At 39.4% G+C, this 71608-nt stretch overlaps 3 protein-coding genes and 1 long non-coding RNA gene across 16 annotated transcripts in view; 2 read left to right on the top strand and 2 right to left on the bottom strand.

Moving 5' to 3' along the window:
• LOC104608615 (uncharacterized) overlaps positions 1–434 on the bottom strand; it is a 1642-nt gene extending 1208 nt beyond the window's left edge. The window contains exons 1-2 of the long non-coding RNA XR_016076041.1: positions 266–434; positions 1–30 (exon numbers count right to left, since the gene is read on the bottom strand). The exon at positions 1–30 is cut by the window's left edge and continues 148 nt beyond it. This is a non-coding gene — a long non-coding RNA (uncharacterized LOC104608615). The remainder of the gene's footprint in view (positions 31–265) is intronic.
• A 16381-nt stretch (positions 435–16815) lies between these two features.
• On the top strand, positions 16816–37803 carry LOC104608625 (UDP-Glycosyltransferase superfamily protein). Of its 4 annotated transcripts, XM_010274675.3 has the most exons (18): positions 16816–17063; positions 17186–17295; positions 18760–18793; positions 26477–26532; positions 26609–26749; positions 28966–29114; positions 29216–29305; positions 29413–29479; positions 29555–29618; positions 29715–29829; positions 30454–30620; positions 30710–30820; positions 30917–30978; positions 31153–31205; positions 31320–31395; positions 35032–35160; positions 35728–35772; positions 37499–37803. In XM_010274675.3, exons 1-17 carry the CDS (start codon positions 16946–16948, stop codon positions 35749–35751), a joined length of 1566 nt encoding a protein of 521 aa, XP_010272977.1. In that variant the 5' UTR covers positions 16816–16945; the 3' UTR covers positions 35752–35772; positions 37499–37803. The 4 variants fall into 4 exon arrangements, 2 of the variants coding, with proteins under 2 accessions (XP_010272977.1, XP_010272970.1); XM_010274668.3 differs by lacking the exon at positions 37499–37803 and having other exon boundaries at positions 35728–36021; XR_016076152.1 differs by lacking the exons at positions 31320–31395; positions 37499–37803 and having other exon boundaries at positions 35728–36021.
• A 2160-nt stretch (positions 37804–39963) lies between these two features.
• Positions 39964–50362, bottom strand: LOC104608649 (transmembrane protein (DUF2215)). 5 transcript variants are annotated; one of them, XM_019199684.2, is made up of 11 exons: positions 50080–50362; positions 48022–48268; positions 47325–47547; positions 46819–46976; positions 46597–46742; positions 44198–44260; positions 44009–44101; positions 41250–41411; positions 40976–41082; positions 40514–40692; positions 39964–40408 (listed from the first exon to the last, which is right to left on the bottom strand). In XM_019199684.2, exons 3-11 carry the CDS (start codon positions 47471–47473, stop codon positions 40149–40151), a joined length of 1317 nt encoding a protein of 438 aa, XP_019055229.1. In that variant the 5' UTR covers positions 47474–47547; positions 48022–48268; positions 50080–50362; the 3' UTR covers positions 39964–40148. The 5 variants fall into 5 exon arrangements, with proteins under 5 accessions (XP_019055229.1, XP_088744933.1, XP_019055225.1 ...); XM_088888807.1 differs by having other exon boundaries at positions 40514–40683; XM_019199680.2 differs by lacking the exon at positions 48022–48268 and having other exon boundaries at positions 50080–50337.
• Positions 50363–70130: 19768 nt separating this feature from the next.
• LOC104608662 (nucleobase-ascorbate transporter 7-like) overlaps positions 70131–71608 on the top strand; it is a 9748-nt gene continuing 8270 nt past the window's right edge. For 2 of the 6 annotated variants that reach the window (XM_010274732.3, XM_010274726.3), the window contains exons 1-3: positions 70338–70573; positions 71291–71388; positions 71493–71608. The exon at positions 71493–71608 is cut by the window's right edge and continues 61 nt beyond it. In XM_010274732.3, coding sequence (XP_010273034.1) covers positions 70462–70573; positions 71291–71388; positions 71493–71608 — 326 coding nt within the window. In that variant the 5' untranslated portion in view covers positions 70338–70461. The other 4 variants (XM_088888763.1, XM_088888764.1, XM_010274734.3 and 1 more) reach the window with 4 other exon arrangements.

Below are 71608 nucleotides of genomic sequence, written 5' to 3'. Positions count from 1 at the left end.
CGTCTTTTGGGTACCCCTCAGGAGGATATCCTAAAAGAATTAAGGAAAAAAAACCAAATAATCAGGTCAAAACCCTAACCGCCTTCAAATTCTAAGCTACAATAAATGAAATCAAACCCTCTCTAACGCCAATTACCCCCATATTAATTAATTTGGTCATAAAAGAAACAAAAGATCGACCATGGATTATATTGTAATAACCAAAAAAAAGGAGCAAAAACCCTCTAGAAAACCGTAGATCGGGAGGGCGGAGAGTGGCTCGTACCTTGGGGAGGAGGAACGCCGACGGGAGGCTGTTGCTGGTTATAATAACTCATCCTTACTGTTTTGCTTGCTTTGGCAGTGCTGGCCGAAATACGAAAATGAAACCTGCGCAAGAGAGGAGTTATTTATAGAAGGAAAAACAAAATACACAGTGGTTACTGGTTAGATTATTAGATAAGGCAGAGGTGAATTATTGGGTGTGACGCTCTTCGTTTCTTATTAAATAAGTACCCACCTTGGTCGTGTACAATACCGTTGGGGTGTGGGACCGACTTAAATCTACGAAGCAAATACATATAAATATTTATTTTTCAGGTAAATACAATACAAAGGTCTCGAAATAGGGAATAAAAAATATAAAAAAAAGGTCGTTTGGCCTGCACGTTCCCAAACCCCAAGGACTCCAAATTCTATGCAGGCAAACGTTTGGCTCGTTAAAATCATGATACTTCACCAATCAATTTTCGCCACGTCATTTAAAACTTTTGTCTTAACGAGCCCAAGAACAATTGGCAAATTATTGATATACACGTATGCATAATCACGGGCCTAACGTATACATAAATTACGAGGGTTTTTCACATTTTCTTCGAGGTTGGTGCAAGGAACGCTCCGTGAAGAACAGATCTGGACTATTCAACGAAGGACTAATGGCCAGTTGGATCTATTAATCCACGTCACAGTTGCTTGTCCCAACGTTTAAATGAGAAACTATAACGACATCAGATTTAATTTGAACAATTCCAACTATTTTCAACTTTTACGGCTTGCATCTATTAGGTTTGATTTTTTTTTTCCCAAAATCAAAAAGCAAAGAGAAGAGGGAGACCGATCTTACTCTTCCTGATCACCATTGCAGAGCACATGAAAAGCACAACCATTTTCGTAATACGAACTGGTTTCTGTTACGCCAATATCTCCTTTGTCTCACCATTGCATAGAACAAGGAAGGAAGCACAACCATTTTCGTAATACGAACTGGTTAGCTTTTATTTTTTTTTTTTGTTTTATTTTTTTATTGTCTATTTTTTCATTCTGATTTCAGTTACGCCAATAACTCTGTCTCACCATTCTGAAAACTATGTAATATCAAGCAAAAAAGAAAAACAAAGATGAAAATATGGTTTTAGTTCTAATACGTTAACAACTCCCTACATGTGAAAGAAACACATTAACCTAAGGTTAACGAGCCAAATATTGCCCTTGTCTTTTTCTTTATATATTGGTGAGATACAAACAAATAGTTTCATGCATTAAAAGCAAAGTTGTTTTCTGTAAGTTATAGATGAAGTTATCGGCAGACGAACAATTCATTGTTAAAGATTAAACCTAGTCATCGATGAAGTTATCGGCAGAACAAAGAAGATTTTTTGTTTAAACGCTTAAAGCTAACTTGTTCTAATAATAGAAACAAAGGGGTTATTGGCGTAACAGAAACCAGAATGAAAAAAAAAAAATAGACAATAAAAAATAAAAGCTAATCGGTTGGTATTATGGAAATGGTTGTGCTTTTCATGTGCTCTGCAATGGTGATGGGGAGGAGTAAGTTTGGCCTCCCTCTTCTCTCTGCTTTTTGATTTTGGGAAAAAACTCAAACCCAAATAGATGTAAGCTGTAAAAGTTGAAAATAGTTGGAGTTATTCAAATTAGATCTAACCTGACGTCGTTAGACAAACGCCGTAACCAATCGTTTCTCATTTAAACGCATTGGGACAAGCAATTCTGACGTGGATTAATAGATCCAGCTGGCCCAATAAAAATCTTGGGACGGAAGCTTTCGTCTGTCATTGAATAAAAGAAAGTGAACTCTTCAATTCCAAACATTTTTATTTGTCCAATTCATTAGACCCGCCATGTCACGTTGAGGCTATGCTTAGTTTGAAGAAAAAGGTAGGGAAAGGAAGGGAAATCTGTACAAGGTTTCCTTATCTTTTTCTTCCTTTTTCTACCTTTTCCTTCAAACCAAATACATATGATAATTAGACCTGTTTATGGGCCGTGTAGTTTGACAGGCCGGGTTGGCTTGGCTTGTTTTAAGTCGGGCTTGGATATAATTTTGGGCCCATGGGCTCGAGCCTAAAAACCAAGCCCAGCCTTTTTTTGGGTCAAGCTAGGTTTCTCAAAAAAGCTCGACTCAAGCTCGAGCCTAACTTGATAATATATATTATATAATAAAAAGTATATTTCATTTAATAAAAAATACATAAACAATATTGTTTTCCTTTTCTCTTTTTTTCAAGTAATAGTGAGATCATTTATTAATTTTTGAGTTTTGAAGGCTTTTAATATAAATAAAACACTTTTTTATTGAATAAAAATTTATTTTCAAATTTGTGGTCAAGCTTGGGCTTGGACCCGATCCTCGAGCTTTATAGCCTTTATATAAGAGTTGGGCTCAGGCTCAAGACCTATGCCCAATGGTCAGGCCGAACTCAAGCTTGGATTTGAATGTATTCTATTGATACACAAACAAAGTTGGCCCAAACTAATAATAGAGGATAGGAACCATTATCTTTCTCTTCATTTTCCCATCTTACTTTCAAAACAAAGCCCTAGGAGTAAGTATTAAAAATGTTAATGGTGAACAAAAAAATTTTAATCATGAGATTGGCACGGATGGATAAATTTAGAATGTTTCTTAATGGTTCTTTGTGTTCAGTTTGGACGAATTGGAGACAAAATCATACACACCCAACTAAACTACCTATCACGATTGAACACGCCATTGCTCATTGTGGGCCCCATCTGGGACACAGCTATACTGAACACTAGCGTATTCAATAGTGATAGGTAGTTCATCCGAGTGTGTGATTTTGTCTCCAACTAATCCGCTCTTGCCTTGTGACGTGGTTGGTTCATTGACTTGGAAAAATAAGAACATTCATAAGGATGTGTTCAACGACTTTCACTAGTAGACCTATCCATGGGCTAGGTATCCCGACGGGTTGGCCCGACCTGACCCGTTATAAGTCGGGCTTTGTCATAATTTTAGGCCCGTGGATTCAGGCTTAGATCTAAAGCACCGGGCCCAACTTTTTTCGGGCCGGTCTCGGGCTTTGTCAGCTCGACTTGATACTATATATTAAATAAAATAAAAATATACTTTATTTTATAAAAATATATATACAATATTTTTTCTTCATTCTTTTTCTCTTTTTTTTCCAAGTATTAGTGAGATGTTTATTATTTTTCAGTTTTGAAGGTTTTTAATATAAATAAAACATTTTTATTGAATAAAAAAAGAAAAGAAATGATCCATTGATATAAGATAAGAATATAGGTGTCAATGGAATGGGTTTGGGCTGAAAATAATCTAAATCAAAATGAATTTGAACAAATTACACGAACTAGACATTGAATTGGACCGGTCCAAAATATTTATTGGATTGGATTGGACCTGGTCCATTTATAATGGACTCATATTGGACCAAATCCAGTCCAATTGATACCCCTCAAGGTGTTTTTACTATATCTATACCATGCAGTTGTTTTGTTTTCTCCCTCCAATTTTATTGTTTGGTTGAGAACAAACCAACTTTTAGCGGTTGTTTGGCATCGTTGTCGTTTCCTAGAGCAACGGCGCCACATCGGAAAAAATGATGCTCTAGGAAATGGGCATTTGTTTGGAACCGTTTTTCCATAAAAAATGGTGCTCCAAGCCACGCCTCGAAAATTGGGAAGCTATGGCTTGGAGCAACGCCAAATTTGACGTTTCCTGAAGCTGCAGCTCATTGCTGCCAATAGGGCAATGATGTGGCATTGGATAATGTGTACCAATGCTGAAAACGTTTTATGGAGCAATAGTACCAAACATAAACAGTTGTTGCTCCAGAAAGCATCCTACCTGGCAGCAACAATTCCAAACAAAAATAAAGACATCATTTTCTAAGAAAACAGTGCTTCCAACCACACATCAGCAGCACCATTTTCTCATCTGCAGCATCGATGTCAAATATATACTTAAAGAAAACATTATTTGATATTTTTTGCAATAAAAATGACATTTTTACTTTTTTCTTATGTGATCCTTAAATCTTAATATTATTTAACTGAAACTAAATAATAATATAAAATGTGCATAAAACCAAGATTTACCTTTGTGAATTCTAAGGTGTCGTTGTTGTCTAAAATAACGACAATAAAACCAATCACAATCACATATTGGTTTGAAGAAAGTAAAAGATGAAAAGTCTTACGCGACATTTTGTTAAAACTTTCCTCACTCAATGTTTCACTCTTGTTGTTTACTATCAAATCAAACAAGTCTTAAGTCTACCTACCAAATAATTCATACAAATTCGATGTGATATATGTTAAGGGATGGGGAAAGGTGGAAAAACAAATATGTGTGATGCAAAACATTGTATGATGCAAAATTCATCTACCTTTCGTCATCCCTCTCTCTCCCCCTTGCACATGTCGATTAAACCGTCAATGGGTATATGCACATTCAATCCAAAATATTGGATCAGATTTCGGATATAGCTGAATCTAAATTCAATCTCAATTTTATGGCAGCTCCGTTGTTAATTTTTATCTCCATCACCATTTTTCCTTTTGTTGACAAACAGATCCAAAAAACTAATTAGGATTTATAAGGCAGATTATAATAAAAGGGTAAATAAAAATCTCCCTAAATTAAAAAAAAATTAACAAAAACCTCCCTCCTTGGATTACTGATTTAGATGGAAAATGTTTACTCATGTATAATTTTTTTAAATACTCAATTTACCCTTTTGTAAAATAGATACTGAAATAACTAACCGATGATGAATTATGTTGATAAAAACAACCGTCAACGAATAATAGTTGCTGGAAAATAAACATTATTCTCTGGCAAAAGGGAATATTTTGAGCAATGGCCATTATCATTCCCAGATTCAAAACGATAACCTTGCAAAATTCCCACGATCAGAGCTTGTGTCACCCTTACTAGATAGTATAGCTAGTGTTTTCTTCGATGCGCAGTGGGTGCACTTACAAACCCCTGACAACAACGACGCTGTTGCCAACTGCTCTGTTGTGATGAGCGAGGAAGCCAATGAACTCTCTTTACCCATCATAGACATGCCGGTCAGAGGAGTGTTAGATTCCAGCAAGGAAGTCCAGTTGATGTGAGTTGAAGTTGCTCTTGATCGTTTGCTCCTAGCCCGGTTGGGAACTGAAGTGTCTAGATGGAAGTTTGTGGTTGCAACAGGCTCGTTCATAGGGAACTCGGTGAAGGAGTCATCGACGAACTTGGAGAGCCATTCCAGCTCTGCTACATCACATTTTGAAATAAAAATAAATAAATACTTTAAATAATAATAGAATAAATAAAAACCACGATGAAAATGATGTACGAGACAAGGAACGATTTCCAAAGGGAGGGCATTGTAGAGATACAAACAAGAATGAGGAGATCATCATAAAGCTGGTGATGAAGAAATTGGAGGTGCCGGTGGTGGTGGAGGGGTGGTCTTTGTGTTATTTTCTAACGGAGGGAAGTGGAGGAGATTGGGATCGGGGTGAAGGAGGAGAAGGAGAAGAGGTCGTCAAAAGAAATCCGGTGCTAGGAGTCAATTCGACGCTCCCATAAGTTTAAAGATGATAATATGTGGATTGGGGTATTTTAGTAAAAGTATATGTAAATTAATTTAGAAAAGGATAAAATGGGTATTTAAAAAAATTTATGCATCAGTAATTGTTTTCCGTCTGAATCAATATCGGAAGGGAGGTTTTTGTCAATTTTTCTAAGTTTAAGGGAGGGTTTTACAAAAATGAAACTATAAGAGATGTATTTATAATTATCAAAAATTTGAGGGGAGATTTTTGTATTTTATTCAAATAAAAACAATGCAATTTGCAAATTGAATGAGTTACGAATCTAATATTCGAAGTATTTCTTAAACATGACACATTATTCAAACAAAATTCATAACACGGGTTTTTATTGGTCAAAGTTTTTCCAATATCATTATGCATCTCATCTACTCACAACTGAGAGTTTGACGAACCAACCGGCCCCTTAAATTTTGGATTTACATTGTACAGTACAAATACAAATATAAATATGTATTTGTACTCTTTTAAAATACAAACTCTCATCTACTCAATTTTGAAAAAATACAAATTCAAATACATATAACTTAGTTTGGAAGAATATGCTCTTTTCAAACTAAGCCTATGGTACAAAAATAAAATACAAGAATATATATATATATATATATATATATATATATATATATATATATATATATATATATATATAAATTTGTATTTGTACTTGTACTCTTGCCATTGAATTTTGCGAAAGTGTTTTGGCATGCAATACAATGCATAAAATTCATAAGTGTTTTGAATATGTAAGTGCCACCAGGCCTCTATCAGGCAATGTATAATAAAAAACCGTTCCAACTGGTTTTACTAGAGCGTTGCATATTGATGAGGGCAAATTTGGCCCTCCAGTGAAATTGCGACACGTGGCATCTCGTGACAATTAGGCAAGTACCCAGGCAACAACTTACCAAGTTGGTGTCCCCCCCGGGCACCGGTTTGGCTGACCTGGCGCGACCTGTACGCGGCCCACGGGCGATCTACACGCGGCTTGGCGCGGCCCGCGCGGTCTGCGCGCGACCTACGCAGCCTGCGCGGTCTGCGCGCGACCTACGCAGCCTGCGCGGTCTGCGCGCGACCTACGCAGCCTGCGCGACCTGGCTGGATCAGCCTACCACAGGCGCCGACCTGGCAACCTGGCCCGGACACAGGCACCGACCTGGCAATCTGGCCCGGACACAGGTGCTGACCTAACAACCTGACCCGGACACAGGCGCCGACTTGACAACCTGACCCGGACACAGGCGCCAGCCTGGCAACCTGGCCCGAACACCGATCCGCCGACTGACACAGGCGCCGACCTGGCAACCTGGCCCGGACACCGACCCGCCAACTGACACAGGCGCCGACCTGACAACCTGGCCCGGACACAGGCGCCGACCTGGCAACCTGGCCCGGACACCGACCCGCCGACAGACACAAGCGCCGGCCCGGACACCGACCCGCCGACCTGACAACCTGGCCGCCTGGCACAAGCGCCAACCTGACAACCTCGAGGAGTTCATCACCGTACCCCGGTTCTGACGGGATATGACGTCTTACCATTTGAAGGCTTTTCACCCACCTAACCCGCGAGGGCACCACTATATAAGGACTCCGACCCCCAAATCCAGAGGGGAGAGAAAAAAGTATGGTAACCCCCGCTCTCTAGCTCTCTCATTTCTCTCAAGCCATCTGTAATCAGAATGCTAACTTAGACATCGGAGAGTCCCCATCGGGAAAATACCCCCGGGTCCTCTAATTCAGTTCTCGCAGGTCCCTCAGCTCCTGCCACCTACAAAGGAGAGAAAATCACCTTACGTGGAGGGTAGTCGGGTTGCGCTGCACCAAGGAGCTCCACCATCCTCTGAGTTGCAGACCGCCTAGGAGCAAGTCAAGTGACGAGTTCGCCATCAGGCAGTTTGCCACCAGGCAGTTCGCCCCCAGGCAGTTCGCCACCAGGTAGCTCGCCACCAGGCAGTTCGCCACCAGGGAGCACTACCAGGAAGTTGCCATCAGGCAGTTCGCCACCAGGCAGTTCGCCCCCAGGTAGTTCGCCACCAGGTAGCTCGCCACCAGGCAGTTCGCCACCAGGGAGCACTACCAGGCAGTTTGCCATCAGGCAGTTCGCCACCAGGCAGTTCGCCACCAGGGAGCACTACCAGGCAGTTCGCCACCGGGCAGTTCGCCACCAGGGAGCACCACTAGGCAGTTCACCACCAGGCAGTTCGACCCCAGGCAGTTTGCCACCAGGGAGCACCACCAGGCAGTTCGTCACCAAGTAGTTCTCCCCCAGGGAGTTCGCCACCAAGTAGCTCATCACCAAGGCACGTCACCACCGGGTCAAACAACGAGGTACTTAGCTAAAAAATTTATACATCACAAAAAATGGTACGTGACCAAAAACGGTTACATCACATATTATCACCATTTAAAAAAAAATACAAAAATATATTGACTGAATAGAACAAAATAGGACACCTGTCACGAATTAAATGTAAGCGCAGACACGTGCGTCGTATATATATGCCCAGCCCAAATTAACAATATGACACATTAAATAGGCTGCACATGTGGGGTTCCACTACATGTGTACAATAATAATTTGCGGTGAGCAATAACCAACAACCAAGAGACAGAGTCACTACTTCTAGTTGGCACCACATGGATCTCTTTTCAACCATTATGTGCCAGCATTTGGCAACGGTCTTTAGGAGCGTGTTTGTTGTCCTATCTTAGAATTAGAAAAATACCAACTTTTCCCTTTGAAACTGTCAAATGGTCATCAAACATTCTCGAATATATTCTGCTCTAGCCGTGTAACATTCTAGTTTTAAAAATAAAACGAGAGAGGGCCGGCAGCAGCATTAAAGGCCATCAGCTGGACTAGTATCTGTACGGGTAATATACACCATATATCTCATCATTATCATCACTCCTTTCATTCTCTTCATCAAATATAAAAATTACCCTTGAGGTTTTTTAATTTTCACAAATACCTCCCTTATAGTTTTGAAAAATTTTACAGTTACCTCCCTTCTATTATTGTCCCAACCAGAAAACTTTGATTGAAAATATCCATTTGACCTTTATATTTATCAATTTAAATGAAAATTTACTAAAACACTCCCAAAAAAAATTTAATTTTTAACTAAAAAAATTCCCTAAGTCAAATTAAAAAAGTAATTTAATTTTATAAATTCATTATAAATGAGTGAAGTCTAAAAGAGTAACTCTGGTATTTTAATTAAATTAAAACATTTCTTAACAAATAAGGGCAATTTTGTAATTTCAAAATCTTTATTATAGAAACAATAATATTTTTTTCTTGATATATAATGATTGCCAAGACCTCAAGGGAGGTTTTTATATTTTACCCAAATAATTAATGCCCATCCGCCCTGATTCTAAATACATGGTTGACAGGGAACAAGAACTCCCGCTCTCTCTCGTGATGTTTGCATGATGGTATGGTCACTAGACCTGTTCATAGGCCGGGTCGGGTCGGGTCGGGTTCGGGCCGGGCTTCACTTGTCACTAATGAAAATATACTAGGCCCGAGCCCGAGCCCGAGCCCGAAACCCGACCAAATTGAAAAAAAAAACAATTTTCCCTATTCAAATTAGAATTAAAATTTCAGATAAGTATTTTTTTTTCTATTTAAATGAACAATAGGCCTACAAGATGGTATTTTTCCCTTTCTTTTATATTTTAAAACACAATTTTACATTCTTAAATAAAAAAAAAATATTCAAATGGACATAATCACATAAATAATTTTAAGTTTAATATTAGGTTGGGTCGGGCCGGGCTCGGACTGGGCTATTTTGACAAAACCCGAGCCCGACTCGAATTTATTGCGGGCCGGGCTTTTTGGCCCGAATTTAAGCCCGCGGGCCTATAAAAATGTCCAAGCCCGTATGGGGATCGGGCCAGGCGGGCCCGGCCCATGAACAGGTCTAATGGTCACGTCCTTTGCTTGTCCCGCTATCACTACCAAGCATACAAGGGCAATATTTGGCTCTTCCACGTGTCTTGATACTTACTTTATTTTAGAACTAAACCTTAAACCCAAAATATAAACTCTAAACTTTTAAATCCTAAATTCTCTTCTAAATCTTAAACCCTAAATTACAAAATTTAAACTTTAAACTCTTTAATCTTAAATCATAAAACCCTAAATCCTACAATATGGATTAACTGGACACAAAATCATGCCATGTGCACTGGGCTGGTATATATTTATCACGAATCACGGGTAAACACTGACGAGCTCATTCGTAGTAGTTGGGCTAACCTGTTGTGCATGATTTTTTCTCCAGCCAATCTGATCTCTATATCCTAACATGAAAACTTAAAATTAGTGTGTAAAATAAATACGGTGAGATAAGAGTCAAGTATTTTTTAGCATACAAAAGGAGAAAGAAGAGTAGAATGGGGCCAAAACATTTTACCAATACAGGGTCTATGGGCCTACTTATGTCCAGACATACGGTATACTTTAAGTAGTTTTGAAAATCAAAGAATATATTTATGTAATTAGACATTTTATTATTTTCTTTTTTAATAATCGGTAGGAATCTACCTATTTATTTCCAGGGTAAATAACAGATAGGAACCTTGTACTTTGGGTTAGTGACTGATAGATACATTGAACTTTCAATTGCAGCACTCAAGTACCTTGAATTCTCAAAAATAGACACTTGAGTCCATCTATTAGTATTAGTATTTCTTCAGTTAAACATTGCATAACATCAAAAATACCCTTCTCGTGTATTTTTTTAAATCATTCTACAGAGTAAAATCATCACTAAAGAATGCGATATTTTTAGCATTATGTAATGTTTAAGTGACGGAATACTAACAGATAGACTTCTGTGCTTATTTTTGAAAGTTCAGAATACTCAAATGTTACAATTGAAAGTTAAGTGTACCTATCTATCACTACCCCCACATATTTGTAATTTACACTTATTTTCATATAGCTCTGTGTGTATCATCATGTTTAACTGTTTTGTATAATTTGTAATTGTATGGCAAAGATGGGACCTTTTTCACTTGGAAAATAAAAATTCAAAAACAATATAACGCTGGCATGGACAAGAACATTAATATATATAAAATAAATACTTAGAATTCTCTTAAAACCAAGTGATGCATTGACTTTGCTATGCCGGCCCTTATGAGAGAAAATAGAGGGAAGGTTCTTCAGCAATTTCAGAGAACAAAGTCTTGATAGAATAATAGACCAAGTGAATAAAATAGGAGCCAGAAAATATTAATAAGAGGTAGTTACCATGGATGTTATCATTTAAGAATGGAAGAGAAAATTAGAAGAATAAGAGGTAGTTACCATTCATTTTCAGGCTGAGATTGCAATATATGATGAACACATAACACGCTTGTTTGGTGTTCCTATTGAAATTATTTTAATATTTATTAACTCTCACAAGGAAGCAACGGAATAGTTGGCACTTGAGACTTGACCTAGGTTTTAAAGAAAATATTTTTTTGATCGAGACTGAGTCTTTATACTTCATAGAAAACAAGACCGAGTCTTAAACCGCTTGTTCATACCCAACCAGACTTGATCTAACTAAGACGGGCTTTAATTGGTACACCCCACCACCCCTCAAAAAAAAAAAAAAAACATTAAGCTCGACTAATAGTCTAATAGTAATCCACCACGTCAGCCCGCCGTTCACTATTTCAAAATTAAAGTCAATTTTTTATAGATGATGTGATGTATTATTACTGATAGCTGCAAAAAATTCATTCGTCTCGTTTAATAGAGCCAGAAATTACAAAGATATAGAGAAATTCTGGGCGTGAAAAACCACAGATTTTATGCCTACCAAATACACCATAATATGGTTACACCATGCATCAAAATAGTGTTGCACTTCTTGATATTCCACTAAGCAATTCCACCAGTCTACTAACTAATCATGTAATATTCTCTTCTAATAGACGTTTAGGCTATGTTTGGTTTAAAGGAAAAAGTAGGGAAATGAAGGGAAAGGTAGGGTAACTTTTACAAACCTTGTATGGGTTTTCCTACTTTTTCCTTCAAACCAAACACAGCCTTAGCCTTAGGCCCAGGTAAAGTTAGTTCTTTTTTTCTTTTTTTTTTGTATCATTAGATGAATAAGTAACTTTCCCACTTTAGAAAAAAATTTATAAAATATAGCGAGACAATTTTCTCATTTTAACATTGACTTTTTAAGAGTAAAAAGGTCATTATATTATTTACCTGAAAAAAATATATATAAATATGGGTAAATGAACTTATCCAGATATCCAGGTGGACAAACATAAGGACAATGGAAAAATGGATGCTCCAGTTTCTTAGGTGATTGATTCATTACAAAGCGCACACAATGGGTTCAGTGGATACTCAATGCTTAATGATATTGACTCTTGTGGGCAAGAAGGCATATATACAGCTCTCCAACAGATATAGCTTGATGTTGAGGGAGGGACTTGGGGCCGGGGGTGGCCTTGTTCCTCTATAGTGTCTTCCATGTCAGGTTGCTTGAAATGCAGTTTGGATTAGATGGGCCTGGGTCGGTATTTGATAGAACCTTCAAAACTGAGCTGGTGGTGAATCTTCTATGTGGTTAGCCCTGTTCATGGGCAAGTTCAGGTTTGACTTTTGCCAAATTTTGAATGAGTCCAATCCGAAACAGTATAAACTTGGGCCTGAAACCCAGCCCATGAAGAAGTCTACTTGCGGTGTTCTGAGCCAAAAGAAACCTGTCAATCACTAGCTTCCGCCCCACATGCTGGAGAGGCTCAATTCAATATCCATTGTTTGTTAGGCCTTCCCATCACAAAAAAATGATGAGTATATCATCCCACCAGTTGATGCGCCTATGGTTAATAAAATGAGTTTAGATATGCTACCAATAAAGCACTCCCATCACTGTCCCAATAGGCCATTGCATTGTTGAGAGATGTTTTGGATGTGCAACTGTAATAATTTATTGGGATAGTGTTGCATGTTGGGAGTGTTTTAATGGTTCTCAGGGTTCGGTTAAGTGAACCGTGGCCTGAGTTCTTCTTTGAAGCCGAACTGGTATCATCTATTTTTTAAATTTCCCAACTGTCAATTGGTTAATTGATTGACCGGTTTCAGATAACCATTGTTTTTTTTTTCTAAATTAACTGAAATTGATTGCATGATTCAGTTAACTGGATTTTTTTTAATCCAATTTTTCTGCTTTTCGGTTTTTATGAACACCCTTACCAATAAATTGAGAAACAAGACATTAGATATTCCTTTGGTGGAGTACTGGTTGGTTTACAAGCCTGTCCTTCGAATTTGATTTGATAATAAATGTTTCCATTTCCAATTTTCATTATCTCCATACACAAAAAAAAAGAGGAAAAAGTAAAATAATTCATAGAATTATCAAAAAATAAACTCAAAATTCACGTTCTGGGTTGTGAATGATAACCCTTTTTTTATTATATTAAATTCACATCTATATACTAAAGCAGAAGTGCCAGTAGGTGGCTTGAGTTTTTTCCATTACCCCAACAGAGAACTCTCAACCCCTCTCATTTTTGTCTTCTTGCTTACTCGTAAAAGTACATCGTCACTCCCTTCTCTCTCTCTTATTTGTGCACCTCAGTATGCCTGGCCCACTCACTTTGCATTTCCTAAATCCTAACCGTGAGAATAATCGTGACAGGGTAGGAAAACAGGGCCAACATACCTATGTTTTCTATCCTTCTTCAAGTTAATCCATTCACTACTCTTCGATACGAATTTTTTTACAGTTGTTTTCCCCACAGCTTTTTCAAACTTTTTCAAATGACATTCAAGTTTTTCTCAGTCGTTCTGGACGAACTTCAAGCTTTTCTCAGTCGTTTTGGAGGAAGCAGGGGAGGGTCAGTCGTTTAAACATCTTTTAGGTACCGAAGTTTCTTTGGATTTCTTTGAAATTAATGCTTCTTTGTATTTATTTGAATCTCCTACGACCGTCGGTTGGGCTCGAAGTTGTTGGATCTTTTTTTTTTATGCGTTTTTGGGTCTGCTACATTATTAAATCATTTTACTTTATGATGTTCGTTTGGACCTTAGAGACCCCTACCTATTTTTGTTAAAACATACTCAAACTGGAGAATGAGTTATTGTTCGCTCTTGAGCAAACACTATAGATTGAAATTGGGCGAAGAAGACAGTGTTTCACAATGGGGGCGGGTTGGGTTTGCATAGTTCAACCCTGTCCAAGTGTCCATTTAACTAATCTGACCTGGAAATTTAAGTTAAATAGACCGGCTTCTAATTGGATATGAGCGTCAACCGACCCATATTTGGTCCATTCCCGATTCGACAATTAATTAATTCTAATAATTAGTTTTTTATCTTCTGTTTTTGGATGTCAAAACAGGGGCTCCGCCCCCTTCTTTTTCTGAATATAAGATAGAATTTTCATCTTCAACATAGGGGAAGAGCAACCATCTTCAAGATGTACAAGTCCTTACTAACACACCTACACAACATTTTCATTAAGAACTTAGTTTTTCTCTTCTTTTTTTTTTTTTTACGTCAAAACAGGGACTCTGTCCCATCTCTTTCTGGGCGGATCAATCACCCTCATCTTCCTGCAACCATCGATTGAAGCTGATTCATTAGGCATTCAAACTATGGGCTATCATATTTGGCAAACCTTGAAATTAAACTCATTGAGCACTAGCCAGTAGCCAGTAGGGGATGCTTAACAAAATTTCTCTAACAAAGATTGAATAACCACTATAGTATCGTCTTGACGTCCTCCATTAAAACTGAGCAAACACCCAGCTCCTTGATGAAATTTAGACATTCCATCGTAGCCCATTCTTCAGATTACACTACTGAAATAGGTGGGGTGGGAGTTGTATAACACATCCATATACATCTTATCAAAGTGTAACTGTCTATAGGCAGGTGGGAGCTTTATGGATTTTTGTTGCTTTAGCCATTTAATTAGCGTAAGCTTCATAGACATTCCATCAAAACGTAATTGTAAGTAGCACTTGGGAGGGGATGGGAGGGGAGGGTATTGTAATCACCAATAATTCGTTAGTCTGAATTGGGACGGAAACAAATCTCAGTTCCTCACCCAGGCCCGCTACTAGTCGTTCTATCGAATGATACTGTAGTGAGGCTCAGGTTAAGAAGATGGGTTTAATGGATCGGATTATGGATAGTCTGATCCGAGTGTGACCCTCCAACCATTTTAGTTTTGGTCCGTGTTTGGTAATTGTTACATTAATCGGTTTAGTCCAGCCGGATTAATTATACAATTTACTGATTGATTAGTTATGGATATTTTAATAAATAATAATAATAATCACTAATTATTATAATTAATTATGAATAATAAATAATTATTAACAAGTGTGGTTAGACCAAGCCGGTTTAATTTTTAATTTACTTCAGTAATTATTAAACTATTATTAATTATTATAATAATTGTAATTAATGAACTATTAATAAGCTACTGTTTTTAAAGGTTCAATGATTATATAGTCTGAATTAAAGGTTATTAGACCAAAGTCAACTATATTTTACAAAATAATGGGTTAAGTGGTAATTAAACCAAAAAATATGACCAATTTTTTATTGAAAGAGTTAGCTCAACGATTTTTTAGAACTTTTACTACAGGGGTCAAAATATAATTAAACCAAAAAAATCAACTATATCTTACAAAATAATGGACTAAGTGGTATTAAACAAAAAAATATGACAAAATTTTCATTGAAAGGGCTAGCTCAGTGAGACAGTGATCTTTGAGATTTTTTTTTTTTTTTTTTTTTTTTTTATGGGGGTCAAAACTTTATTAAATAGATGGGAATTAGGAATATTGTCATAAGACTCCTTTTACTATAAATATACTTGACAAAGATTGTACATCGCAGAGGTTCCGACCAGTAAAAACTAAATGTTAATAAGCAAAGCAAACTTCTTTTGCTAGATTATCAAGTAGGTTATGAGCCGAAGTTGGATGTATGAAAGTTTTGCCTGAGGGGCCTTCTACAAAAATTATTTATTTAACTAACTTACTATAAGTTAATTAATAGCTTAATTAATTTACTAACTTAATAACTTAAAATTAATTTAAACTTATTTTTATTAATTTAAAAATAATAAAAACACACATAATTAATGAAAATTAATTTATCTCAAAGTCCATCTAAAAATAATAAACCGTATTATTAGTAAAATTTAAACTTCATTTGTATTTTATTTAAAATAATATAAATATAAAAAATTAATAAGAGTTTATTGTTTTTAAAATACATTTGTATACAGCTTAAAATAATAAAATTTTATTAATATTAAAATCACTTTTAATTTAAAATCCATCTAAAAACAATACAAATTTATTTACAATACATAATCGAAAAATAATACTTAGTTGAACTTGGACCAACTCTCCACAAATGGATTTGTTTTAGATATTCTTCTTCTTTAATTTCACTTAACAAATCTCATGCATCTCAAACAATAATTAATAAAAAAAAACTATCAATAAAGACTAAACTTCATTTAAATTTGATATAAAAATTATAAAAAGTAGTAAATATTAATACTAATTTATCTACCAAGGAAAATGATTAAAAATAATGAAAATTAAGACAAATTTATTAGACACCATAAACCAAAAATTAATGCTTGGATGTACTTGGCTTAGGCCAATTAAGAATGTTAGAAGACATCTTATGCCATAATTTTGCTTAACAAAGCCCATGCATCCCATGGGTCATGACTAGTTCTTAGTTCATACAAAAAAAGAGTAATTTAATATGGGTGCTATTCTTTTTTATTTTTGAAAACTTATAGATTTGGATATATTTTATTTCATGTTTTTTTATATATTTTGATTATTTGAATACCAATATATATATATTCAGTTTTTTTTTTTCTGGTAGAAATATATTTTCAATTTTTGTTCATCTATATACTAATCGACGAGCTGACTCGGCCAGATCACCAACTCGAGTTGGTCGAGTTTCCGGCTTATAGATCACTGATAACGGAGATCTCCCGTCCTAAGTCCGAGCCCTTAGTCTAGCATCCGTAGATTCTATACTCTAGATTCGAGTTTCATTTGCATGTTGTTGCGGTTGCTGAGTACACGTTATTGCTGGTGTCTTGGAGAGCGGAGACGCGGGGAAACAATCCAACTGCGAAAACTACTTCCGGCGAAACATATCTCCATTCAGATGGCAGGCAGTGTTTCATTTCTGACCTAGCCATTTATTCTTTTCTTCTCTTTAATTTATAGATCTAAATGATTACACAGTTTTAAAGGTTAAGAGCAAATCGAATTAATCAGTGATTGTGATGAACAGGGCGAAGAAACGAAGAAATCGAGAAGAGAGGTAGGGCAGCTGTGGTGGTTCTTGGCGATATCGGTCGAAGTCCCCGAATGCAGTACCATGCTCTTTCCCTTGCTCGTCAGGTCATTCCCTACGTCTTTTTTGTTTTTGTATTTATCTAATCCCTAACCAAAAATTACGATTCAATTTCCGTTTTACTGTTAATTACCAAAACTACATAAACTCTTCACTGTACAAAATACTGCAACTATACATATAACCTTGCATGGAAACATACATTTTTGCTTTTTGATGATCGCCAATATCTATCCTCTGTGACTCTTTGTAGGGCCATAATATATTTTTTGCTGCTAACTCATGAAGCTTACATGCAGCTACTGCCTTCATTTTGTAAATGATATCGCACCCTAAAATCCACTTTAGCTTGATGTTCTCTAACTCTCTGCTTCGTATGATTGCGGGCTGCTTTCCGACCCTGAAGAAATGATAAATTTCAGCATGAACAGAATATCCTGTACCTTTGAGTCCTCAATAGATCTGAAATGGAGTTACTTCAGGCCTCATCTCTTCTAAATGCACTTTCAGCTACCATAGGCCTTAAATTCGCCATAGAACAGCCGTTAATTTCAGTTTAATGGAATGCTGGGTAGGAGGAGACTAATGTTGATGGGAATATTTTTTTTCCTGGTCAATGAAGAAGCAATTTAAGGCCACTCTCTCAAATGTTATTTGTACCAAAAAAATCTAAAATCCTCCCTTGTACAAAGCCAATGAGCCACCGCCATGGCTATCAGGTTGGTCGGTGTTTCTACATTGTTGTTCTTGTTTAAGAACACTCTGGCATTTCTTCCTTGAGAAATCTGCACGTGATCTTCCTTCTTTTGGCCCAAGGAAGGACATGAAAGAAATGATCTCAAAAACCAGGGACAAAGGGATTGATGTTGTATGGTTCAGCGGTTCAACATTCCAGTCTGGCCTATCTGAAACCATGAATAAAAACTGCTTTAAAATACAAAAATAAATTAGAAATGCATAAATAATTTGTTAGATCAACAGAAATACTTAAATAAATTTAAAAATAAACAAACATTCAGATAAACATTCCAAGTTGTTTGTGTATAAGAAGTGAAGAGGTTTGATTTTGACTGGGAAACTATTAGGGTTTTGTACTTGACCATTTTGGGAAATGGGAACTGTTTGATTCTCTGAATTGTTCAACCATGAATATTGGTCCATTTTTCAAAGCATCGGTTTTGATAGCTTATGGCACATGAATGCATGTATTCGTCTTGTATCAACTATATGGGATTGGCCACATGAATCTTGTTCTGCCATTCCATTCTATTCAGTACCATATACACTGTTAAACCATCAGCCCTTAAATCGTTTCTCACTACTTCAATCCATGTCCCTTTTGGTCTGCCCCTAGCTAGCCTCTTCAATTTGTAACAGATCATTTCGTCTTACTGGTGCTATTACTTAATTGTCTTTTACCATTCTTTAGATTTTGTGCATCATTACCTTTCACATCATCATCATTAAGTAGTTGATGTTCTCATGATTTAAGATGTGCATTGATCCTGCAGGCATCTTTGGAGGTGGACATTGTTGCATATGGGGGTAAGCATGGACAACATATGAGCTACATATGATCATTCAATTACATATTATGTTTCATTTGACTTCGTGGATGTTTCATGGTATTCATGCCTTGTGTGTCATGGTGAAGGTTTTTTTCTTGGTTGTGCAGCAATTATCCAGACTTTTTTTTTCTTGATGAATTAGAATTTAGAAGTATACTGGATGCTTCCAAAATACTCTTGACATATCTATGCATTTTTTATCAGTTATTGGCTTAGTAGTTTATTATGATTCTCAAGTTGAATCATCACCTTGAGGGGTTGATGTCTTAGTATAAGCCATTTAGTCTACTGTTTCCCTGATGGGGTTAGGCCAGGGGTGCAACTTGTGCAGCTGGACTGGGTTTAGGGCCAGAGCCCAGGCCCTAGGCACTAGCTAATACTGGAAGCTTTTAAGATGCCTCTTATTGATTGCTTCACAAGAAAAAAGGGGAGAAGTTCTTATTTGTGACAGTTTTGCTTTTGATAAGAAAAACAGAAGTTTGGCGTTGTCCTGGGCTGGGAGTTAATTTGTAATCTGTCCTGCTTTTCTGTTCTTCTATTCTTTATTAGTTTGGTGTTGCTGGGGCAACGTGGGGGTGGAATTTGCACTCTTTATTTGCTTTTGGTTAATGAATTTCTGTTATTTATCAAAAAAAAAAAACAGAGGTTCTGTCTCCAGCCCCTGCCTAATAAGTCTTGGGATTTTCTTTCATTTTCTATGTTTTTCTTCATCATATTCTCTTCCTTCTGTTTTTTATTTTGGATTTTTGCATTACTACCTTTTCACTTTTGATCATTAATAAAGTTCACTTTCTTATTAAAAAATAAAGAGAAAAATAAAAATAATAAAGCTATTATAAGATGTTAACTATAATAAGAATATAAGACCAAAGCTTAAAAAGGCAGTTAGCCAATGCTGGTTCTAGCAATTTGGGGTCTTTGAAGGAGTGGGGATGGTACCAACCTAACCTGGAATTTTTATGCATGAAGTGTTTGCTCTTTTACACCTGTATTCTCATGCTTTTCAGCGCATGATTTTACCATTGTACCATGGAATGACCCCCTTAATAAGACCGTGTTTAATGGAACAAAATACTGGAATAAAACTAAAGTTAGGATGTTGAGGTTGATGAATGGAAAGATTAAGTAGGAAAAAAATAAGATCAAGGACATCCAAGGTCCCCCCCTCCCCGCCCAAGAAGTACAGAGGATTAATTAATGACCCAAAAGGACATGGATTTTGATAGTAAGACAGATTATATATTGATAAGACACTTTACTGAAAATAGGATATGAAGAAAGGTCAGAGTGTTAGATATTTTCACTATGGCCTTCTTTTGATGGGAGGTCCTGGGATTTGGAGAGAAAGGAATAGAAAAATATTTTTATGTGGAGGCTGAGCAGCCTAGGAGGTTATGTTCAGGTATTGGATCTCTTGTTTTGGTTTGGGTTTTAGTGCTGCTAGACGCCAGGTTTTGAAAATGTTGATGGAGCATCCTTTGGTATAACTTTTCGACTGCCTTGGACATTATTGAAGATGATATATATAATCTGGCCCCGAGTACATCGTCTTCAATAAGGTGTGTGATGTGATGTGTTAAGTTGCCTTGGGCCCCGAGTACTGTGTTAAGCTGCATTGAGAAACTAAGGAGAGACTTGCTTTGGGATGACATAGAAGATCATAAAAAGCTACATTTTGTGGCTTGGTCAGAGGTGTGTAAACCAAAACAGCAAGGGGACTTGGGCATAAAGCTTCTCAAACAAGTGAATAGTGCTTTACTTGCCAAGTGGCTGTGGAGATTTGCTATGGAGGGTGATGTGTTTTGGAAAAATGTAATTGAAACAAGTGTGGGGAAGCTAGTTTCAGATGGGAATCTGGCCCAGCTTCAGAAGCATATGGAACTGGCTTGTGGAAGGACATATAACAAATCTGGGAAGTGTTTTTCAACTGTATCTCTTTCAAGCCTGGTTCAGGGGAAAGAATTTTGTTTTGGAAAGATAGGTGGTGTGGTACCAACCCCCATTGCTTGGACTTCCCATCAATTTTTGCTTTGGCTCAGGATAAGGATGCTTGGGTTTGTGGTTGCTTGGAGGTTATCTACAACCAAGTAGTGTGGGTCCTGAGGCTAAGAAGAGAGGTAAATGATTGGGATCTGGATTCATGGGCTGCTTTGTTACAAAGTTTGGAACAAATCCAGCTTCAGCAGACAGAGAGGGACAGGATTTGATGGAACAAAGGGAATTTTGGCCTCTTTACAGTGAGTTCTATGTTGCAGTTTTTGTTAAACTCAGATGGGACGTCACCCCCTTGGGTTTGGTCATGGAAGCTTAGGATTCCTCTAATGGTTCAATTCTTTATTTGGGCTGCTACAAAGGGTAAAATCCCTACTTTTGATGTGTTGAAGAAAAAAGGAATGGTCCTTGTCAATTATTTGTTGTTTGTGTGGGGAGGATGAAGGATCTGTTCAGAATCTCCCATTTCTATGTAGTTTCTCTCACAAGGTGTGGTCCCATGTTTTAAATCTTTTCGGCATGAATTGGGTGACACATCCAAATCTTGCATTCCTTCTGTCCTCTTGGCAGGGGCAGGCATTCTCCAAGGGGGTAAGGTCCTGTGGAATGTCTCTCCTTTGGTAGTTTGCTGGTGCATTTGGAAGGAGCGGAGCAATCACTTGTTTGAAGATCAAGTTGCTCCATCAAAGAAAGTGTGCATGAGTGTGGAAAAAATTCTGATCAAATAGGCGTCCATTGGTGATCTCTTCAGGGGCTTTCATTTTAAGCATTTCGTAGATCAGTGGGGTGCTTTTTTGTGGGAAAATGATTTCACTGTGTAATGTTTAGCCTGTTGGCTCTTTTCCCCTTGTAGCTGGTTGTTGAGGAAATCTCTCCCTCAGCATTCTTGTTTTATCCTTTTTCTTTATTGAAATAGTTACCACTTCTGAAAAAAAGATTCCAAATGGATGTTTGATGTGTAAATCTTCTCAGAAATCTGCATATCATCTTTTTCTAATTGCTCCAGAGCATCAGACAAGTAAATATGTTTTTTGGGTTTAATTCTTGAACTGTTTTATTCCTTGGTTAGTACTTAGTACTTGCCTTCTCTATGTGCCATTGATATCTGTGGGCTGTAGGGGCTTTGTTCTCTGGATCTGGAATATGGTTCCTTTGGTGATCTATTGAAGCTTGGTGTGCATGAAAGGGAAGAAACATAAATCTTCTAAAGGAAAAGAGAGGCCCTTTTTGTGTATCTTTGCAGATGCTAGTTGTTATCTTTTTTTTTTGAGAGAAAGGTAACTGATTTCATTAAGAAAAGAAAAGGGTACACAAGAAGGTGTACAAATATAAAGAAAAAAAAAACAAAAAGCAGGGATCAGATCCTTAGGAATTATACAGGAGGAAACATATCAGAGTACAAATCTTCTAACAGAGCACCTAATTTTGCTAGTCCATCTGCAAGAGCATTAAATTCCCTTGGAATCCAAATCAGGTTTGCATTAGAAGCAGTCAGTAAATCCCTTGCCTTCGTCAGAAAGTGACTGAGTCTCCACGGCCCGGTCTCTTGTTTTCCTAACCATTTTATAGTGTTTGCTGAATTGCCTTCAATGGAGAGGTTCTGAATACGTAGTCTGTTAATTATTCTGATCCCTATAAGTGCAGCTAACACTTCTGACTTGGTAGAATCTGCTATGCCTAGTGGCCAACTATACACCCAGCAGATATTCCCATTTTCATCCCTTAGAACTCCTCCTATGCCAGCAGCACTAGGGTTGCCTGAAGCACTTCCATCAAGTATTCCTGTTGAGGTGGCTGGGGAGGGAGGGGAGGAGAACAGGAAATTACCAGTATTCCTGTTGAGGTCATTTTTTTTGTCAATAACACAATTCATTAATTATCACAATAAAAATTACAAAGAGGAAGACAAACTTTCTTATCTTCCAAATTCAGCTTGAGCCCCAAGAAAGGAAACAAGAGAGAAAGAGAAAAATGTAAAAAGAAAAAAGAAATTTAAATTACATCTGTGCCCAGAACATTGAAACCCTGTCCACCCCTTGTTTAGCTAACCCATCAACAAAAGAATTAGCTGATCTTTTTACCCAACTGATTTTAACTTCCATTTCTCGAACCAGCCATCTGAATTTCCTCCTCATATTGCTATAACTCCATAAACTACTATAATCTTTATTCAGCCACCCTACCACCACCTTCGAGTCCCCTTCAATTATGAGTTTTCTGATATTCATCTCCCTAGCTTTCTGGACTCCTTCCATAACTGCGTGGATCTCAGCTCTAAGAGAGTCACCCACTCCAATTGGGCCTGAGAACATGGCAGAAACAACCCCATTCTCATCCCTGAAAACACCCCCAATCCCTGATTGTCTAGGGTTCCCTTTGCTACTTCCATCAAAGTTTAGTTTTATGAAACCCGCATGTGGGGGAGTCCAAGACACACTCATTATTGCTTTAGTCTGGGTACAGCTAGCAATCTCACCCCACTTCCTCAGCATGTCATACACTGTATAATCTGTGAATAGCTCTAGGGATTTCATCCACTGTACAACCCTTATATGGATCAGAGCCCTCAGATATTAACACTTCTCTCTTCTTCAGAGAAGATCCTGGAGTTTCTTTCTTCCCATAGAGACCAGTACACCGTTGCCCTCAGTCCTCTCCACATAGTCCTTCCCCTTTTCATACGCCACTTGAAAAAAGGAGTAAAAAGACTTTGCAAATTTGATGGAGGATTCCAAGTACACCCAAACAAAGAGAAAGCCCATTCCCAAATAGATTTTGCAAATTGGCAAGACACTAGTAGATAAAAACCAGTCTCCCCATCGGCTTTACAAAGAATACACCAATGAGGGGACAAACAAGTATTAGGTCTCTTTTTTTGGAGCAGATCACTAGTGTTGATTCTTTCCAGAAAGGCTTCCCAGCAAAAACTACCAACCCTAGGAGGAATTGGCCTGCACCAAACCTCATTAACAGGGAAGGGGGGGGGGTCACAGGATTGGTGGACTGGTTTAACACTTTAAAGGAGGCACAGGAGAAGGAACCAGTAGGGGTGGGAATCTAGATTCTAGAGTCTTCCTTAGCAGGGTCTAAGAAAACATCATCAAGAAGTTGGAGGAGACTTGAAATACTGTCAAGGTTTGAGTCTCTTACAACCCTTCTCAGACCCAAATTCCAACCAAACCCAGAATTGGAAGAGGAAGGGGTAATGAAAGAGGAAACTTGCTCATTTTTCAAAACAGATAGGGCATACAAAGAAGGAAATTGGTCCTTTAGAGGGGCATTCCCCACCCAAGTTTGTTCGGAGTTGCTTGAATTCAAATCATACCTGATAAAAGGGGAAAAACTGGTAATAGATCATGAATGGCTTTCTAAGGCGAAGTGCTTGTGGTCCTAGCCCGGATTCCAACATCCCATCCATTTAGCTCCAACCCATGTATGCTTACCACTATTTTAGCCCATAATTTCTCATTCTCTAGTGGGAATCTCCACAACCATTTCCCCATAAGGGCCAAGTTCCTTTCTCAAATGTTCCCAAGCCCTAACCCACCACCATTTTTACTCCCAGTCACCACCTTCTAGCCTACCCTATGGTCCCTCTTCTCCTCTCTCGACTCCCAAAGGAAATCTCTCATCATCTCTTCCAATCTGTTAGCAATCTTTATTGGGATTTTGAACATTGAAAGGAAATAAATGGGTAAATTTGCTAGAGTAGCCTTAATCAATGTCATCCTACCTCCAAGAGAGAGGTAATTCTTTTTCCAAGAAACAAGTCTCTTCTCAAATCTTTCCACCACCGGATTCCAGAAACTCTCCCTCTTTGGATTGTCACCTAATGGCAACCCCAAGTAGTTCAATGGCCATCCTGAGACCTCACACCCTAGCACTTCTGCACTCTCCCTAATTTCTCCCTCCTCCAAATTCAGACCCACTACACAACTTTTCTCAAAGTTCACCTTCAATCTTGACATTCGTTCAAAAAGTAGTATCACTAATTTTTCCTTTTCTTGAGGTCCTTTGTTGCTCTTGGAAGATAAGTGTGTTTGTCTTCCTCTTGTAAATCTTCTATTGATGATTTAATGAAAGTGTTATTGATAAAAAAAAAAAAAATTCATGTTCCTATTATATTCCAAGCTTCCTCATTCACAAAACAGAATTGTGTCATCTACAAACTGTAGATGGGTGAGGAGGATTTCCTCCCTTCCAACTCTCCATCCTCTAATGAGACCCCTAGAGTTTGCTCTATGAATTAATCTCCCCCGAACATCAGCAATTAGTGTGAACAAGAAGGGAGATAGGGGGTCCCCTTGCCATATACCCGTAATGGCTGGAAAGAAATCTACCACTGTCCCATTCACTAGTATAGAATAATGACAATTCTGAACACACCCTATAATCCATTTGCACCATCTAGCCCCAAAATCCAAATTTGGTCATAACTCTCCTTAAGAAATCCCAATCTACCAAATCATATGCCTTTTCCAGATCCAACTTACATACCACTCCCTTCTTTCCGTCATTCTTGACATTTTCAACACTCTCATTCGCAATTAGGATTTGATCTATAATTTGTCTTCCACTCACAAAGGCTCCTTGGTTTGGTGTAATGGTATCTAGCAATACTTCCTTCAATCTCAGAGACAAAACTTTTGCAAGGATCTTATACAAGCTATTTACCAAACTGATTGTCCTGTTGAGGTCATTTACAGAGAGTCCTTTGAACTTATCTGTGCTGGAGGCCCACAGATTACATAGGTGGTTAATGTGAGATAACAGATCACTCTTTAACTTAGCTTTGTTCTCAAACAACCAGGTATTTCTTTCTTCCCACACTCCCCAAAGTACAGATGCTAGTTGTTATCTTATGAATTGCATTTTGGCTTTGAAGTAGCTTAATGACTGTAATAACAGAAACTTTAGTATTTAACTGGTCAGCTGTTCTCAGTGTAGATGGTGATACAATGTAAATGTTTTATATCTTAAACCCCTTTCTATAGATCTTTATACTTATTAACAGAATCCTTTACTTGTTCATTGGAAAGGAAAATGACTGTAATGATTGTTCATGAGCTTTCTGAAACCACATTTAAAGCTATCTAACTAATCAATAATTTCTGGGACAATCTGATTTTTGCTAGCCATGCTCACTGATGCATTCTATCTTGTGAGTTGGTTTAATATTTGTGTCTTGTTTCAATGTTCTGTGTTAAATAAGCTTGCCATATTGTCTGAATCCTTTTGTAGTCTTGGACTGTCATACCATATGCAGAATTTGAATGTAAGGTTTGCATGGCTTTGTGCAGCTTCATGAATTGTGTCATCCATGGTCAGGGTCTTTACAGGCCTTCCTGTTATCTATAGTTGTTGATTAACTCCTTGCACCTGTGTGAATCTTCATAGATTTTTTATGTCACACTTGTGATGGTATAATCCTTAGGTAATGGTAATTAAAGCATATAATAAGTAGTTATTTTTTTTTAATGAATAACAACACTGTACTTTATTAATTATAGTTGAAAAGTGAATAATAAGTGACAACTTTTGACACCCAAGTATTCTTTTCTGTTTGGATTTTTCCCTCCATTATGCAAGTTTGGTGTTTACATTTCAACCATCTAGTCTCATAAATTTGGTTTCAGTTCACATGCTTCTTTTCATAATGCCTGAACAGGTTCTGAACCACATGCTGCAGTTGTAGATAATCCAGCAATTCATATTTACAAAATGGTAGGTACTCTCAATAGGTTCAGAGTACCTATTTCTCTTTCAATGAAATGATACAGAATTCTCTTTTCTTCTCCAGCCACAATGGCCAACAAGCACCAAGGGTCTACCAAGGATACTCTACCCATTGATGCTTTTGCTTAAGCCATTATTTCAGTTTTTTATGCTTCTGTGGTTTCTGTGTGTTAAAATACCTTCTCCAGATGTTTTCCTTGTACAGGTGAGAGTTTTATTATGTAAAGTCAAGTTCTGTTTGTTTTGGTTTAAAATTTTGGTACAATGATGTGTTATCTTGTATAGCTTTAGGCTTAGTTTTTTTCACTGCATTTATTAATTTTGTTTCCTATTCTATTTTTTTTTCTTCCAGAAGCTTTGTCCTTGTTGATAACTGCCATGTATGTGATGGAAGCTTGGTGGTTAAAATTTCCAAATCTGAAATTCTTTCTTTCTATTTATTTATTTTTTCTAGGAAATCATATGCAATAACTCATAATTCAGAATTTGCCTTCATTAAATTTGAGAAGCCTCATTTATTAATACCCATCTGCATGGAATGTGCCCAATGGATTGGTTATTTCCTCTTGCATTAAATATTAGACTGAGTAGTGAAGTATTAATTTCTATAAGAACCAGCTGTATGTTGCATCATCCCTCCTATCCTATGTTGATTGAAAATGTGTGCAGTCTCTATGGACAGCAGGGGGAAATTGTTTTACACTTATTTATTTGGTCTAGATTCATTTCATTAACTAGACAGCAGTGGGTCCTCCCCAATGACCTCCCTACTTTGATGTTCTCATGGCCTGTCAAGGGTCTTTTCTTCAGAGGGAGGATACTTTGGAACTTGATTCCTTTTGCCGTTTTCTGTCCTATCTTGAAAGAAAGGAATATGAAAACCTTGGAAGGCAAAAGCACTACTCTTGAGGCTATCATAAACAAGCCAGAAGGAAATGTTGGGTGCTCGGATACTACCCCCCAAGGAGTTTGAGGGGGCAACTTCTGAACATTTTACAAGGCACTGGGGTTTTGTAATTCTTGATTCATCTTTGGTGATGCAGGGAAGCTCTTCTTCCCATGCTTTATTTATTTATTTGTTCTGTTTTCTTTCCAGCTTCTGTATTTTGCTTTGTTCTTTTGAGGGCTCCTCACCCTCTTAATAAAAGTTCACTATTTATCCAAAAATCCACCTATTCTGGTCATTCTTCTACTTTTAGATTGTTGTGTGTGTCAACTGACTTTTCTTTTCCTTCTATTTTTTTGATAACCATTATGTTTATTAATTCAAGTGTAAAATGGATAGAATACAAGTAATATACAATTCTGCCAAGCAGCCCACTTTATAGGCTAGCCACTCACCACTGCTACCCAACCCTTAAATGTTCATCTTTCTTGAGATTACATTTCTTTTATTCTCTTTTCCTTCTTTCCCAGATGGAGTAAAATATCAAATGATAATTTTCAACCAAGGATCAAAATTTTGCAACATATTGGCCAATGCATATTGTATCGGTGACCCGCCGGTATGCAAATTATGGGGAGTATTGGGGTATGATCAGTTTCAGGGGGTAGCCAGGACTTATATGAATCCCATTGAACATATTTGAAAAAAAATAAAAATAAATAATTGCACATTATTTAAAAGTCTGATACGCCCTTTTCTTGCGCTCAGATACCATATTATCAGTGGAAAAATATAGAAAAAGAATGGAGAAAGAGAAGAGAGGGAGGAAAAGAGAAGAGAACAATTGGAGTCCTAAAGTATATTAGTGGTGCCAGTTCTTATTATTATATATAGGGCGACTAAATAAAAAGAGTAAAAAGACAGTAGTGCCCCTGTGGCACATACTACGATTTCTTATTTGATTACTAGTGGATAATTTGTTAAGCTTAAGGATTCAGTTGCTGATTAGTACATTATTTGTGGACTCAAGAGTCAAGACAACTTATAATTCCTATTAATGCCTGGATTTAACCTAGCATTGAGCACTTAATCCCTAATTCTGTTTGTGACACGTTAGTATGCAAGTACTTTCTTTCATAATTTTGGATGTGTATTGTTCTTTCATTGTTTGTTATGGTTATCTTCTGACAACAAAAGAGGGATATTCTCATTTGTCTATTCTCTTTATTGTTTTTTATTTAAGAGTATAATTTAGTTCACTGGCTAATTGTTATCATAGATTAGTTTATCATTGCAAGTCAAAATTAATTAATGAGTTATTGATAAAAAAAATTAATGAGTTTCTGTATTTATTCCTGGAATATGTTCATCACCATACATTCACTTTTTTCAACAGAATCCTCTTTAGAGTTCATGCTTCTTTCTTCCTTCGCAGTTCAGTTGGACTAGAGTGATCTAATAGTGCTTGTCCCTTGTTTGCTTTTTTCAAATGCTCAGTGCAATTGATCCTGTTTTAATTTCTTAACATTTTATAGAATCCACCTTCTGTTCCAACATTGGTTGCTGTGAAATGGGCAAGCAGGCTGAGACGTTCCGCTGTTGTTGTGGATTGGCATAATTTTGGATATACTCTGTTGGGTTTGTCCCTTGGAAGGAGCAGTCGCTTTGTCACAGCATACCGATGGTGTCACTCAATTTTGGCTGCAAGAGTCCACTCTTCTTTATGAATAACTTGTTTTTTGGCTATATGCCTGATGAATGAGCTTTTCGATACCTTCTTTTCAGGATTGAAAAGAATTATGGGAAGATGGCAAATGGATCCTTGTGTGTTACAAAGGCAATGCAACTTGAGTTGGTTCATAACTGGGGAATCAAGTAAGAGGATCTACTCAAATTTCACTTTTTTCAGTCTTCAGATGAAGACATTTCATCTATCCTTTGATAGTTTATTTTATTTTTACTATTATCTTCCAAATGACTAGAGCAACTGTTCTATACGATCAACCTCCAGAGTTTTTCCATCCTGCCTCACTTGAGGAGAAACACAAGGTGAATTAGTTGTTAATGTTTTGTTACCATATTTCAAACAGAAGCTCTTAAATGTAACGTCAGGGCCTTTTGTAGCTATTCTTCAGACTGAACAAATACCTCACTGATCCTCATGGCATTCATGATTGTGTCAGCTTTGGTAATGTAGATTGTCAAACAAATCAATGGTTTTCTATTTCTATTTAGCTCATTTAAGAAAAAATGGCTTACAGGATAAGCCTCTTTCCTCTTTCAGGAACTATGGGTATTGGCAGCAGTGATTTGAATGGGACACTCTTTACAACCCAGGTTTCCACTGGCATTCTTTTGAAGCAGAATAGGCCAGCCCTTATTGTTAGCAGTACAAGCTGGTGAGTTTTTTTTTACCCCATTTAATTTGCTTAGTATAGGAGGGGCATAAATTTCATACACAAATTTTGGTCCACTGTTTGTTGGGTCCATGAGAAATTGTGCTCTGCATTCTCTTTAAGACAACATCAAATGGTACTTGTAAACTATGTTTTCATGGTCATGTTGGGTAGGTAGTGAATGCTAGCAGCTAGCCTACAACAGAGCAGCTTACATTGTAAATGTGTGAATCATTACTTAATCAAAATACAATGCTTTAACTGGGGAAAAATAAACTCTTCATGGTTATGACATGAATTTGCTCAGTATTGGCATTTCTTTGTTTTAGCTTCTTTTATTAATTTCCTGAGCTTCTCTCTATTTTCTTGTTTAACTGGTATTAATATATTTTCTTTTTTAATTTTAATCTTCAAATTAAGCTGTTAAATTCATAAAAAAAGTGCATTGTTTATGGGAAACTATTAAAAAAAGAAACTTAGTCAGGACCTACCCATCCCTTAGAAAGGGTAAAAAAGAGAAAAATGAGGACAGGGGTATAGTATGACCTGTCCATCCCTTACATATAGTCTTTATGATAAACAATATATAAGGTGATGTTTGTTTTTAAAATTGGCCGTTCTTTTCAGGACTCCAGATGAAGATTTCGGCATGCTTTTGGAAGCTGCAGTGATGTATGATAGGCGTGTTGCTGCTATCTTAAACGAGGATGACTTGGATAAGAATGAAGTGCTTTGGGAGAATATGTGCAATGGAAAACAATACTTGTACCCGAGGTTGTTATTCATCATTACTGGTAATGGTCCTGGTTCTTGTTCTTGTGCAAAGTCTGTTTGTACGGTTACATCTTTTGATAGGGATTTCAAACAAATTCAATCTTATTAGGAAAAGGTCCAGAAAGAGAGAAGTATGAAGAGAAAATAAGGAGACTAAATCTGAAACGTGTGGCCTTTTGTACCATGTGGCTTTCTGCTGAGGATTACCCATTGCTTCTTGGTAGGTAATTCTTTTTTTTTTTCTGCATTGTTTTCTAATTTTCAATTCCCTTTGTAAACTGATGCACAAATGCTTACTCATGTTTGTTATTCACAGGGTCAGCAGACTTGGGTGTTTGCCTCCATACTTCCTCTTCTGGCTTGGATCTTCCCATGAAAGTATGTCATTGTTGAATTTTCAGTGCAGCTTTTTTTTTTTTTTGTTTGAATGTTTGCCACAATAAGTTGAATGCAATAACAAAGAAAAAATTTTATAATAATTCAAGTAATATCACTTGACACAATCACACAATACTAATGATTCTTTCCCTTGTTTGTGTGTGATGTTCTCAGGTTGTGGATATGTTTGGATGTGGATTGCCTGTTTGTGCCGTTTCCTTCTCATGGTAATTTCTTGTTGCTTATTTATTTCTGTCATTGGGTTGAATTTAATGCCCAAATTGTAGTGGTACTTTGTCTCTTTATGTCGAGGTACTTATATTGATTTGGCTGCGCCTAAGCATTGAAGAACTTGTAAAAGTTGAGGAAAATGGTCTCCTTTTCTCATCATCTTCTGAGCTAGCTGATGAACTTCTGGTAAGTTTGTCTGAGTTGATTGATTTAGTGTTTCATACCTAACAAAGTTCAATATATATATCTCCACCTGTCTTATTGTCCCCATTCTTTGCCTTTTTTTGTGTCTCTGTGTCTGATTGCTCTTATTCCTTTAGGTTTTTCAGTAGCAAGGTGTCATCCCAATTCCCGATTAGATCAGGAGTGGAGGAGATCTGCTTTGCTTGTGCTGTCTTTGTTATGTGACATAACAATCTAGATCCTCATATTCAATAGATCTGTGTGTGTGTGTGTGTGTGATGTTGCCACAAACAATAGAGATGTGCATAAAATTCTGTGGAATGTAATACAGAAGTTAAAGAGAAACTAGAGGGACCTATAGCCATAATTCATTAGTAACATTCAGCTGATGGTTTGCATGCAAATTATATTGTGGAAGGAGATTTGAAGACAGTAATGAGCTGGATGGACTTTGGCACCTACAAGATCAGATTAGGGGAGTAAGTTTTTAATCTAATGCTTTGCATGCAAGTTTTATATGGGTGTCATTGGTCAGCAAATAATATTTCTGATTTTCTAGCCAGAGGAGACCATAGAAGTGGTCTGTTACAAGTTGCAGGGGCTAGAAGAGCTAGGGGCTGGCCAAGTTGAAGTAGTGAGATGATTTAAGGGTTAATAGATTAAGTGTTTAACAATGGATATGACACTAAATAGAATGGATCGGTGGAACAGAACTCATGTAGCTGACCCCATAAGGTTGGAACAAGGATTAGATGATGATCCTTTTGACTAGTATAGCATAGGTATAGCTTGTACCTCTTTTTTTTCCAATGTTTTGAACCTGTCATTGACCCACGCCGTTTGGACCGGCCTACTCACCACCCAATCACAGCTCTGGTTTGGGTCATCCTCCGGTTTGTCTTTTAAATATGGAAGAACATTGACTCGGTTAGTGTTTTCAACCCACTGTTGACTTGGATGGTCGAACCGCTTGAACTGTCACCTGGAGGGAATTCCGGTCTGGCTAATTCCCAAACCTGGAGTTTGACAAAAAAAATGTTGACTTGGTCAAAACCTATCTGACCCAGACAGTTATACCATTGACCTGCTTGACCCAATCACAAGTTCACAAGTTACAAATTACATGTATATGAAAACTTCTGGACCTTGTGCTTGGTGGATGATCCCTTTTTTTATTTTGGTATTTTTTCTAGATTATGCTTTCCAAGTCGCCTTACCCCACTATTTTTGCCAAAAAATGCCTTTTTGGCCTTAAATATCAATTTTAAGGTGTATATATATATATATATACACATATATATATACATATATACCTGCTTGACCCAGTCATAAGCTCACAAGTTACAAATTACCTGTATATGAAAACTTCTGGACCTTGTGCTTGGTGGATGATCCTTTTATTTTATTTTGCTAATTTTTCTAGATTATGCTTTCCAAGTCACCTTACCCCACTATTTTTGACAAAAAAATGCCTTTTTTGGCCTTAAATATCAATTTTAAGGTTTATATATATATATATATATATATATATAGACGTATCACATTCTGACCTGTCCGATCCAGATGGTTGAACTGCTTACTTGTGGCCTGGAGAAAAAAATGGTTCAGCCTCCAGGTCGGTTTTTAAAACACCAGGCGACCCATTGACCTAGATCATTGAACCATTGACCCCTTTAATGGATTGTTGGTTTTTGTACTATTTTATCTTTTATTTATTTATTTATTGCTGTTGTGTAGGGATGCAAGTTGGGTGGTCTGGGTCGGATTTTTGCTCAACCCAGACCCAACCCTAAGATTTGAGCCTAAAGCCAAGCCGAAGGTCTAGCCTGAACTATCCAACCCAAGCCCAGCCTGCACTAAATTTTGATGCACTCAGGTTGGGCTGGGGTTGGGCCCATTTAATGTATGTATGCATTTGTATATGGTTTATTAAAAAACTTATGCATATATGCATATATACATGCAAATGTGTATATATGCATATTTTCATGTATATAATGGGGTCGGAATTGGGTTGGGATAAGGTTGGGTTGGGCTCTGATTGGGTTTGGGCTACCTAAGGGCTAGGCCCAAGCCCAGTGCATGTAAAATTGTGGGCTGGGTCGGTCCGGGCTCGGGTTGGGCCTACCCAAGTTGCACCCCTACTGTTATGACATCATGGATTCAACTCTAAACTCATCAAATCCTTCAAAATTAGAAGAAAAACAGCCTTTTGAAATGAAAAGGACTGTTAAAAATGTTGCAGAGAATCAGTAGAAAGTAGCAGAAATCTGGTTTCAAGAAGAGAGAAGAGGAGGAAGAAGGTGGCAGTGACTAGGGTTCAGAGAGAGATTTTCTAACATAATCTCCTCTTACACCCCTAATCCCATTTCATTAAGTTAAACTTTAGTAATTTACAGAGAGGCCCCTGGTTGGGCATAATATAAAAACATAACATAAGAAAAAATAAGGGCCCAGATTAAGGCCCATTACAGCAAAGAACATAAAAAGATAAAGAAGGATAAATAGTCTATGGGTCATTCGGCCCATCTTCTCTACAAAATTGTTGACTTGGTTAACCACCAATCAACCCCAGTAGGCAAACAGCCAAATCATTTGACCCGTTTAATTTTTAATGATTCAATCCACTTGACAATTGCTAGAACTTCCGTTGGGGTTTCTAAGTGTACTTAAAACACCCTCTCCCAGATGCGGGAATAGTTTTACCTCTAACAGAATGAATTGGCCATATTGCCCTTGCATTCATTAGTTCCATTTGGTAAGAAAGGATGTGAAAGTCCAATCATAGAAGTACAAAATCTACTATTCCCTTTGTTTCTCATTAATGTGCTTCATAAATTACTATGCTAGACCTTATTGATCTAGTATGTGCATATGCTGTAGCAAGAGCGAGACAAGCATCATTTTGGGCCAAAACAAAAATCAGTGTGACCTAGCACCAAGGTTTAGTTAGTTAAGGGTTTTTAACTGTTGGGTATAACTGGCTCATGGCATATGATACCCAGATACTTGTACATGCCTAGCAAACCATTGTTGGAAATGATACTTACTGGATATGATATGACATTGTATACTGATTAGTGACAACTGCATGGACACTTCTAGATGTACCCTACAGTATTAACACTTTTAAAATATATAAATGGTATGTCCTAACAAATTGTACTATAAAAAAATCTGTACATGTTAGAAGAATAATTAAATTTGGCAAACATAGTTTTAAGAACATCTAGCTTCAAATGTGATACTTTTATTCATTAAAGATGCCAAGTTAATTAAGGGAAGTTTTAGAATTCCAAAAAGTTTATGTTAAATGAGCTTTAAGGGGATGGCAACTCATGGTGAGTTCACAGAAGGGAGATGTAAGCCAACAAGGTTTACTTAAGTCATTTCAAAAAACCTAGGGGAAGTTTTAGTATATGTCAGAAAAATCAGGGGAGGTATAAGTAGGTTATCCCTATATTTTATTTAGTAATTCTCATGAACTCTTTATCTCATATAATTTGATGACTTCATGTCTGAGATATTCTTATTTGAGCTTTCTGAAAAATAATTAATCTGAATTAGGAAGATACCAATCAATGCATAGTCAAGTGTTATTTTGAAAACAGAAGTCCTGGTAAACTATTCAATGTGCAGATGCTCTTTAAGGGGTTTCCTGATGCATGTGATGATCTGAAGTCATTGCGGAGAGGTGCATTGCAGAAAGGATCTTCTGCAAAGTGGGCTACTGAGTGGGAAGAACATGCCAAACCGCTAATATCTAAGGCAAGTTAACCTCCTTCATAGGTGTTGGAGGGCAGAGCCTGATCCTGTTTCCTTTGCTCTATTCTGAGTAGATATAGGGCAAATGTTTTTATTCTTGTTCATAACCTAATACATACCAGGTCTAGGTTCTCTATTAGACATGGGGAATATGACCATTTTATACATAGTTTGTTGCTTCAGATTGGACATTGGACATTGGATCAACGAAAAAATAAATCTTCCAATTGACAAGTTTCATCTTGGGGTTGAACACCCAAGTAGCACTGATATAGTAATCCTAGCCATCTGATCAATTAAATTAATTTGGAATGTAACATTATGAACCATTTCTCTCTTTGACTGTCCAAAAGATGTGATTAATTGGACAGCCTGGATCTTTGAGATGGTCACTGCCAACCGGATATCTAGTTTGAGGAAGAAATTCTAGACACTGACATACCTTCCATCTCTCTTTCCTTATTCCTCACTTACATATACTATATGATTGCACACCTCATACTGGTAATTATTTATTTGTTCCTTACATGGCATTTGAAATCTAATCAACAAGTTGGGCTTGAGTTGCAGGTCATCTCTAGGAATCATGATTGATAGCCAGCCACAAAATTTCAGGTAGATGTTCATAGTCTAAAGTTCTCTGTCAACCCACCTTTAATAGTTTTTGTTCTGTTATTTTATGATGGAAGATGTTAATTATAGAAGTAACCTAAAGGATATTTGACACCCCTTGTACATTGTATGAGACACAACCTGCTTGTTACGTATTGTTCTTGGAATACTGGGGGCAAAACCAAAATGAAAAATACTGTTATCCCTGCAACTTAATGATTATTCAGAATGCCTGTTAGAGCATAATTGACATTGGGAACCTGACACAATGCAAGTCTTAGCTTGACAGTCTTTAAATTTAGGAATTGCAGAGTTCTTTTTTCATTTCAAAATGCAAGTCTTAGCTTGACAGTAAATTTTAACTGATTTCCCTGGGATTTTTCTATTTTATTTTAAAATGTTGCATGGCATTTTTTTTCTTTTGCATTTGAGTATGTTAGGTCTGGAATAACCCTCTTCCCTACGGTTTCAAGGCAATCTGCAACATAGTTACGACTTCTAAGAGCAATTTAACACAGATCCTACCCCTACAGAGGAATTCAACTTCCGAAGTTATCTATGATGCTAACTTGTTGGTGATTTAGTAATGGCAGTTATTCAATTTTAATTTGTTAATCAATGGTTTTATTAGTCCCTGGCATTACCAAAGGGGTGACGGGTGACGCTTCTCACAATGACTAGTTTAAAATGTTAAGTTGGCGTCCCTCCCATTATGGGCATGGTTCAAACCTGTGGAATTGATCAAAAGAAAAAAAAAAAAGAAAAAAAAGGTTCAAACCCGTGGCAATTGCCAATCAAAAAGAAGGCTCTCTGCATTGTGCAAGTCAATGGACCTTCAAGTTCAAGAATCCCTGAACCTAATTCCACTACCCAGCTAAGTACATGCATGTTTATCGTTTAGAAGGGCTTTCAGGCCGTGGCTTTCGGCTTTGGGAAGTGAGGCCCACTTGGAAAGCCTATAAGCAGTATTGGGTAAAAAAGCTGGAGAGCTAAATTTTGTCATCATGCAGACATTTAGGTGGCTCTCCACACAAGCCTCTTAAGCTTTGTCCATATTAAAAAATCTATTTGTAAAAAATTGAAATTCATTAATTTTATTTTAGTAATTTCTATTAATTTTGTTTACTTTTAGATCGAACTGTTAATAAAACAAATTGACAATTAGTAATTATATTTATCATATTTTATTATTTTTAAATGGAATATGAATAGATTATAATTTTTTTATTTTTTCACTTTTATTAGTTAATTTTATATTTTATGTATTTTAAACTTATCACTTATTGTTATTTGTTAATAATAATTTAATTTTAATCAACTATCGTTTTATTAAATTTACTTATTTTATTATTTTTAAGTGGAATGTATATCGACTATAATTTTTGTGATGTATTTGTATTAATTAATTTTACATTTTATATTGAATAAATTTAAAATGTGACTTAATTTTTTATTAATACTTTTCATTATGTAAAATTAAATTTATGTTAATAGTATACATTTTATTAAATGGAATTCTACATTTTAAATGCTAACAAATCTATTGGGCTAATGTTAGCTCATATTTCTAATAAAAGTTATTTAAAATATTAATAGATTGTAGATATTAAATATATGTTTTATACTATGTTAGTCACAAGGGGTTTAATGTAAATGAGATTGGTTTTGTGCTTTGTAGTAAAAACTATTAACTAATAAGGATTTTTTTATTAATGAAATGGTTTTTCAGGTTGAGGTGTTGGGTGTAAATTGGACGGATTAGATCGGGTTGAGGTCAGCACTAACCCAACCCGATGACTTCTGGTTGACTTGATTTTGTCACTTATTTTTGTTAGATTACTCATTGTTTAGACTTAAGATTGGCAGATTGATTGACTTTTAATATTATCACATGTATGGTGCTTTAGGAATTAGGAATACTTGTGTTACACTGGGAAACGTATGTAACTTGATGCATTGGCCATCCATGCATACATATTTATTTAATATTTATATATAGAAAGGAAAAGGCCATTACTTGGTCTAATGGTAAAATCTCGGTCTGGTATGCATGAAAACGTGGGTTAAGTCTTAGGGTGGCCAATTTGTGCAAAAAATGTCAAAGGTTAAGGCAGTATCTAGTCTACCCCTCCCATGACCCTGATAGTTGGGATCAGCGTTGGGTAATGGTATTTTGAAGGGCAGATTAGCTGAATTTTATAGCTGTTTTAGTCGCTGTGAGACCAATCATTTTGTTCCATGCCAGTCAATTGAATAATTGTGGGCCATATGCACTTTATGGCTGGTGTGGAACAAAGTGATTGGTGTAAATCAAATTCAGCTCATCCTTCCTCTTTTATAGCGAAGGAAAGAAATGTCAGGTTTGAGTTGGGTTGGGTTGCTCAATGACCCAATCCTATCCCGACTACCCCGCCCAAGTTGCATCCCTAACTTGGGTGTGCATTGGAGGGTTAGATCCACGTCCACCTCTACCATATTCCCATTCGATAGCGTCAGACCCCTAACCGAATGTGAACTTGCAGGCACATTTGTAAGTTTTTGTTATAATAAAATAAAATTTATTGATAATTTGAAAGTACATGAAGCCCAGAAAAGTTGTATATTATATTTACATCAAACTTACTAGAGTAGTAAACAAAAAGATGAGCTAGAGTATTCTGATCTCTAGGGATATGTTTTGCTTGAAAGTCTTCAAATTTTGTGATATTGAGCATTATAGTTCTGATATGCATTTGGGTTATCCTGCTGCCAATGTTGTTTCTTTCTTGAATGGCCTGTATAACCTGTGCTGCTGCATCAGAGAAGAGAGATGTGTTTATATCGATCATTCTTGGTGTGCTTTTTCTAGTCCCTTAACAACTGCCTTGAATTCAGCATCTTGGCTTCCTTGAGATGCAATGGCGTTTCCTGATGCAAATAGTAAGTGATTATTGTGAGTGGCTATGACAAAAGCTACATTTGCACGATTTAAAAATGGATTAAAAGAACCATCAGTATAAATTTTAATATGCTTGGGATCTATGGGAACCAATTCTCGTTGCAGGTTTCTTGGTCCCTTGGAGTCTCCTATCTCAAGAAGAAAAGATGGCATTTTTTGGAATAAATCCTCTGGTGAAGATGCCCCACCTTGATGCCTTCTAAGGTTCCTTTCATCCCATATTAGTTTCAGCAAGATACTAATTTTGGATAAGAACACGACTTGATCTGGCTTTGTTAATTCCCGTTTGGTGGACAAGAGCCAATTATTGAGAAACCTTGTCAAATTCCAATGCCCGATTATAGAATGACCACACTTGTCAGAATGTGAACGATGCACTGTATCCAAATTCCAATGCCCGATTATACAAATCATTTTTTATGGGTAAACTTCATCTGAGTGATTTGGGCACATACTGTTTTTGATAGAGGGACAGCCCTTATCACGACTCAATATTTAGAAAGATAAATATCCACAAATTGACCTTTATCATTATATTAGTTTCATTGTCTTTTTTTTTTTCTTTCGTGGGATTGTCAGATTGTGCCCGGTTCATAAAAAAAATAGATATGCACAAATCGGTCCCCTTTGAGGACGAGACCGGATCTGCTCCTCACTCCTGGCTCCTCACAGGTGCCTCACACGCACATCCTACCATGCATTGGAAACATCTCCCATAGTTATTAGTTATTATTCAGGGAGATGTTCCCACTGCACGGTGGATTTTCCTGTGAGGCGCCCATTTGTGAGTAGCAGATCCCGCTTCTTCTAGGACTTGTTCTGACACAACCTTATAATTAGTTCTGGCAGTTCACACTTCACACAGGACTAGAAAAAATCCCAACAGCGCATAAGGGGATCTCGGTGACCCTCAATTAACTAAGGCCTAACAAGAACGCTCAGTTTTTAGCTTGAGCCGAATAAAGCGCAACTTGTTTGCCGATGCTAAGGCAATACTGGTGGTGGTAGCATATTGATCTGCACGACTAGAAAAATATGCATGAATAGGGTTACTCAGGCCAATTGGGCTCGCTACTTTCTCCAGCTTGACCTACCAAAATCAGTCTAGATGTTAAGCCCAGCATCAGTCCCTGTAATTTGTTCAATAGCCCACGCCCAGCGCAAATCAGACCAGACGTCCATGCTCCTATTCCTATTTCCTAGTGGCCGAAAACACTCACAAATCACAATTTCGCACACCAACCAACAACTGACCGGGAGACCATACGTTATAAATGATGATGAACTCATTACAGGTGCAGCATATTTTTTTGAGGACGTGTTTTTGTACAAAAAGAGAAAGGACATTACAATTTGATTGATGTTAGATACCGCCCTCATTTTTCTACCAAATTGGAATTGAAACAGTTATGATTACATAAAGTTATATCTATTCCTAGAATCAAATGAACCATCTCCCTTGCTGCTTGGAAGTACTTCTGTGGTCTTTCGGTGGGGCCAAAGTTATCCTTTCAGCATTGGCTACAGCAAATTTGTTGAAGTCAGGAGAAGAGAACAAATCCTCCAAAGCTTTCTTTGTGGACTCTCTGGTGAACTTGTCCCATTCGTCTTTCGAGAATTCTTTCCTTTCAGGTGTCTTGTGATAAGTAGAATAGTAGGTCTCTGAATCCAATGACCGACAAGGTGGTGTCTTGGCTAGACCTGAAAGGTTGCGTAAGAAATTGTCAAGCTTGCACCATTAACTAATTCTGATCTAAACCCTGCCTTCTACTTGATGTCAAATATAATTCAAGGAATGATACAAACCTCGGGAAGAATTGCAGGAAGACAGTCTGAAGGGTCTAGTTTCAGTTCCAAATAATTCCGACTCTCCTAACATTCGAATCTTGTGTTGATATTCATCATCTGACTCTTCAGTGGGGAAATCTTGGTTTGGGAGTTTTCTACGGTTGTGCTTTGCCAGTCTGGATGAATGCCTGAAAATACTAGTAATCAATTAATTTCATATTCATATGGTACTACAACCAATAGGATGTAGCAAGAGTGAGTAGAATGCAGGTGTAGCAGATTATGATGATAAAATCTCAGGCTGACAAGCATGAGTGTGGATTTGAATCTGAGATCGGGCACGTTGTGCAAAAAATGCCAAAGGTTAGGTATAGGACCAAGTAGTACATGGTTGAAAGAATTGGATAGAGAAGTCCCAAAGGAATATACACAGGTATTTACATCTCATCTTTCAGAAGTTAATTGGGACAGGGGACCTACTTGTGCCGGTGACGTGAAGATCTCAACTTTGTAACCCTCCTCAGTAGTAATGAGATCAGTATTCCGGCTACCAATGCCACTGCTGCCAAAAGGGGGTCCAAAGAACTCTGCTCAAAAATAACTTCCACTTTAGTAATCCCCATGTGTGATAAAATAATAAAAATTTCATAATGGGATCATGAACAAGAAGTGAACAAGGAAATTTGATTTTTTAAAAGGAAGTTGCACTATCTGATGAGACTGAAGAAGAGTAGAAAATGATGATAACATGCACCTGAAGGATCATGACAGCAGCAAAAACCCAGATACTGTATGTGACAAAACGAGCTATACTTTTATCAACTGATCCATCTTCTGTTACAACCAATTTACGGACAACCCAGAACCCCAACCAAGCTCCAGCCAAGGCAACACAAACCAGCAAGAATATTGCCAACTGTGGTTTACATTTGATTGGAAAAGAAAATTGTGAGAAACAAGAAAAAAATGCTGGGGAAGTTAAAAAAACCACAACTTCCAAATTGTAATAATGAGGTTTGCCTAGAAAGGTCTGAAAGAATATCAACATAGGACTGCTAACAGAAAACAGCACAAACAAGATTAGATGATTCTCTGCAAGTATTCAATTTCCAGAAACTTCGTCAGACAATATGTAGACATCAGCTTTACCCGGTAGATAACACCTTCACATTTACCTGCAATAACATGCTTGGGACACCATCCTAACAAAGAATTAAACAATCATATCGTCCAATATATTTTTGTAATATGCCTGTATTAAAAAAAAAACAGCCCAACATATGCTTCTTCTATGCACCAATGGATAACTTAAATCAGCTTTTGAAGACTTAAATTAGTGTTATTTAAGCAATAATAATATCAAGATACTTACATGTTTCCATCTGGAAATAGGCTCAAATTGGTGATTTCAATATTGATGTACGTAACTTGTATTGCCCAGTGTTTTCAAAACCGGACTGGACCAGACAGTCGGACCGGAAAAACCAGGAGCCAGTCACCTGTCTGGTTCCGTTTCACCCCAAAACCCTTTTTTGGCCAAAAACCGTTGATTTGGTCAGCGAATCACTGACCCAAGCGGGCAAACCGCCAACCTGGACAATGGTTTTTGGCAATTTTTTTGTCAGAGTGGGCCGTCTATTCGGACTGGACGGTCGGACCGTTCGACCCGGGAACTGGACCCCAGAATGATTCCCTGTCTGGTTCGGTTTTAAAAACCTTGGTATTGCCTCAGAAAATCATCTTCAAATGCTAAAAATTTTTTCCACCATCTTTCTACCACTCTATTACTGTTGCTATTGAGAGATGTGGTCATTTTTACTACCCTAATTAAATGCACATGCATGCACAAATTGAGTCCAAAGGCAGACCATGAATTTTTAGAGCACTAAAAAAATACTGATATACCTACCATTGCTTTTAGCATAAAAACTTGGCATCCGAACAGGAGCTATGCACACCAAGTATAACTTGATCTTGGACAGGTAAATATAAAACCTTTTGCTGCAGCTAACCAGTTGCATATCATGTAACTTTTTACTGCAGTGATATCAGCTCACCATCTCCGTTTAGGTATTTCAAAAATGAATATCATGTAACAAAACAGACTACAAACATGTCCTGTAATTGCAGTATATAATTAAGGGGATTTTCTACAACATGGTTGGTTTTGTTTTTGAAAACAAAAACAACTGCCACATCAACAAAATTATATTGTTCTTTTTTTCTGATATGGCAGTTGTTTTTGTTTTCAAAAACAAAACCAACCATGTTGTTGAACACCCCCTAAGTTATAATTAGCAAGATGCTGTCACACAGTATAGGATTGAAAACTTAATAGATACTAGCTTAACAACACATGAGAGAGAGAGAGAGAGAGAGAGAGAGAGATGAGTAGAATGGAGAGAGGAAAATAAATGGAGACGGTCTTCTGACATGAAGACAAAGTTTTGGCATTATAAAATAAACTATATATAGTGCTTATTTAGGCATGTGGGTACATTGATCTTTTTTTTTTTTTTATCAACAACAATTTCATTAATTCACCAAAGAAGTTACATAAGGAAGACAAACACACTTATCTTCCAAGTACAATCAAGAAAACAAAAGAATAGGAAGAAACACGAAATTACAACTTAGCCCAAAATATTGAATCCCTTTCTGCTCCTTGTTTAGCTAAACCATCAGCTAGAGAATTGGCTGATCTTTTGACCCAGCACATTGATCTTTTGAGTATACCTTTTCAAAACTGGTCCCATAACTAAAACTTAATAACAGCATTTTCCATGTAATTGATACATTGATTGTCTTAAATTGATCTCTATGAGTAGGGATGCAATTTGGATCAGATCCAGCCACATCTGAATCCAATCCAATTATTAAAACCTTGAACCCGAATACAATCCAATGTAAGTATCTCAAATTGGAAGTTATTAATTATAAACTTTGAAACATATTATATATATAGATAGATAGATAGATAGATGCATATACATAATTATATATAAATAGATCAGATGGGGTCAAATCCACATCAGCAATTATTAAATGGATGTTAAGTTTCAGAAATCAAATTGGATCTGATCATGTAAATGGATCATCCAAATCCAAAATAAGCGACATTTCAGATTGTGTTATCATAATTTCAGACTCAATAGAGTGACTTTGATTTTGGCATGTTATAGGCTTTTCCACTAGTTTGAATGTGATTCCAGAAAAGAACTTCTGATGGACAACATTATTCAACCATTTAACCTCCTTTTTCGTCCAACAGCTCTGTGCTCAAAGCATGAGCAAACCATGAAATGGGTACATTGAGCAATGTTCCACTAGTTACAGCATATTTGGAGCATTAATCTAGTAACGGATGCATTATAATGAAAATGTATTGTCACAGTTATTGGATTTATTGGGCCAAACGAAGCATAGATAAAGTAGGTACATGCCTGCATGGAATTGCTTCATAATAGAATTACAAAGAACTTTTGGGAATAGAGAAGAGAAAAACTTACGTACAGGATTGTACATGTCTTCATGGAATCCCATCTCTATAAGTAGTGAATGCACCAAGCCTAGCAAATAGCTTATAAAAAAAGATCCTATGCCAACCTGAACAAGATGGCATTAGAGTTGGCATAAACTTATTTCAACGGGAAATATAATGAAATGAAAGAACCCAACATTGGAAACAATCTTGAAACTCACAATAGAAGAAAATAAAAAAATTGCAAGTGAATTTTTTCGACCAGTAGGGAGCAGCTTCATGCCCTGTCAGAGATCCATATCAAGAATGGAGTTAAATAAATGAAATAATCAACCAAAATTGAAAAGAATGCATGAAGTCCCATCTCTTATCGGAGATCCATGTAAATGATGGAATTGTAATAGATGACATGGTCCAACCTACCCAAATTGGAAAGGAGATTTCTGCATGGCTGACAGTGCTAAATAACGTACTGCAGTCAGTCTGATGCTTTAGAACTCAGATCAAGGGACCAGTTTCAACCCATCCGTAGTCAACCAAGCCAACTAGCGATGCAGTTGACATGATGATGATTAAAAATATCTAAATATTTCTATTTATATGGTTCATTGTTATCAACTCATCATCATGATATCATCTAAGCTTTGTCCCAACTCCTAACTTTATGGGGTCCGCTACATGAATTCCATTCCACCATTCCATCAGTGTCATATCCATTGTTAAATTATAAACTCTGAAAGCATTTCTCACTACCACTTCAATCCATGTCCCTTTTGGTCTGCCCCAGCTCTTCTACCCCAATATATATCCCCCAATGCATGAAAATCTTCTATATTGTTCTCAAAATATTTACTTTGTTAATCATATCAGTGTAAGGTTTTCAATATATATGAACATATATGTCATCTAAATAATTTGTTTAACATGATTTTTTTTATCTTCAAATCTATTATTTTTCAAATTTTCCACGTAGAAGACTCTTTCCTTCTTATTTTCATTATGAAATATATTCATAGGATTCCTCTCAAAATATATTCATAATATTTAAAGTTAAGATACCGATAACAAACACTATAGACTAAAATTTTTAAACTCTTAGAGGAAGTGGACACCTTGAAATGGTGTATCACTTCAAAAACATCATTTTTATCACTTTATAATGATATATTATTTAAAAGAATATGTCCCTTCATAATTTTATATATTAACAGATATTTTCATAGATTGATATTTTCTTCAAATTTATAGATTTAATGTTCACAACATTGTAAAATTTATACAAAATTTCCAACATTTCTGACTTATTTGTTATTTTTAGTTCAACTACATTTCCACCAAGACCAACAGTTTTATAGACTGGACATTATCTGACATTAAAAATAAAGATATTATACCCTTCAGTAATTAATTGTTTCTATGCTTATTGGTCGATGTTTTGTTTCCCCAGTTTATTCATCTCCCTAATTTCTAGAAGATGAAATAAGCAAAAAGATATGCTTCTTGAAGATTTTGTTTCTTTTCAAGAGAAAAGGTTCTTCATGTTATTTTCCTCCCATTAACTTACTACTTAGGAGTCTTTTTTTTTCTATTTTTTGAGAAGTAACAAGTTTTGATTTTGTGCTCTCATCAAATATTGATATTCTTTGCATCATGATTCCTTTAGCTAGGTTCTACATCCAACAATTCTTCTTTTGGCATTTTCCTTGTAATTATGCAGCGTATTAGTCACATAAATGCTATCTAGACCTCTGAATAAGTTCAGATCACCAGCTTTTTCCAGTTGGAGCAATCCTGTCTCAAGTCAAACCTGAATCAACTTGGATAGTTGAACTGGTGAACCAGTGACCTGGTGAGTTTCCTGGGTCCTGATCTCTTGACAAATTTGAAGGGCTGAACAATCAAATTACCAGTTAAACTGTTACCAGTTGCCTAGTGAACTTTCCAATTTTTTGTCCAATCCAGATTTGACAACACCAATCTTGAAGTCAGACCAACTCAGTTAGGAACTTGGTTCCCTTTTCAACTTGGCAGGTCATACTCATACCAGGTTGCACTCATGCACTGGCTGTGAAATTGATGCAAATCAGAAAGTTGATCATATACAGAATAACAATAAAAAGATTCAAAATATTTAATCTCAATTTTTAGACAAATTCCATGTCACAGAACATCAAGTTTGCAACCATAAACTGAACACTTCTTGGTGATTTATTTTAGGGAGAATGACTGATCAGTCCAGATCAGAATTTTGTAGCCCCACCGTACAGGGGGGGGATGAATCCTGACCATGAATTGATGCCAAATTCACGGGTAGGATGCGGTTTATAGGGGGGGGGGGCTGTCATTCAGAATTCTGCATTGGGTTGCAGAGTACTTAACCCTTTATTTTATGCAATGTCAAACTCAGAGTTATTCAAGTCAAAAAAATGGAAGCCCAGTGCACAAGGCTCCCACCAATGTGGATTCTGGGGAGGGACAGATGTACACAACCTTACCCCTGCACATACAGAGAGGCTGTTTCCAAGATTCGAACCCTGCTCACCCAGGCCGCAATGGAGCAACCCAACCTGGTCACCCAAGTCTACAAATGGAAAAAAGGATAAACAGAACAGTAACATACCTGAAAAAGGACCATCAGTACCACAAGGATAATGCCAACGGTCATCGCACTGCTATAATAGAAAACTAAGGAGTTGCCAAACTCAGGTGCCAATGTTATCAGGATTACTCCAATGACTAAAAAAAAGATGCGATATGACAAAAACTCTGCCAATAGATTAATTAATAATATTAGAAGCTAAGATCATAAACAAAACTCAGATTCTTGGCCAAAGGAATATACCTTCTTCAGTGGATACCTCAAAGATTTCAGAGGTCAGACCAGGCATCCGTATGTCTAGAAGCTTGCTGTCATAAGGAGACATAGATCGAACCCATGAACCCTTAACAAGTTTCTCCCAGTTGCCTTGAGGGCACATCCCTATCCCAAGAGACATATTCCTGTGAAGAAACACAAAATTGCAACTGGTTTCAATGTTCTGCAACTAACTCCAGGGAAAAATGAAATTGCACTACATCTTGAATTTTCCCACAAGATACTAGTTACTACTATATAGTTCAGTCAGCTTCATATGCCATTTCTCTAAGCAATAAGTGGGGATTGGGGAACTATATTTAACTATGAGGAAAAACTAGACGTTTCAAATGAAACATCAAAGTTCTTGAAAATCTGTCCTAGTGAGACAAGTATGGAGAAGTAATAAACAGATAGCTTGAATAATGGAAATTCCCAAAGTCTAACAGCCTGCAGTTTTGAGGTGCGACCGTGCAAAATAGGATAGGGCTCACCTGTGGAAACAAACCTCAACATTTTGAAGACGAATCCCTGATCCTGTCTGAATAACTTTCACAATTACTTTCAATGAATGGGCATACTTCCTAAGGCTTTTAAGCCTCGAAAGGCCACGGATGTGAACCCTATTACAAACCATTGACATGCTTGGTTTGGAACCTGGTGAATCTTTTACAGGAAAGCCAGATGATAGCTGCAACGTGGTTGGGTGAGCAACAACTGCAGAGCCAAAATAGTTATATTGACAAAAGTCAAATAAGCTCACAACTCAACCAGATGGCTTTTCCAGATGGCCACAAATTTGATGAAAATGAAAAGTGCCATGATCAGAAATTCATTTCCACCTAGTTAGCAGAACTTTCTAACAGATCGTGCAGTCACCTTCTTAGACAACCTAACTATATTTCTACTAATTTACTGATAAAGATGCAGTTCTGTTTATCTAGATAGCAATTATACTTATAAAACTTCTTTGAGTATACATCTACCAAATAAAGTATCTCCAATTATTATAATATGATTATACAAATTTCAAGTTGACAGAATTTCAGTATGCACTTACTTTGTAGTATGGATTATAGTAATATAAGATGATCCCAGAGGTGGAATTGAAAAGGGGTTTGGACCTGGTTTAAAGATGATATTTGTAAAAAGAAATAATAATTGTTTTTTAGAGGCAATTCTTTCACTTACTTTTATCTTCATCTCCAACCAGCTACCTTGAATTCTCTATAACTGCAGCCCTTGTCTACCAAAAAAACCAATGCAAAGAAATGGAAGCAGCTCTCACTCCCTTATAAATACTAAATTTTAGCTATAAATGTTGAATGCACGAGCTGTTCCTATTCCTTTGTGTGACATTGTTTTCTGGCTGAGCATTTAAGTGTTCATTGTATCGTCACTTCTCTCCTTCCTACATCCCTGTGTCACACTCCAAATGCTGCAGCAAGATACCAGTTTCAAGATATGGTATTTGTCAAAATTAGACAAAAATTGTCTTAACTCTGTTGCTCATCAATACATACATATGTGTGTGTGTATCATATTATCTTCATAAGTGAAGCATGAGTTGCAAGCCATACCTCTCATAATTTATTCTAGTTTGGATTAAAATGCATGGATGACCTTACATTCTCCAATCATGTAGAAGACTCTTTTTTCCTTTTAAGAAGAAAACAAACTAAATTTTCCACGGCTTCCTTGGTTGCAATTGTCATGTTGGCGCCTTGAATTCCAGTTGCAATCTCACTCCATGACCCAACCCGAACAAGGTTGAGAAAAACCCAAAGGCAAATTTTCATAGTGGTCTGTGGTGGAAGCAGAGGGTTTGGGCCACTCCTTGGGAATGCAGTATGGACTCTTATTGCTAAGGAAATCATAGTTGAGGTAGTTGCAATTGGATATTACAATTGCAAGCAAGTGTTCATCGCAAGTATCCAAAACTGTAGGTCACTTGAACATCGCATCACACATTAGGTGGAATCACATGTCACTTGGTCATGTTAGGCAGTAAACTAGTATTGCAGATCGCATTGAATTGATCTCACAGACTGATCTCGCAAGTCTAGACTCATAGCGAGATCTTGCAAGACTCGCGATTCGATTCTTAGCAGTTTTGAGGGGCCAACCCAGTTTAGGGTTTTCTCGCTATAAATAGCCTTGTATCTTGGAGTCCAAGAAAGAGAACAAGTGAGTGTGTGAGAAACAAGGGAGTGTGAACTTTGGGTGTATTGGGAGCTAGGGTTTTGGTGAGAGGCTGTGAACACTAACTGTAAATCTCCATTGCTGATAGTATATTTTTTTCTCCTTTAATGTCAGTGAACATAGGCCATAATCTGAACCACTTAAATCTCTGTGTGCTCTGTTTTGCATTGTCTTTCCATTTTCTCCACTTGCCAAACGATTATATTGTTCTTGGGTTTGTTAGGAACTTCAACAACAACAATAAAATTCTATTCCAGTAAGACATTCCCCACTTTCTGATCTCACTTTTGAATCATTTCTCAGAAACAAACCTCTAAATTCAGTAATAGAAACATCCATGTTTCCATTTTTGAAAATGGCATATTCATTGGTAGCCTGACCCCTGTGACCTACTAATGACAAAACCACGAATTTCAAGATATCTCTCCTTAGACTTCTGTAAATCCGCAGTTCTTATAGCTACATACAAGTCCTTAGTCTATTTGGGCTTCCAGAGTATAGATGTGAATTCTCTATTATAAGGATTAAATTTCACAACTCTAACAACACCCTCAGGTACAATGCTAAACTAACTAAATTGAAATCAGTTGTTATATCTAAGCCTGGAACCACCATATGAACTTGAAAGATTTCCAGAACACACGGTCTCAAATGCATTTGGAAAATTGTCATCAAAAGAGAATTCGCTAGATGAAAAGCTAATCTCCATGGTGCGCAAGCATGGCATTTTATCACCTTGTTTTCCCTGAACTCCATTAGTATCCCCTTCCTAGCCGTCAAACCCTAGACCATTCTAGCGGGGCCCAATCTCTAATCAGAAACTTAAAGATTGATGAAGAACTCCGTCCTCTTGGAAATTCGATATGAGGATTTAATTGATCAGCGTACTAGCCAGCAATCATGAGGCTGAATGGTCAGCTACCCATCGAAAAAGGGGAACCGGGAAAGAACGCAAATTTGGAGGATTCAGCTCAATTCAACTTTTTCTCTTAAATTGAGTTCAACATGTGACAAAAGGAAAAAGTGAGAACAAAGAGAGCATCTTACCAATAGATAGGTCATCATCTGCAGCGACGACAGCGGACGAATTCGAAGCAAAAAGAAAGAAAAACAACAAAAAACGAACGACTAATCCCACGCAGAATGCAGTTTGCGTTATTCGTCTCATAGTGACTTCGCGAGTTGGCTGGTTAGGAAATCAAAAAATATGAGCGCGCGACGGCAATTTTGCTGCCTCACTTCATGAAGGTAATTCAAACTTCTATGAAGATCTGTTCTCAACAGTCAATACGAGATTGGAGGGCAAGAATGGAAATTCCCAACTTTCCCACTGCGCGAAGATTTGACCAACGGATTCGAAAAGACATCTGCGCCCCGTAGCACATCAAACCGTGCATTGGAAATATCTCCCACTGACAAGTATAAATAATATTTCTGGCGTTGGTGCATATAGGGCGCCCAAATGTGAATTCGACGGATTTTATCCTCACAAAACCGTATTCACTGGCCTCACAGCCTTTCAGCCGTAGATCGGAAATATCGGAATTCGGCTTCGATCAATGCAACACCCGTCCGAATAATTTTTACAGTACGCATTGAAAATATCAAATATCTCCGTATTTATTGTGTTTTATTTCATGAGATATTATCAAGGTTGCAAAACGCTATTTGATTGAATGGTGTGAGCACGGCTTGCACTGAACCGAAGCCGAATTCGGAATATCTCAACGTCAATTACAAGTAAGGAGGACGGTTCTCTGATGAAGCTCGGAGAGCGAATCTGCTCCTCACACAAGGCGACTCACACCATGACGGACTTTGCTTTTCACAAATGGGTGTTTTATCGACTTTATACGCACATTCTATCATGTATTTGACAACATCTCCCATACTTTTTAATTATTATTCATGGGAGATATTTCTAATGCACGATAGATGTGCATGTAAAGCGTCCAAGTGTAAGGAGCAGATCCGGTCCCCGATATGAACCGGTAGAGACGTAGAGACGCGTCTGGATCGTATGAACCCATGTATACGGAAGAGTGACGTATCCACTCGTGTGATGTGATTGATTTCGTAGCTTGTTGTATACAGTCGAGTGAGCAGCAGATTCGGAGTAGTAAGAAAGATCAAAGAACTAAGAAGCCAGCTCAATCCGACCTAAAAAGATCGAGTTGGCCCAGCCCAAGTTCCCAACCATAAAGAAAAGGAACTTCCAGTCTTTAAGGAAAACGTAGATTCAACAAAGGATCCATCAGTCGAGATGGTTAAACCGTTGTTCCATCATGACCTGTTAAATAATTGGGATCTACTCCTCAGTCCTCACAGAGCGTTTTACTCCTCACGTGAGATATTCTCAATGTGCGACCAGCACACGCTGTGAGGTCGGTGTAAGAGGGGCAGATCCGGACTCCCTGTTCAATGGATTGTCGGCCTTTGTATTTTGAAAACTTTTTATAACGATGATAACATCACCCGTTAACCCATTAACCCAGGCAGTTGGCCCATTTTCTTTCCCCCGGAAAAAGAAAAAGGCGGGATTTTAATACACAGGTTTAACGAGTTGTTTTTGTATGTTGTTATTTATGGGAAAATGTTTTCAATCCACGGTGGGATGGACTGTGCCTTCAGGTCAGTGTGAAGAGAAAATGTACAACCCCAATTCTATTTTTGCAATCTCAAGGTCTTCATAGAGATATGTAGTTGGTTCGGTAGTTGCTTTTAGGGGATCTCCTAAAAGCAAAAAACCTACAAACACTCTCTAAGCATGGACTTCTAGCTGCACGGCAGGATATATTCAATATTTTCAGAATTTTTGCTTTTAAGAGATCCTGACTCATTGTGGAGATCCCATATATGAATTTGAGTCTGCCAACTCAGGAGACTCCTTGATTTCCTAGGAATTTTTTTATTGGTAGATAATTTCCTATGATTCAGCTTCATTTTGAAGCATTAAGAAATGAGAAGAATATTTGATACTAGCACCAAAATAATGTTTGGTATTAGTTTTTACAAAGTAGCAGCTTCAAATTAGAACAGTCTTTGTTAGGCCCATGATTTTAGCATAGCATGAAGCAATAGCTCCATGGTGATGGCTCCAAAAGACATTCAGTAAAGGGTTGATTTTATAGAAAAATGAGAGAGAAACAGAGACAAGGAAATCAAGAAGTCTCCATTTAATGAAGTTTTTAATTAGCTTCCAACAATGCAGTCCTATGTTCCACAGGGTTCAGGTTTCTATTTACATAACAAATGAAATTACGACTTACATAAAATCTGTCTCCACCCTGGGCGGAGCTATAGGTAGGGGCCAAAATCTAAGAGAAATTTAAATGGGTATTATGGGGATTTTAAAGGCATAATGGTGCAACGGTGTTGGATTGCTCCATTGTGACTTGGGTGATCAGAGTTTAAATCTTGGAGCACAACCTCTCTGCATGTGCAAGGGTAACCAACATGTAAATTTGCTTGTCATTTGCATGGTTGATTTTTATTTCAACCAACCGATCAAGTATTGTTGATCAGACCACCTAAAACAAAAACTTAGCTCAAATTGAATGATAGATTGTGATTGATAGTTGTTGAATGTTTTAAGTCCCATTTTGTGGGTGTAAGCCTACATTTCCACTGTACAGTAGATGCATGATGAGTCATTGTTCATGCTCATGCTATTCCTCACTTCCCCTGTTTTGAATAAACAGCAGGATAGTGGTAGGTTGGTAGCAAAATTGAAATCAGATTCGCTCTGCACCTCCCACCAACCTCACATCACATCTCCCCATAAATAATAAAATCAAGTACAGAAGATGTTCTAAATGCATGGTTGAACTTGAGAACACTGTGAGATGGATCTGTGTGGAACAAGTCCAGATTTGGCAAAATCTACCAATAAGTATAATAATACTGATTTTAATGATAAATTTTGACTAATTCTCTATGAATCATTTTTCTCATGTGGAAACTTTTCAATTTGTAGAATCTCAGTTGTATTTTATTTGGCCCTAATATAGCCATAGCTTTTTTTTGGTCCATTTAAATGAAAGCAAATCCATGCTACCAAAAATTGCATTTTTTTTCATTAGAAAAAACAGGCATTTGGTATGAATCATGGAATGGTCAGACTTCAGTGAATTTTAAGCATAAGAGGTATTGGCAAATACCTTGGGTAATACCATCAATCTTAGGGGCATTATTTTTTTGGATTTTGAGAGGGGGAAGTTAGTCAATGGGATTCTCAATGATCGACCAAGAAACTCATGTTCTTTTTTTTTGGATTTATATAGAGATTTGGAAAAGTTTATTTTCTTGGGTACATCTTGATGAAGGATGATTTGACCCAACCTATGAAACGGTGACACGTAGACGCTGACTTAGCACCAGCGACAGCCCAGCGTTGAAGCCCGGTGCGACCAAGTGATGGGCCCACGAAGCAATCCGCTATGTTACAGCTCACGAGGGGAGGAGTCCGCCACGATGCGAACTCCGGGTTCCCCGTGCTATCTTTGAAGAGATACTCCGAGGCAACTGTAGCTCGCGAGCTAAAGTTATTAGCTCGCCCAAGCTCCCTAGCAGACAAATCATTCCGATGACCAATTCCATTAAGGGTAATCCTGGAGTGTTTCAAGCTCGCCACAAAATAGCTTGCGAACGAGCCGCACTAGTGCTCTTTAGGAAGCTTCCGACTGATAGACCGTACCGGTTAGACTGCGCCATATCCTCTACTAACGGCGCAGTCCCAGTCCTTTCGACAGTCTGCGTCCACGTCTCTCAGCAGGCAAAGGCGTGCCTGCCACTTTGGAAACATGTCACTCACCCGGGCGAGGCGTACGCCACAATGGCCACCTGCGCAGCCCTGGCAGGTAACGGTTGTGGCAGGAGCCCAGTGGCGGTTATGCCCAACCTAATGTGAGTGTCCCTATAAAAGCCCTCAGGGCATAAGAGAAACGACTTCTTGAATCTCTGACCTCTTGAATATAGTGGTAACGTGCTATCTACACTCTTAGCCTTTCACCTTTTCCTTGCTTCTACCGAGTACTGACTTAAGCATTGGAGTGTCCCCCCGGGCAGCCCCCCAAGGGATTCTTCTTATTCTTCCCTATCTCAGGTGTCTTCCAGGAGCCACACGAGTGCTAGCTAGGAGTGACCGGATTGCGCTACATCATTTGGCGCCGTCTGTGGGAAACGCTTCAAAAGGCCTTTCTCTCTAAACTTTCTTAGTTCTTTTATTCCTTGAAAAAATCCAACACTCATGACTTCCTCTAGCAACGTCGGACGAAGCACGGAAATGGATAACTCCAGGGAACAACCCCAGCTTCCTACTGTTTGTATCGGACAGTTCACCATCCCCCTCTTGATGGACGGAATCCCCAGCTTAAATGTACCTCTTACAGTGGCACCTGTCGTCGCCCCGCTCCCTGCTACAGTCGGAGCGACGTTCACCGAACCTTCGGTTGTGCCCCCAGCGGCCAGTCCAAACCAACTGGAGGACTTGATGCAGTGCATGCGGGCCATGTAGGCCCAAATGCAACAGTTCCAGCAATTTCAGCTCTATCAACAACACATACTGCACCGGGTCTCCCAGTATCAGTATCAACAGCAGTTCCCCTAGTTGCCTCAACCCCACCTTCAGTTGCAGTTCCTGCCTCGGCACCCAGCCTCACAGCAAGCTAAGTCTCGTCGCCGGGACAAGCGCCCCGCCGGCCAAGGAGAGGCCCCCCAAAACCTCCCAAAAAACCAGGCCTACCCCCGCGGCAGATGAGAGAGACCGGCTACCCCGATCTCACCGCGGGCGGACAGGTCGGGAGGACCCCAACTCGCTAGGTCTACATCACCTCGGCAGTCGAAGTTTGAAACCCCGCTCCTTGAGAACCGATTCAAGGTCCTAGCAACAGACTCCAAGCAGGATCCCTCTGTCTGCAGCCATCACCAGCAAATCGGGCTACTCCCTACACAAACCATTTCGGACAGCGCAGAGGTGAGCAGCACAAACGTCGAGCTCACCAAGAAGTAGAGACGCCGTCACCGAGCTCGTCGATCTGTTGCCCGTGATTTGCCCGAGCTCATGGGCAGAGAAGAGGTAAGCTCGGCCGAAGTCAAAGCTCCCCTCCTCTTGATTCCATCCCCCTGTCTTCCGAACTCCTAGCAGTCTCAATGCCCAAAGACTTCAAACTCCCCCCTCTTGACAAGTATGACGGGTCGTTTGACCCAAATGATCACGTAGATGCCTTTCAGTCACAGATGCACCTGGCGAGAGCCAGTGAGTCGTGCATGTGCGTGGCCTTCTCCACTACTTTTAGGGGAGCAGCCCGAGGTACTGGAACTTGGCACCCGGGTCGATAAGAAGTTGGGCGCAGTTCGCACAAGCCTTCACGTCCCACTTTGTCACCAGCAAACGGTGCCCGCGAACTGAAGAAAGCCTCCTCAGCATAGTGCAAAGAGAAGGAGGGTCCATCCGGGGCTATATCAAGCGGTTCAACGATGCTTGTATGCAGATACCGCGCTTGGACCCCGCCGTACGCCTTGCAGCAGCCAAGAAAGGCGTGACACACAAAGAGTTCAAATGGCACATGGTCGTCAACCAGCCAGCGACCATAACCGAGTTTCTGAAGCTCGCGACAGGTTCATAGCCACCGAAGAGGAGATCAACCAAAAGGGCAAGGGCGCGCCCGAATAAAGAAAGAGGGAAGGAGACCTTTCCAATCAAGGGGACAGCCGAAAAAAAAAGGATACAGCTCGGGGGCAAAGCTGGGTCAATTGTTCCGAGCTTCTATAGAGGACCGAGCTGACTACACCCCACTGAACGTGAAATGGGCCAAAATCCTAATGGCGATCAAGGACGCCCTGTACGTGAAGTGGCCACCCTGTCTGAGGGGGAATCCCAATGAAAGAAATAAGAATCTGTATTGCAGTTTCCACAAAGATCACGGTCACAATACCGAGAGTTGTAAAAACCTCCGCAATGAGATAGAGGAGCTCATCCGTCGCGGATATTTGAGAAATTTTGTACAAAACAAAAATAATAGTAGTAATAAAACAGGTCAGCAAGGAGAGCACGGTAAGGATGCTCTCAAGTCCAGCAGCAAGCTAGCCGAACAACCGTAGAGGCTGCCCCTAGAGGAGAGGCCGGTTCGGGGAACCATCCACATGATAGTGGAAGGTTCGATTGTCACGGGTTGCACGTCAGCAGCAGCTCGGACGTCCGTTCATGAGGCCACCCGGGAGAAGCAGAACCCTCCAAAGCGGCCGAGGACAGAAGAGTCAATCTTCTTCACAAAAGATGACGCGCGAGGGGTCCACTATCCCCATGATGACGCGCTTGTAATAAAGCTAAGAATCAACGACTTCGAGGTCAGGCGCGTACTAGTCGACTCAGGCAGCTCAGCCGACATCCTCTTCAAAGCTGCGTTTGACCAGCTTCAGTTGCAAAGAGGCGACCTGAAGCCTATAGACACTCCTTTGGTGGGCTTCAGTGGAGAAGAAGTTTGGCCCCTTGGGAAAGTAACAGTACTTGTGGAAGTCGGCACATGACCTTGCGTGGTCAGGTTCAAGCACGACTTCCTGGTGGTCGCGACCCCCTCCCCCACAATGCCATAATAGGTCAACCGATCACCCATGTCATGCGGGTGGTGGTCTCCACCTACCATCTGGCTATGAAGTTCCCTATAGACTTCGGTGTGGGGGTAGCGCGGGGCGACAGCTCGAGTCTCGCAAGTGCTATGTCGCCGCCCTGAAGGGAAAGACCAAGGTAGTCAACAACCTCGAACTGGAGTGACCTACGGAGCAAGGCGAGGAACGAGCCGCGCCCACAGAATAAACTGTTGCAATCCCGACCTCAGCGGCAGGCCTAGCTCGAACGGTTCAAATCGGCACTTCCGTCCAGGAACCTTTACGATCCGAACTGGTAAGCTTCTTACTTCAAAATTTAGATATTTTTGCATGGTCTGCGGCAGAGATGCCCGGTATAGACCCCAAACTCATAACTCACAAGCTGAATACTGATCCTATAGTTATACCCGTTAGACAGAAGAAACGCAACCTAGCCCCGGAGTGGTGGAAAGCGGTCGATGAAGAGGTCGAGAAGCTCATCGCAGCTGATTTCATAAGAGAATTCCATTACCCGAGCTAGGTAGCCAACCCCGTTCTGGTAAAGAAGGCTAACGGCAAATGGTGCATGTGCATCGACTACACCGACCTAAACCGAGTCTGCCCGAAAGACTGCTTCCCGCTCCCCAGAATTGACCGTTTGGTGGATGCGACCTCAGGGCACGAGTTTTTGAGTTTCTTAGATGTAGTTTCGGGCTATAACCAAATCAAGATGGACCCGGCGGACGAAGAAAAGACTGCCTTCATCACAAAGTTCGGCTTGTACTGTTACAAGGTTATGCCCTTCGGGTTGAAAAATGCAGGGGCAACCTTTCAAAGACTTGTAAATAAATTGTCTACGCCATTAATTGGCAAGAAAATAGAATGCTATGTAGACGACATGGTCGTCAAAACTCAATTCTCACATGAATTAATACAAGATTTGCGTTCTGTTTTTGAAATTCTGCGTAAGTTTAATATGAGACCGAACCCAAGCAAGTGTGTGTTTGGTGTGACCTCGGGCAAGTTCCTAGGGTACATCGTTAACCGGCGCGGCATTGAAGCCAACCCGGATAAGATTAAGGCCATTTTAGATATGAGACCACCCCAGAAGTTGAAGGAGGTTCAGAGGTTGAATGGCTGCATAGCCGCCCTGACCGCTGTTTGCCGTTCTTTAAGGCAATTAAGAGCAAAGGGTTTGAATGAACCCAAGACTGCCAGCTCGCGTTCGACGAGCTCAAGAAATACATCGCTAGTGTGCCGACCTTAACCCGGCTCAAGGAGGGCGATGTTTTAGAACTGTACCTCTCAGCAAGCGATGAAGTGGTCAGTTCGGTACTAATAAAGGAAGTAGATCGGGTCCAACGACCCATCTATTATGTTAGTAAAGTATCGCAGGGAGCAGAGACGAGATACCCGGAGATGGAAAAGCTAGCATACGCACTGATAATCGCAGCTCGGAAGCTTCGCCCGTACTTCCAAGCTCATACTGTTATCGTCCTCACCAACAAACCTTTGAGGCAAGTATTGCTTAAGCCCGAGGTCTCTGGTCGGTTGACGAAGTGGGCCGTTGAGATCAGCGAGTACGACCTCTAGTACAAGCCGTGAACTACCATTAAGGCCCAAGCCTTAGCATATTTCATTGTCGAGTGCACGTTCAGCTCCGAAGCTCCTAGGTCGGTCGAGCGCGAGGTCCCCAGTTCGGGTGAGCTTGAAGCTCCCAGGCCAGTTCAGTCTGAGCCCCGTGAGGTAGCGGTCAGTGTGGCATCTCTCCTAGCTAGGCCAAGCGCGAGCTGGGATGAGGAGCCCTGGATCCTTCATGTAGATGGCTCCTTGAACCAACGGGGCAGCGGGGCTGGAATAGTCCTGCACGGCCCAAGTGGCACGAAATTGGAGTACACGCTACGTTTCGAGTTCACGGCATCTAACAATGAAGCGGAGTACGAGGCGTTGATAACTGGACTAGCCTTAGCCAGAGAAGTAAAAGCCAAACACATCATTATCTGCAGCGACTCCCAGCTCGTGGTCAACCAGGTCATTGGCGAGTACGAAGCTCGCGAGCCAACCATGATTGCCTACTTGAACCAAGTCAGAGAGGCCCTGTTCAACTTTCAGTCACACTTCATCAGGCAAATCCCAAGGTTGGAGAACGCTGAGGCCGACGCTCTGTCCAGACTAGCCAGCACCAACGACATCACCATGAGAACCATGTACATAAAGGACTTGCCCCGACCTAGCATTCTCGGGGGGGTAGAGGAGGTCGCTCCCGTCGTTCAAGCTGAGCTGAGCTGGATTGACTCACTCGCGAGCTTCCTACTACATGAGACCCTCCCTGCAGATCGCAATGCAGCCAGAAGGGTGCAGCGCCAGGCAACCAAATACGTCATGATAGACGAACAATTGTACAGGAGATCCTACACGCTCCCTTATCTGCGTTGCTTGCGGCCTACCGAAGTCGAGCTCGTACTCCGCGACACACATGAGGGGTTGTGCGGCGGGCACTTGGGGGCAAGGCCCTTGCCTATAAAGCACTTCGACAAGGGTATTATTGGCCAACAATGAAGGCAGATGCCATTGAACTCGTTATAAAATGTGACAAATGCCAGAGACATGCCAATATTCACCACCAACCCGTTGCCGACCTCAAGTACCTCCCTAGCCCGTGGCCCTTTGCACAGTGGGGTATCGATTTACTCGGGCCATTCCCGCCAACAATGGGTGGGAGGAAGTTTTTACTGGTAGCAGTGGATTATTTCACCAAGTGGGTAGAAGTCGAACCCCTTGTAACAATCACAGCCCGAAATGTTCAAAACTTCTTTTGGAAAAATATCGTATGCCGCTTCGGATTACCTTGGGTATTGATTTTCAACAACGGCAAACAGTTCAAAGACATCAAATTCCAAGACCGGTGCCAAGACATGGGAATCCGACAAAACTTTACTTCAGTCGCACACCCTTAAGCAAACGGTCAGGCAGAAACCACGAACAGAGCCATCCTCCACGGATTAAATGCACGGTTGGACCGAGCTAAAGGATTATGGGCAGACGACCTACCCAGCGTTCTATGGGCATACCGGACCACGGAGAAGACAGCCATGGGAGAAACACCCTTCAATCTCACTTACGACACCGAAGCAGTAATCCCTGTAGAGAACGAAGTACCTACGTTGCGACTAGAAGCATACAGTGACCAAACGAACGAAGATAAGCTACGTACCAACCTCAATCTACTCAACGAAGTAAGGGACCTCACGTACATCAGGACCGCAGCCTACAAGCAGAGAGTAGCTCGGTACTATAATGCCAGGGTCAAGAGGCGGAACCTCCGTGTTGGCGACCTGGTCCTTCGTAAAGTTATGGTACCTGAGCCCGACACTGGCAAGCTCGGGTCCAACTGGGAAGGTCCCTAACGAGTGAAGTGAGTACTCGGGGAAGACGTACGAGCTCGAGACCCTCGAAGGGAAACAAGTACCTCGAGCATGGAATATTGTCAACTTAAGACAATACTATCTGTAACAACCGAGTAGGCCACGAGACGCTCCCAAAGCCTAAGGGAAAAAATGCCGAGCTAACTCAATCTCGGCGCAATAAGACCCAGTCGCCTTTGAGGCACGGGCAAACCTCAAAAATAAACTATAAGTCACCCCCAGAGCCTAAGGGCAAAGAATGCCGAGCTAACACGATCTCGACGCAGTCAGACCTAGTCGTCTCCATGATAGCTTGTCAAGGTGAAAAGTGTAAGCAGCTCAGGCTTAAACCCCATCAAACGTGGCTTGTCCTAGTACAACGATCAAAGTAAAGAATAACCGACGGACAAATAGTTCGGGTACACGTGGCAATCGACTTGTGCACCATGGAGATGCCTTACTTCAGGTAAATAGATCTAATAGCTTAGGTGTCGAGATCGCCTTAGCAAAGATACAAAGAGCCCATCATACTTGGAAGAAGAAGGAAAGAACTTTCAATATCACTTAAAAAAAAAAGGTGCAATAACTCAGCTAAACAGCTCGGGAAAGTTTGACTACCACAGGGCACAACCGCCCAACCAAAGACTTGTGAAAGACCGGGTTTATGGCACCCGAAAGCCACCAGAAGTCTAGAGAAACACCGCCTCAAGGATCCGCCTCCTCATCCTCTAGGGAGTCAGGCTCCTCTTCCTCCACTTGGTCCGCTGTCTCAGGAGACAGACCCTTCATAGTAATGCCGTCGAGGTTGAGTCCGGAGAACTTCTTCCGAACTAGCCACCGGCAAAGCTTAAACCCTGAGCGGTATGAACCCGAACCATACTCTGCCTGGAGGTCCTGAAATTCCTGGGAGTCTTTAAAATACCAGACCGCTTTCTCTCGCTCAGCCTCCACCATCTGATCAAAGTTTCGAGTCCGATTTAGAAGAGTGGACTCCAAGTCCCGCACCTGCTGCTTGAGGAGCTCCCTCTCCGCCGCCATCCTCGACGATTCCTCCCTGTAACGCGTGCTCTCTTCAGAAAGCCGGGCGATTTGAGCCTCCTAGTCGTGGATGAGCAGCTCCTGAGACTCGCTCCCCTTGCGGGTGTGATGGAGCTCTCCCCAGATCCGGTCAAGCTCGCCTTGGAGCTTCTTGTTAGCAGCCCGCTGGTCAAGGGCATCGACGCGATGGATGTGCGTCTGGAGGGCCATAGCATGGATGGTGGAATTCACCTGCCGACGGAAGAGGAGATTAGAGGATAGCGGAGAGGAGCAAAACAAGAGAGAAAAAGGGAAAAAGGTCACTTACCATCATGCAATGGGCAGAGGCGAACGCGGAGAGGTCCCTGGGCTCCATATTCCCCCACTGAGCGACCTCGTCATTAGTAATCGCCTTCCGGCTCCTCCGGTGAGCCACAAGATAATCATTTACCCCTTCCCAGTTTCACACTGGGAACCGAGGGTAAGGACGGGGCTGAAGGGGATTACAAGGAGCCTCCCCCGGCTGAGGGAGCTCATTCCCCCCAAGGTTAATCCCACTAGTCCCCTCAGGCGGGGGCATCGGAGTCTCGGGTAGAGGAGAGGGTAGAACCGGCTCGGCAGACCCAAACTCAGTACTTCCCGAGGGGGGAGTCCGGTCGGGGCGCGTCCTCTTCGCATGGCGCCTCTGGCTGCTCGAGAGAAGGCGGCGCGAATCGGCACTAGACATGATGGCTGCCAAAAGACCACAAGATATTAGTCCGACAAGAAACAAAATACATGTGTGCACAATATTGTCACAAGGCACTACGCGACCTAAAAAGCCAACCTACTCGGGCTCAAGCCTGCCTGCGCGAGCTTCTCCTCGGCCAAGTAGTCCGAGCAAAGGAAGCCTACCGACGCCCAAAACAGCAGCGTTTTCCGAATTTCAGGGTTCACTCGGCCCCGGGGTTCTGGATGGCGCCCCTCCAAGCAGTGGGGAAGGGCCACCCCTCGGGGTTACGGACCACAAAGTAATCCCGCTTCCAAGCGGGAATCTTATTCGGCAGCTCATACAAGAGCATATAGCCGCGACGGGGAGAGAGATAATAAAAGCGCCTCTCCGGAGGAACCCCAGGAGCAACGTTCTTTATACAAAGGATAGAGACAAAAATATCAAGGTCCAAAGGAAGGCAGTACTCGAAATACAGGGATATAGTCCCAACCATGTTTCGAATGGTGTTGGGATGAAGCTGGTCAATGCTGACGTTAAAGTGATTTAACACCTCCACTATCAAGGGGTGCAGGGGGAGACGCAAGCCAGCCTCGAGCTGTTCCTGAAAAATTACTATGTCATTGAGACCATGCTCCCAAGGGAAGTTGCCAGTAGGGAGGCTGTAAACCAGGTCCCTAGGGAGGTGAAAGTAGCGGATTAGAGACCTGAGTCTCTCCGCTGTCATCAAGGAAGGGCCAAAGGTATCAGGCTCCCTCCCCTAGAAGTAGATGTTATGTCACCAGAGGCCTCCCGAGCCTCTGGGATCTGCTCCCAAGCTCCCCCCGAGCTCGAGGGAGCATCACCATCCTGACTATCGCCCCTGTGATAGGTGTGGTATGGGTACCTAGACATGGCTGACAGCGATTGAGACTCACCAGAGTAGACGAAACGAAGCAAACTGAGGAATTCAGGTAGACTATGTTAAGTGCGCGACCTCAGAATCCAAAGACAGCAAGATGGCGTGGGAGAAGATGAGGCCCGAGGGGGCCCCCTATTTATAGTCTCCACCCTTTCAAATTGACGGCCCGGATCAAATCAGATCCAACGGCCCGCGGGCGCCCTGACCGCACGCCTTCTGAAAACCGAAGGCGATTGGCGGCACGTCTTCCATAATTAAGGTAGTCGTAGCCGCACGACGTTCGGAGTTAAAAGCCACCTCAGCACATTTTCGGAATCCAAAAAGTCAGAAAATCTCTTGATTCCCGCAAATGCATTTAATGAGGGTAGTCAATCAAGTTTGAATTTCGGTCAAATCAGTCCATCACGCTTCATAAACTCCCCGCGCTAAGGCAGTACTCTTAGCTCAAGGAGTGGGGGGCAATTGATGAAGGATGATTTGACCCAACCTATGAAACTGTGACACGTAGACGCTGACTTAGCACCAGCGACAACCCAGCGTTGAAGTCCGGTGCGTCCAAGTGACGGGCCCATGAAGCAATCCGCTACGTTACAGCTCATGAGGGGAGGAGTCCGCCGCGACGCGAACTCCGGGTTCCCCGTGCTATCTTTGAAGAGATACTCCGAGGCAACTGTAGCTCGCGAGCTAAAGTTATTAGTTCGCCCAAGCTCCCTAGCAGACAAGTAATTCCGATGACCAATTCCATTAAGGGTAATCCTGGAGTGTTTCAAGCTCGCCACAAAATAGCTCGCGAATGAGCCGCACTAGCGCTCTTCAGGAAGCTTCCGACTGACAGATCGTACCGGTCAGACTGCGCCATATCCTCTACTGACGGCGCAGTCCGAGTCCTTTCGACAGTCTGCGTCCACGTCTCTCAGCAGGCAAAAGCATGTCTACCACTTTGGAAACGCGTCACTCACTTGAGCGAGGCGTACGCCACAACGACCACCTGCGTAGCCTTGGTAGGTAACGGCTGTGGCGGGAGCCCAGTGGCGGTTATGCCCGACCTAATGTGAGTGTCCCTATAAAAGCCCTCAGGGCAGAAGATAAACGACTTCTTGAATCTCTAACCTCTTGAATATAGTGGTAACGCGCTATCTACACTTTTAACCTTTCGCCTTTTCCTTGCTTCTACCGAGTACTGACTTAAGCATCGGAGTGTCTCCGTCGGGCAGCCCCCCAAGGGATTCTTCTTATTCTTCCCTATCTCAGGTGTCTTCCAGGAGCCACACGAGTGCCAGCTATGAGTGATCGGATTGCGCTACATCACATCTCATAGGTGGATAAATAACTTTTCCATGGGGGAAGTTGCCAACACTTGAATGTGACAAAAATATCCATTTTAATGATGGATTTCTATGACTAAAATGACCATTACTTTGTTTACATAGAAAATAAAAGAACATGAATAAATGCACTTAGGCAGTAAACAACTTATCAAAAAGCAAATGAGGCTTTAGTGTTTTCAACATGTGATGGAACTAGTTGCCTAGACTAGTCAACCCATCACATAATCAAGGTTTTGGCTCCATTTCACCACTAAACCACTTGTCACCAAAAAAAAGAGTTGACTTGGTGAATGGCATGATGACATGACTAGTTTATATTGACCTAGTCATCCCCTAATAAGTTAAATACTAATTCTCTTCCTTTTTATATTTTAGTCATTTTCACCATTAATAAAAATAATTTATATTTATCAAATTTATTTTTGTTTAAATATGTGAGCATATAATATTAGAGATAGAACCAATTTACTTATTTTTTTATATTATTTACGATCTTTTATATTTTATTTTTCTACATTATTATTATTTAATTGTGACGTAATAAATTAACTATTGATCCGATTGATTCGATAACCGTACAAGGATATATTTTTGAGAAAAGTACGAAAACACAAGATGCAGAATTCTGAATTCCAGCCCCGTGCTCCCCTATAAACCCGTGAATTTTGCATCAATTCACGGTCAGCATGCATTTTCCATGTACTTTGGACCTAGTTAATTTTAAAAAACTACTAAATCCAACCCACCCAATTCCATCACTAATGAGTAATGGATAGATAGGATTAAATGTTTGGTTGGCCTTTCCGCTTTTGTGGTTTCCTTCGACTTTCGAGGTTGTAGGCTTGTAGCCTTTTTCAGATGTCACGCCTGTCCCTGCCAACATAGTTATAGCAGGCAGGTTTCAGCCTGTCAACTCCTATTGGTTACTAGAGAGAAAGTTGGCTTCATCTCAGTAAAATATTGTTTGGTTCATCAATTTGGCAAAACCACTGCTATCTACCTACATCTTTGTACCACAGAAAATTGTCAAAAAAAAAAAAATGAAAGCTTATAACTAGCTTGCTTTGTTACTACATGCGCTGGTTTGACCACTGGTCTAAGTTTTAATTATGCTTACAAAAAAAGATATGAGATCGTGGATATGATCATCATAGAGAGGTTGTATAGCCCATGCAGTGCATAATATTTGAAGGCTCCTTATAATTGCCCAGAGTTCAGTTGTTGTAGAACATTTACCAAACATTATCTCTCCTTCTACAGCTCTAGATAGTTGTTTTAGTTTTGACTGCATTATGAAGAAATTTCCCCATAAAGAGTAGACAACAGCGAGGGCACGGAATGAAACAAAGCCTAGACCATTTAATACAATGCCGACTTCGCTTTGAGCCTGCTCATGGAAAAGAACACGATAGGCTGAGTTGATAGAAAGTTCTCTGTTCTTTGAAGGTTTCCATAGGATCTTGTCCCTTTGTAGGGTGGGGGATGTTGAGAATAGCTGCTACACTATTTTCATCGAACATTTGCTATATAAGAATACAGTTCCACATATTAGTGCTGGTGATGAAGTCACATACCTTGAGATGGGGGACTGGTTGGACTGAACTCCTTTGGGTGGGTATGCTGCGGCTTGGTAACGAAGGGACCCAAGGGTCCATGTAGGTTTGAATTTGTTCACCATTACCCACTTTCTAGAAGAGTTCACTTCATCCATTTTACTTGATGACACATTTCCACCACCATATGGAGAATCTGAGGGCTTTGCTTTTAAGTCGAAGAAGCATTTGCCTTTTAGATATCTTGAGGTTATTTTGTTGTGACTACAAATTGGCATTATTGCTGACAAGTTTTCAAATTGATTTCAGGAAGATAGCTTTGTTCATAGGATGGAAACGCCTCAATCCAAGACCACCATCAACTTTGGAGCAACAAATGATATTCCGTTTCAACTTGCAGCCACTAGCTTTTTCCTCACTGCCATGCCACCAAAATTTTTTTTTTAGCTTGTCCAATTTTAGGGATGCAACGGTATTCGAATCCAATTTGACACTGTTTATGTCGGATCTGATTCGATCCAATCCAAATATTTGATCAGATCTGATAGGACTCGATCTGAATTCAAATCCTATGGCATTTGATTTGATCCGATTTGTTTTCTTTAAAAATTAATAAATTATTAAAGAAATAAAATATACAAATTTAATAAATAAAGAAAAGCAGAAATACAAGTATTTTTAATTATTTTCATTATATATATATATGTTTTTATAAAAAAATAAATAATATAACAAATTTATAAAAATACAATATAAATGATATATTTATAAATAAATAAATAACATATATATATATATATATTTGTATTTGTAAATATATAACACATCGGATCCGATAAGGGGTGATTCGAATCTGATATGATTTCTGATTGCACCATAAGACCTGATCCGAAGATTCAACCAAAGGTGATTCGAATTCAACCAAATAAGATTGGATCTTGATCAGATCCATTTGCACCCCTACCCAATTTTACACATGTGGTACGACGTGTAAGGCTTGTTTGCATTGTATAAAGAGGGATGCTCTATATATGAAAGGTTTGTTTGCATTGAGATAAGGTCTTTGCTTGCTAGGTGTCCATTTTGCTTGCCACTTTTTCTACTATATTCTTGTACGTGGCTATCTTCCCTCATTCTAAGTCAATACACCATGTGCATAGATATTTGAAGTTGTAGTTCACGATCTTCATGCCCAATAATTTACTTAAAAGCTTTTGATGAGTCCTATTCGTATTCTTGTTGAACATGATGCCAGACTTCCCATAATTGATGCGTTGATCTGAAATCTCTTCAAACAGATTAAATGTGGACTTGATGTTGAGAAGAGATTCTGGATCCATGTTACAGAGAATGAAGCAATTATCGGGAAATAAGAGATGAGTAAGAGACTTGACATCCCTGGTAATCTTGATCCCAAAAAACTTCCTGAGTTCTTCCCTGTTTAACAAAGATGAGAGGGTGGTTTGCATATCAATAATAAAAAGGTAAGAGGAGAGAGAATTTCCTTGCCTTAAACCTCTTTTAGTGGTGGGGATTTCATGAATAGAGCCATTTAGTTTAACAAAGAAAGAAGTCGTGGAAATGCACTACCGGTTTAACTTGCACCAACCGTCGAGGAAACCCATTATTTTCATGGTTTCAATTATAAATTTCCATTTCCAGTTCATCTTATCAGAGGCTTTGGCTATGTCTATTTTAAGGGCCGCCCATTTCACTTTCCCTTTTTGGTTATTTATCTTATGAATTATTTATTTTGCCAAGATTACTGCTCCTGTCCTTGATGAAGGCTGATTAGATTGTGAAGGACAGGTTTCTTCCTATTGGCAAATACCTTAGCCAGAATTTTATAGATTATATTGATTAAGTTGATGGGTCTGAAATGTTCAGCTAGCTTTGGGAATGAAAATGAGATTTGTGTGATTAAATTGTCTTAGGAGTTTCTTGTTATGAAAGAAACTTTGAATCATGGAGGTGATATCATCCCCTACTAAACCCCAACAATGCTAAAAGAAAAAAACAGTGAAACCATCCGGGCGGGTTGGGAGCCTTGTGGTGGTGCATTTGAAAAAGAGCTGTCCACTTTGACTTCACCCTTTTGTGGCGGAATTAGGAGGCCCTGACCATCAGTCGTAGATATTCTGTTAAACTCAAAGGCCGTATAGAAGTGAAGAATCAAAGAATTCCACTTCAATGAGATCGCGGACATGGGACTATTTATTGCCGCAACGTCCGATGTCCCATGCCAAAATCGTGAACAAACCAAACTTACCTATTTTCTAAGCACCAAGTTAAAACTTACATGAAGATGAGATCTCCGGGTTGACCCACCAACCCAAACCCATTACCCGCCCGTTTAGGTTGGTGACTAACTTCGATATCTCGATGGAAATGGCAAGATTTATGCTTTTCTCCCTCTCAAGTTAGAACTCAGTCGGCCCGTTTCCAATTCTTATACTTTGTTCCATTTAGAGCATGCGAATGAAGGGAACAATTAATGTCAATAAAGAAGAGCTACGCGCCCTACGGGCTACGGAATCGTTTTCTTCTTTCCCGTTCAAGAAATACGAAGCTTGTTGAACTTTGAACAGTGAGCTACGAAATCGTTTCCTTCTATTTCACCTCTTCACTCCTCATCTTTTATTTATGAATGAACGGTTACGTCCCAAAGACCCTCCCCGAAAGACGCTTCTATTTCCAGGTAAAGCATTAAGCGTACATTTCTTTACTCACACACACACACTCTCACTCTCTCTTCTAAATTCTAATCCTCGCGGAAAAAAGTTTCGACGACGTTAGAGCTGTCCAAACTCCAAAAGGACCAAAACCATTAGACTTCTTAACAGTTTGCGACCAAATTACTTGCAGTGCACTAGCTCACTGTTTATTATTGGTAAGGAGAGGGACCTTTAATTCTTAATGGCCAAAATACCCTCCAATGTTTTTTTTTTCTTTTTAATAATTCCAACTCCATTCATGTTCGAGGCCGAGGGGAGTACTCACTGCTCAGTGGTCATTTTCACGGGCAAGTACAAAAGCTTGATCGTCATTGTTGCTTGCTCGACCATCCCAAGTATCATCGTTGAGGATTCGATTCCTCATCCCTATCGTAATAACAACTAATTATTAAAATAAAATCTTATTTTTTATTGTAATTTATGGATGATTATTCTTCTTTTATTTTCTAATTTTGTCTTGTTGGGTTTTAAATTCTTGGAACATTTGAGTTGAGGCGAGAGCTATTGGAAATTTGGTAGCCGGACAAAAAACGTCTGGCAGCATGGAGTCATGGTAATGGTTGCACGAGCACGACACTTCACATGTGGGAAAAATACAAAACTACCCCAATTTCCATGTTGAAATGGCAAAATATTTTCAGGCAATTTCTTTTTTAATTTAATTTTTGTAAGAGTGGAAATTTCATCTTCCCCATAAATAATCTCCTTACTCTCAGCATGGGTGCCACGTAGACGTAGAGCAGTTCTGGCCCTATCTTGTTTGTTGGTTTCTGCTGTTGAAATTAGTAATCACAATTCCGCGCGCTTTCCGCCACTGATTTCAAGGATGGAAAGTGAACCCTAAATTTTATTTTTTATTTGAAAAACGAACATGGTTGATGGTCCATGCTCTAATCTCAATTCAATTGATAAAAATGTGAAAGGTTTCGTTTCATTAAATAGAAAAGAAGAAGAAAGTAGGAATGTGTCATGAGAATTGAGAAGTAATGATGGAGATGGAGTAGGGGGCATGCAAGAGCATGACCCAAGTCTTTTTATGGTAAAGCGTGAGTGCATGAAATTAATCTCCTGATTCCTGAATCAGGATACGTCACGCCTTCATCCACATACTCACAAGGTCACGAACTCACGATTCACAACGCTGATTATGCATTAATATATATGATCAAGAGTCAGGCGTCTCTTTTGATTTTCCACCGAATTCAGAATCCCTTTTCCGGAAGGAAATCGCGCCAGCTGTCAACAGGGATGAAAACCTTGGGCTCACTTAACCCACAAACACATGTTTTGAGGGAATTCTGTGGAGATTCTTTCGAATTTTCCAGGGAGGAATCAGGTTTTGGTTATGCATTCACTCAAGTTTCACACAAACTCGATTTTCCATTAAATTTTTAATGTAAAATGAGTGGAAAATGTTTTCCGATCCTCAATGTTTTAGTTATATATTCATTCTTTTTTGGCGATGAAAATTTTGTTTTAGGAGTTGTTTCATAAGGGTTGGAGCAGCCTAATTAATTGACTTAAGGAGGTGTTTGACTGTTTGGTTAGGTTTTCTAAAATGATCAAAGGCTCAAAAATTCAAAACATTTATTTTTATTGTCTTTAAGTGAATAATATAAATAAATAAATAAACCCATTTCCCTTCCCTACCAAAAACAAAAAAAAAAAAATTCCCTTTCACCAGATAAACGACCTTGGAGCCTATTTAATTATAAAAGTCATTTTCACCTTTCAGTTCAGCCTTTTCTGCTATCATCAAACAACAGTAATTTTAAAACTCTAATCTTTTTTATTATTTATATTATCTGTATAAATAAATAAACTCAATATATTTATTTTTCAATAAAACCTCCCTATCTTTCACGAGTTCACATTGTAGCCGGTAGACCCACAGGCGCCCCACATACACATCTCAGATGATCCCAATACACGATTGGGGCGCAGATGCGATTCATCTTTCACGTAAATAAGGAGTATGAAACCGAAAGTTTGATACTCTCTCTCTCTCTCTCTCTGTCGTTTGGTTCTTTCCCAAGAATAGGCCCTGCACCAACAGGTGGCTGAACCTGATTATCCATCCCTTTTAGCTTTTACGTACCTTTTATTCTCTTTTTCTGCTTCCTTCTTGCGCTGATATTCTTCTTCTGCTCCCGCCTCTCTCGCTCGCTCTGTCTCAGAGAAACTCACCGAGGAGAGAAATGGCCGGAGGTGTCGGCGGACCGGCGTCAAAGAACGACGATTTTCAGCCACATCCGGTTAAAGAGCAACTTCCGGGGATTGACTACTGCATCACCAGCCCTCCTCATTGGCGTGCGTACCATTCCTCACCTCTTATCAGCTGCACATTTTAGCATTTCTTCTTCCTCATTTCTTTCTTTCTCTAACTTTCGATGGTGACATATATGAAGACTCTGGTCAGCTCTGTTTATTTACTATTGTTTTACGATGAAATCGTAAATCGCCAAGTGCTGGTCGTTGATTGACTATTTATGCAACGCTTTCAGCCGTCCATTCACTCTGCATGGTTTCCCGCCTATTTTCATTATTTCATATTCACTTGAGGAGTTCGGTTGTTTCTCTTTCTAATATTATTTTTGTGTTGCTGCTTCATCTCTCATTCTCTCTCTCTCTTCCTCCCCCCCCCTCGCCAATAAATTCATAGTACTTCGGTTTCAGTGACTTTTCCTTTCATCGTGATTTGAGATTATCCGAGTGAATTTTCGTGGGTTTCCAATCTGTTAAATTCGTGTAAGTTGATAGCCGTTTCTCTGTTTCTATGACCAATTTTAGTTAAATCGATTATCCTGGATCTCCAGGCTCGGATCGTTTAGTCTTCTATTATTCTTTTTCAATTGGCACTGTTTAGTAAATTAGTCATTTCATTTTTTATTCACCTTCTGTTTCTTTTCTAAATTTCAGGCTGGACTTCCCTGTTCCCATCCTTTCAGTATTTCTTGCTGTAATTGGATAGATTATAGAAGAATTGATGTTTTTTGATATTCCGTATGTGTATTTTTCGTAATGCAGCGGAAGCAATTGTTCTGGGTTTCCAGCACTATTTGGTGGTGCTTGGCACGACCGTCTTAATTCCCAGCATCATTGTTCCTCAAATGGGTGGTGGCAATGTGAGGATATCTTTTGTGCTTTCATGTATCTTAATCTTTCTGATAAGTTTCTCCTAATTTCAACTAATTTTGGCTCCTTCGTTTTTTTTTTTTTTATTTGCCAGGAGGAGAAGGCCAAAGTGATACAGTCGTTACTCTTCGTTGCAGGATTGAACACACTGTTACAATCTCTATTTGGAACTCGTCTTCCTACCGTGATTGGAGGTTCATGCACTTTTGT

The sequence above is a fragment of the Nelumbo nucifera genome, chromosome 5, assembly GCF_055504915.1.
Source record: "Nelumbo nucifera cultivar China Antique chromosome 5, China Antique-T2T, whole genome shotgun sequence".
Taxonomy (NCBI): Eukaryota; Viridiplantae; Streptophyta; class Magnoliopsida; order Proteales; family Nelumbonaceae; genus Nelumbo; species Nelumbo nucifera.
Note: the sequence above shows the minus strand (reverse complement) of the source record. Positions and strands in the feature narration are given on the sequence as shown.

What these genes read in the sequence shown, in the direction of transcription:
- LOC104608625 (XM_010274675.3), top strand. Translation starts at nt 16,946, where the DNA reads ATGTTGTTGCGGTTGCTGAGTACACGTTATTGCTGGTGTCTTGGAGAG. An exon ending in CAATTCATATTTACAAAATG is followed by an intron (nt 26,533 to 26,608) that starts GTAGGTACTCTC and finishes TTTCTTCTCCAG; the next exon opens with CCACAATGGCCAACAAGCAC. An exon ending in GTTCATAACTGGGGAATCAA is followed by an intron (nt 29,306 to 29,412) that starts GTAAGAGGATCT and finishes CCAAATGACTAG; the next exon opens with AGCAACTGTTCTATACGATC.
- LOC104608649 (XM_019199680.2), bottom strand. Translation starts at nt 50,200, where the DNA reads ATGAGACGAATAACGCAAACTGCATTCTGCGTGGGATTAGTCGTTCGT. An exon ending in GTTGAGGTTTGTTTCCACAG is followed by an intron (nt 46,977 to 47,324) that starts GTGAGCCCTATC and finishes GTTTCTTCACAG; the next exon opens with GAATATGTCTCTTGGGATAG. An exon ending in TTCCTGCAATTCTTCCCGAG is followed by an intron (nt 40,409 to 40,513) that starts GTTTGTATCATT and finishes GCAACCTTTCAG; the next exon opens with GTCTAGCCAAGACACCACCT.